The sequence below is a fragment of the Oncorhynchus gorbuscha genome, linkage group LG24 (assembly GCF_021184085.1).
Source record: "Oncorhynchus gorbuscha isolate QuinsamMale2020 ecotype Even-year linkage group LG24, OgorEven_v1.0, whole genome shotgun sequence".
Classification (NCBI taxonomy): domain Eukaryota; kingdom Metazoa; phylum Chordata; class Actinopteri; order Salmoniformes; family Salmonidae; genus Oncorhynchus; species Oncorhynchus gorbuscha.
The window spans coordinates 15,910,568-15,971,515 of record NC_060196.1 but is presented as its reverse complement, the minus strand read 5'-3'; the positions used below and the strand labels follow the sequence as shown (position 1 = coordinate 15,971,515).

The window sequence follows — 60,948 nt, the reverse complement described above, 5'->3', positions numbered from 1 at the left end:
GTAGTACTGCTAGGTTTCACTGTCAAATGTAACAAACTACATTTTTTAAAATAAAATGTTTACATTTGTTACAACAATATTTAAAATATACTTTTTTTTGCAAATGTATTTACAGGTACCTTAATTGCATAAGTATTCAGACCCTTTGCTATGAGACTTGAAATTGAGCTCAGGTGCATCCTGTTTTCATTGATCATCCTTTAGATGTTGCTACAACTTGATTGGAGTCCACCTGTGGTAAATTCATATGATTGGACATGATTTGGAAAGGCACACACACCTGTCTTTATATGATCCCATAGTTGACATTGCATGTCAAAGCAAAAACCAAGCCAGGAAGTCGAAGCAATTGTCCATAGAGCTCCTAGACAGGATTGTCAGGGCACAGATTTGGGGAAGGGTGCAGCATTGAAGGTCCCCAAGAACACAGTGGCCTCCAGCATTCCTAAATGGAAAAAGTTTGGAACCACCAAGACTCTTCCTAGAGCTGGCCACCCCTTAAAACCTAAATGTTGAAAGGAAAACGTGTATCTATGGACCGTTTTGTTTCTAAAGCAGCCTAACAGCCATTGCTTCTAAGGAGTAGGTGGCTTTATCTCAAACGCCTGCTCTTTTTATATGATGTACACAGCTGCTATCCACTGGCAAGCTAAACAATGACCAGCTATAAAACGATACAGGGGAGGCACCTACATTTAAACAACAGAACAGACAGTACTGAAAGGAAGCTTTGGCATAGCAGTAGCATAGCAAACACTTGAATTGTATTCACAATTGTATTGTGAATTGTATTAAAATATATGTTCCATTTAATTTTACTTATACATTGGGATTCGGGACAAAAGGCATTTAAAAAGACGGATTATCCTGATCATGCTAACAACTCGATGCATAGTTATTGAATTGGTCAGTATCAGTGGATGTAACCGAGGCCCCTATTTGACAGAAGGTCTGTGAGAATGACCTACAAATGAAGCCTGAAATTATAGTATCAGCACAACAGTTCCAGGGGATTTTTCTCCCATAACAACGGTGCCTCTAAAAGGTTGTTAGCATGAATATTTTTTTTACTTTCATTTTGTTTCAACGTCCTCTTTTATGCTCTACAGAATGTGAGTTATCATTTCGGCCTCTCATTGACTTCCCGTTTTTCTCCTTCATGCTGTGTCAACATCCCCGCTGGCAGCCATGCGATGTAACAGGAGTATATCATAAACTGATGTCAGGTTAGGGTTGTCTCTACGTGACTCCAATTCTGGTATATCTGTTCTGTGTGACTCCAATTCCGGTATATCTGTTCGCTCCTCCTAGGCAGGGAGGGGGAGGGAAGGGCAGGGAGAGGGAGGTAGGGGAGGGAAGGACAGAGAGGGAGGTAGGGGAGGGAAGGACAGAGAGGGAGGTAGGGGAGGGAAGGACAGAGAGGGAGGTAGGGGAGGGAAGGACAGAGAGGGAGGTAGGGGAGGGAAGGACAGAGAGGGAGGTAGGGGAGGGAAGGACAGAGAGGGAGGTAGGGGAGGGAAGGACAGAGAGGGAGGTAGGGGAGGGAAGGACAGAGAGGGAGGTAGGGGAGGGAAGGACAGAGAGGGAGGTAGGGGAGGGAAGGACAGAGAGAGGAGAGATAAAAGGGGTGGGAAAACAAATAAAAGAGGATTTTATGCTTCTTTATTATAAACTTTGTGCCAGAGGAAGGAAACAGCCATTTGATTAGCTGTTCAGAAGTCTCATGGCTTGGGGGTAGAAGCTGTTAAGAAGTCTTTTGGACCTAGAACTGGCACTCCAGTATGTGCTGTGTGGCTTCTCATTGTGCAACCAAACCATATCATAATGACATCAGGCCGGGTATCAACCTCCGGTGGTCTGTGCAACTCAAGACCACATTAACCCACTGGCACAGAGCTAAAGCCTACAGTTGGTGACATGAGTGCTGATAAAGCTGCTGTATTGTCAATCAGCCTGTAGGTTTTTTACTAACCTGGTTATCTGTTCGTTTTTTAGGAATTATCGTTGCATACTCAATGTCAACTTGCACTCTTTCGGATGAATCTATGAAGACAGATAAAGGAAAGTAAATATAGGACTAAGGTGAGGTGCGACTAACTGGCAGAAGCATGCGACTAACTGACAGACATACAAACGCCCACCCCCCTGGACAGGTTCTGTAAACACTCAGGACTTTTGTTACTATGAGTACTGATCTCTGTGGTTGCAGTCATTTTGGTGTCAGATAAGCCAAGCTATTAAAGTAATCATTGTCAGAGAGTGTGTGTGCCTTCTGCTTTTTCAACATTTAGAGAAGTTGTCTGGGATAATGACACTGTCTGACCAAGCAGAGGAAGTGTGGAAGATTACACTTGATTTTACATGCATTTCACACCTTTTCCAAAAACACTACCCATGATTGTAAATACCTGCCTTGTGAGTGTTCATTTCCCCTCTTCCTTAGATAGATTGCAAGTCCAACCAGCCCAGAGGCAACCACAACGCAGATTACAGCAATAACCATACCCAGAGTCATCCCATCACTGTCTGAAATAAAACACAAGGAAATTATTTTCCCAAGTATGTTTTGAATGAGTTCAAGTACACTTCAGTTTGACTTGGTAAATGCTATTTTCTGGATGGTTTTAATTAAAAATGTATCTTACCTGCATCATTAGGATGACCATCTTCACTGCAACATTTTGGGACAAGAACGGTCTCATTGCTGACAGGGTTGGAAGCCACACAGCTGTAGGTGGAGTTGTAGTTCTTTACCTCTACCTCCAAGTGTAGAGATAGATCAGTGATGAGATCAGGACTGCTGGTCTGGTTTAGTATTTCCTCTCCCCCTGTACAGGGTCAAGGTCACCTCTTTTTCATTGTCCACAGAACACACCACACTACAGGAGCTGCTGTCACACTCTGTCACCTGAGGTTTGGAAACAACATCTGGAAGAAAAAATACAAATACATTGAAATTGGAACCTATATTAAATGTGTTTGTGATATACAGAACACACACAAACACTTACTGTATACAGTGAGCTCAAATTTTGTTGTTTTTTTCTCTTCATCTGTATTCTCAACAGTATAAACCCCAGCATCGTCTATCTGAAGGGCTGACAGAGTGAAGTATTTTGTAACATTGTTCAAGCGGAGGCGGTTTTCAAATCTCTTCTCAAGGGTGATGTTGCCTTCTTTACCAGGGTACACATTTGCAATACTGCCAAGGTCTCCATAAAGTAAATTGCCAGTCTTGATCACCATCTCTTGAAAAGAGAAAGACTGTCCCACGATGCCTTTCACGTGCTGAGTCTCAGACTGGACTGTTTGATGGGAAGCACAGAGAACTGTGGAAAGAGACTCAAAATTAACACAATGACTGCAATACATCTCACAATACCTGGATGAGTGTTTAACATGTCAGTAACTGCATCCATATGATATTGTGATCTGATGTCAGACTGCACTGAAGATAACATGAAATTATTTCATGTTTTCTGCACGTCTGCAATGTAGTCGACTGGAATTACACTAGTGACTTGAGTATCCCAGTCCTTCTTAGTTATTTACAGGCCTAATGTGATGGTTGGGGTCAGGAAATGATTGTTAGGATTCGTAGTTGAATATTTTGTCAGATATTAAGTTCACGTGGAAATGCATTCTGAGTGAGGAAAGTTCTTCTTCCCCAATTGATTGTTTTTCCCCCCAAATAAAAGTCAAGGATATCACCGAAAAATCACATGACTTTACAGAGATATTTCATTACCACCGATATCCGTAAATAAATAGACGTGGAGGAGGCCGTAGGAGGGCAACGACCCAGCAGCAGGACCGCTACCTCCGCCTTTGTGCAAGGAGGAGCAGGAGGAGCACTGCCAGAGCCCTGCAAAATTACCTCCAGCAGGCCACAAATGTGCATGTGTCTGCTCAAATGGTCAGAAACAGACTCCATGAGGGTGGTGTGAGGGCCCGACGTCCACAGGTGGGGGTTGTGCTTACATTCCAACACTGAGCAGGAGGTTTGGCATTTGCCAGAGAACACCAAGATTGGCAAATTCGCCACTGGCGCCCTGTGCTCTTCACAGATGAAAGCAGGTTCACACTGAGCACGTGACAGAGTCTGGAGACGCTGTGGAGAATGTTCTGCTGCCTGCAACATCCTCCAGCATGACCGGTTTGGCGGTGGGTCAGTCATGGTGTGGGGTGGCATTTCTTTGGGGGGCCGCACAGCCCTCCATGTGCTCGCCAGAGGTAGCCTGACTGCCATTAGGTACCGAGATGAGATCCTCAGACCCCTTGTGAGACCATATGCTGGTGCGGTTGGCCCTGGTTTCCTCCTAATGCAAGACAATGCTAGACCTCATCTGGCTGGAGTGTGTCAGCAGTTCCTGCAAGAGGAAGGCATTGATGCTATGGACTGGCCCGCCCGTTCCCCAGAACTGAATCCAATTGAGCACATCTGGGACATCATGTCTCGCTTTAGTCCAGGTCTGGGAGGAGATCCCTCAGGAGACCATCCTCCACCTCATCAGGAGCATGCCCATGCGTTGTAGAGAGGTCATACAGGCACGTGGAGGCCACACACTCACTACTGAGCCTCATTTTGACTTGTTTTAAGGACATTACATCCAAAGTTGGATCAGCCTGTAGTGTGGTTTTCCACTTTAATTTTGAGTGTCACTCCAAATCCAGACCTCCATGGGTCGATACATTTGATTTCCATTGATTATTTTGGTGTGATTTTGTCAGCACATTCAATTATGTAAAGAAAAAAGTATTTAATAAGAATATATCATTCAGATCTAGGATGTGTTATTTTAGTGTTCCCTTTATTGTTTTGAGCAGTGTATTTCAGATCATCAGATCATTTCAAAACATCAGTTCTGAGTTATTGTTCCAAGTTCCAAGAGCAGCTGGTAAAATGATGAGCTCCTAATATCTAGTATTAGATATCATATTTCAAATTATTTTGAGGAAGAGTACATTTGAGAAAAACAAGTGAGTGAAAGATAAAGAAGGACTAAGAATACAACATCAGAAGACATCTTTTATCCAGATAACTCAACTGGATAGCTAACAAGCTAACAGTTGCATACACGTTTCTATGGAGTTGCTAAGAGTTTCTAGCTACTGGCTACCTGCTGTTAGCTTAAAAACCTAGCTAGCTAACACATAAAAAAAGGACAATCAAAAAGGACAGGAGGAAGGACAGGAAAACTAGTACCTAAACTTACACAAGCAAGAGATAACTATTCAGACAGAAAACAAGCGAGGTAGGCATTGCTTACATTCAAAAACATCTAGCTACATCTAGCCAAGTGCAAACCAGCTGTAACATATACTGTAAACAGCTGTAATAAACTAAGACGGAAGAAATCAAGGTTGATCTTCTCAAATTCTTGGCATGCAGCCCTGAGCAAGGCAATCAAACATCTTAAAATGTGTGGAAACATGACCATGAGACAATTGTATGTGGACACAACCCCAAAATGTAATATTAAAGAATATAATAACAGAACAGTAATGATCCGAGGTCTTATAGGCAGAAACTCAAACATGATGTACCAGTGATGAGAACCATTCAACACTGGTCCGACCAAACGGAAGCCACGCTTCAAGATAGTTTTGATCAAGCTGACTGGAATATGTTCCGGTTAGCCTCAGAGAACAACATCGACCTATAAGCTGACTGAATGAGTGCGTTTATACAGAAGTGCATTGGAGATGTCATACCCACCGTGACTATTAAAACCTACCCTAACCAGAAACCGTGGATGGATTCACTCAAAACTAAAAGCGCGATCCACCGCATATAACCAAGGAAAGAGGTCTGGGAATATGACTTAATATAAACAGTGTAGTTATTCTCTCTGCAAGGCAATCAAACAAGAGAAATGCTGGTACAGGGAGAAGGTGGAGTCGCAATTCAACGGCTCAGACACGAGACGCATGTGGCAGGGTCTACAGGAAATCACAGACTGCAAAAAGAAAAACCAGCCACGTCACGGACACCGACTTCACGCTTCCAGACAAAATAAACACCTTCTTTGCAAGCTTTGAGGATAATACAGTGCCACTATCATGGCCCGCTAAACAAGGACTGCTCCCCCATCTCCTTCTCCGTGCCTGACGTAAGTAAAACTTTTAAACGTGTAAACCCTCGCAAGGCTGCTGGCCCAGACGGCATCCCTAGCCGTGTCCTCAGAGCATGCCCAGACCAGCTGGCTGGTGTGTTTATGAACATATTCAATCGCTCCCTATCCCAGTCTGTTGATCCAAAATGCTTCAAGATGGCTATTTACATTTACATTTAAGTCATTTAGCTCTTATCCAGAGCGACTTACAAATTGGTGCATTCACCTTATGACATCCAGTGGGACAGTCACTTTACAATAGTGCATCTAAATCTTAAAAGGGGGGGGGGTGAGAAGGATTACTTATCCTATCCTAGGCTATCATTGTTCCTGTACCCAAGAAGGCAAAGGTAACTGAACTAAATGACTACTGCCCCGTAGCACTCACTTCTGTCATCATGAAGTGCTAAGAGAGACTAGTCAAGGATCATATCACCTCCACCTTACCGGCCACCCAGGACCCACTTCAGTTTGCATACCGCCCCAACAAATCAAATCGTATTAGTCACATGCCCAGAATACAACAGTGAAATGCTTACTTACGAGCCCCTAACCAACAATGCAGTTAAAAAAATAAGGATAAGAATAAGGGATAAATGTAACAAGTAATTAAAGAGCAGCAGTAAAATAACAATAGTGAGACTATATACGGGGGGTACCGATACAGAGTCAATGTGTGGGAAAACCGGTTAGTTGAGGTAGTATGTGCATGTAGGTAGAGTTATTAAAGTGACTATGGATTGATGACAACAACAGAGAGTAGCAGTGGTGTAAAGAGAGGGAAAGGGGGGGGGGCAATGCAAATATTAGATGTTCAGGAGTCTTATGGCTTCGGGGTAGAAGCTGTTTAGAAGCCTCTTGGGCCGAGACCTGATGCTCCGTTACCGCTTGCCATGTGGTAGCAGAGCGAACAGTCTACGACTAGGGTTGCTGGAGTCTTTGACAATTCTTAGGGCATTCCTCTGACACTGCCTGGTATAGAGGTCCTGGATGGCAGGAAGCTTGGCCCCAGTGATGTACTGGGCCGTTCGTACCACCCTCTGTAGTGCCTTGCAATCGGAGGCAGAGCAGTTGCCATACCAGGCAGTGATGCAGCCAATCAGAATGCTCTCAATGGTGCAGCTGTAGAAACTATTGAGGATCTGAGGACCCATGCCAAATATTTTCAGTTTCCTGAATGGGAATAGGTTTTTTCGTGCCCTCTTCACGACTGCCTTGCTGTGCTTTGGCCATGTTAGTTTGTTGTCAACCTACTCCACTGCAGCCCCGCAATGAGAATGGGGGCATGCTCAGTCCTCTTTTTCCTGTAGTCTACAATCCTCTCCTTTGTCATGACAACGTTGAGGGAGAGGTTGTTGTCCTGGCACCACACGGCCAGGTCTCTGACCTCCTCCCTATAGGCTGTCGGTAATCAGGCCTACCACTGTTGTGTCATCTGAAAATGTAATGATGGTGTTGGAGTCGTGCCTGGCCGTGCAGTCATGAGTGAACAGGGAGTACAGGAGGGGCCTGAGCATGCACCCCTGAGGGGCCCCTGTGTTGAGGATCAGCGTGGCGAATGTGCCCATCAGGAAGTCCAGGATCCAGTTGCAGAGGGAGGTGTTTAGTCCCAGGGTCCTTAGCTTATTGATGAGCTTTGAGGGCACTACTGTGTTGAACACTGAGCTGTAGTCAATGAATAACATTCTCACATAGGTGTTCCTTTTTTCCAGGTGGAAAAGGGCAGTGTGGAGTGCAGTAGATATTTCATCATCTGTGGATCTGTTGGGGCAGTATGCACATTTGAGTGGGTCTAGGGTTTCTGAGATGGTGTTGATGTGAGCCATGACCAGCCTTTCAAAGCACTTCATGGCAACAGACGTGAGTGCTACGGGCTGGAAGTGATTTAGGTAGGTTACCTTAGTGTTCTTGGGCAAAGGCATTATAGTGGTCTGCTTAAAACATGTTGGTATTCCCACATGCTTCAAGAGGGCCACCATTGTTCCTGTTCCCAAGAAAGCTATGGTAACTGAGCTAAACGACTACCGCCCCGTAGCACTCACTTCCGTCATCATGAAGTGCTTTGAGAGACTAGTCAAGGACCATATGACACCTGACACCCTAGACCCACTCCAATTTGCTTACCGCCCAAATAGGTCCATAGACGATGCAATCTCAACCACACTGCACACTGCCCTAACCCATCTGGACAAGAGGAATACCCATGTGAGAATGCTGTTCATCGACCACAGCTCTGCATTTAACACCATAGTACCCTCCAAGCTCGTCATCAAGCTCGAGACCCTGGGTCTCGACCCCGCCCCGTGCAACTGGGTACTGGACTTCCTGACGGGCCGCCCCCAGGTGGTGAGGGTAGGCAACAACATCACCACCCCGCTGATCCTCAACACTGGGGCCCAACAAGGGTGCGTTCTGAGCCCTCTCCTGTACTCCCTGTTCACCCACGACTGCGTGGCCACGCACGTCTCCAATTCAATCATCAAGTTTGCGGACGACACAACAGTGGTAGGCTTGATTACCAACAACGATGAGACGGCCTACAGGGAGGAGGTGAGGGCCCTCGGAGTGTGGTGTCAGGAAAATAACCTCACACTCAACGTCAACAAAACTAAGGAGATGATTGTGGACTTCAGGAAACAGCAGAGGGAACACCCCCCTATCCACATCGATGGAACAGTAGTGGAGAGGGTAGCAAGTTTTAAGTTCCTCGGCATACACATCACAGACAAACTGAATTGGTCCAACCACACAGACAGCATCGTGAAGAAGGCGCAGCAGCGCCTCTTCAACCTCAGGAGGCTGAAGAAATTTGGCTTGTCACCAAAAGCACTCACAAACTTCTACAGATGCACAATCGAGAGCATCCTGGTGGGCTGTATCACCGCCTGGTACGGCAACTGTTCCGCCCACAACCGTAAGGCTCTCCAGAGGGTAGTGAGGTCTGCACAATGCATCACCAGGGGCAAAATACCTGCCCTCCAGGACACCTACACCACCCAATGTTACAGGAAGGCCATAAAGATCATCAAGGACAACAACCACCCGAGCCACTGCCTGTTCACCCCGCTATCATCCAGAAGGCGAGGTCAGTACAGGTGCATCAAAGCTGGGACCGAGAGACTGAAAAACAGCTTCTATCTCAAGCCCATCAGACTGTTAAACAGCCACCACTAACATTGAGTGGCTGCTGCCAACACACTGACTCAACTCCAGCCACTTTAATAATGGGAATTGATGGGAAATTATGTAAAATATATCACTAGCCACTTTAAACAATGCTACCTAATATAATGTTTACATACCCTACATTATTCATCTCATATGTATATGTATATACTGTACTCTATCATCTACTGCATCTTTATGTAATACATGTATCACTAGTCACTTTAACTATGCCACTTTGTTTACATACTCATCGCATATGTATATACTGTACTCGATACCATCTACTGTATCTTGCCTATGCCGCTCTGTACCATCACTCATTCATATATCTCTATGTACATATTCTTTATCCCCTTACACTTGTGTGTATAAGACATTAGGTTTGGAATTGTTAGTTAGATTACTTGTTGGTTATTACTGCATTGTCGGAACTAGAAGCACAAGCATTTCGCTACACTCGCATTAACATCTGCTAACCATGTGTATGTGACAAATACAATTTGATTGGATTTGATTTGACTTGGACAGGTTGAAAATGTCAGTGAATACACTTGCCAGTTGGTCAGCGCATGCTCGCAGTACACGTCCTGGTAGTCTGTCTGGCCCTGAGGCCTTGTGTCATGTTTTGTCATATATTGTCATGTCTTGTCCCTGTGCTTTCTCTTCTATTCGTTTCCCCCTGCTGGTCTTATTAGGTTTCTTTCCCTCTCTCTCTATCCCTCTCTCTATCCCTCTCTCTATCGTTTCATTCCTGCTCCCAGCTGTTCCTCATTCTCCTAACTACCTCGTTTACTCTTTCACACCTGTCCCCTATTTTGCCCTCTGATTAAGTCCCTATTTCTCTCTCTGTTTCTGCTTCTGTCCTTGTCGGATCCTTGTTTGATGTTTGCTGTTCGCTGTGTACTTGTTCCGTCCTGTCGTGTTTTTGCCTTCATCAGATGCTGCGTGTGAGCAGGTGTCTCTGTCAGCTACGGCCTGCGCCTACCCGAAGCGACCTGCAGTCTGTGGCCGCTTCTCCTGTTATTCCCCTCTACAGACTAGAGGATTTCTGTTATTCCCCGTTTGGACATTTCCTGTTAAGGATTCAGGATTTGTTATTTTCTGTTTGGACTTGAATAAACTCTGTTTCTGTTAAGTCGCTTTTGGGTCCTCACTCACCTGCATAACACCTTGTGAATGTTAACCTGTTTAAAGGTCTTATTCACATCGGCTGCGGAGATCATGATCACACAGTCTTTTGGAACAGCTGGTTCTCTCATGCATGTTTCAGTGCTATTTCCCTCGAAGCGAGCATAGAAGTAGTTTAGCTCGTCTGGTAGGCTCGTGTCACTGGACAGCTCCCGGCTGTGCTTCCCTTTGTCGTCTGTAATAGTTTGCAAGCCCTGCCACATCCGACGAGCGTCAGAGCCGGTGTAGTACAATTCGATCTTAGTCATGTTTTGATGATTTGCCTGTTTGATGGTTTGTCGAAGGGCATAGCTGGATTTCTTATAAGCTTCTGGGTTAGAGTCCCGCTCCAGGTCCACAGATGACGCAATCGCCATCACACTGCACACTTCCCTATCCCATCTGGACAAAAGGAATACCTATGTAGGAATTCTGTTCATTGACTACAGCTCAGCTCAGAATTCGACACCATAGTACCCTCCAAGCTCATTATCAAGCTGGATGCCCTGGATCTCAGCCCCGCCCTGTGCAATTGGGTCCTTGGCTTTCTGACGGGCCACCACCAGGTGGTGAAGGTAGGAAACAACATAGCCACTTCGCTGACCCTCAACACTGGGGCCCTGCCAGTATAAAATGTTTATACTGCATTTTATACCATCTATTGCGCCTTGCCTACGCAGCTCTGCCATTGCTCATCCATATACTTACAGTATATGTACATATTCTCATTCACCCCTTTAGATTTGTGTGTATTAGTTAGTGGTTGGGGAATTGCAAGATTACTTGTTAGATATTGCTGCACTGTCGGAACTAGAAGCACAAGCATTTCGCTACACTCGCAATTATCATCTGCTAACTATGTGTATGTGTGGCAAATACAATTTGATTTGAATACTAGGTTAAGGATTAAGGGTTAAGGTTAGAGTTAACTAAAAGGGTTGAGGTTAGAGTTAGGGGTAGGTTTAGCTAGCATGCTAGTGTTTGAAAACTAGCTAAAAAGTAGCAAGTAGTTGAAATGTTGCTAATTAGATAAGATGCTAAATTTGTCCGTGATGAGATTGAACTTTTGAACATTGAATTTGAGAATTATAAGAGCTCTGGGGGCCCATGCGCCTGTCATCGATGTGTATTTAATTTTTATATAAATCATTTTGACAGTAACCTTCCAAAAAGTAATTCATAAACAGTTTTAATTTCCATAGTACTGCTTCTGATGTGGCGGACTCACTAAACACAAATTCTCAGTTTGTAAAGATGTTGGAGTGTGCCTCTGGCTATCCATCAATAAAATAAAAAAAATGGTGCCGTCTTGTTAGTTTAAAATCAGGATAATTTTTAAAAATTGTACCTTTATTTCACTAGGCAAGTCAGTTTAAGACTAACCCACCTTAGCTCCCAGCTGTGCCATGGACACCATCTATCTTCAGAGTTCATTCTGTTAGGTGACCTAAACTGCAATGTCCTTAACACCCCGGCAGTCCTACAGTCTAAGCTAGATGCCCTCAATCTCACACAAATCATCAAGGAACCCACCAGGTACAACCGAAAATTCGTAAACACGGGCACGGCACCCTCATAGATATTATCCTGACCAACTGGCCCTCCAAATACACCTCTGCTGTTTTCAACCAGGATCTCAGCGATCACTGCCTCATTGCCTGCATCCGCGATGGGTCCACGGTCAAACGACCACCCCTCATCACTGTCAAACGCTCCCTAAAACACTTCTGCGAGCAGACCTTTCTAATCGACCTGGCCCGGGTATCCTGGAAGGATATTGACCTCATCCCGTCAGTCGAGGATGCCTGGTCCTTCTTTAAAAGTAATTTCCTCACCATCTTAAATAAGCATGTGCCTTTCAAAAAATGTAGAACTAAGAACAGATATAGCCCTTGATTCACTCCAGACCTGACTGCCCTTGAATAGCACAAAAACATCCTGTGGCGGACTGCAATAGCATCGAATAGTCCCCGCGATATGCAACTGTTCAGTGAAGTCAGGAACCAATACACGCACGCAGTCAGTCAGGAAAGCAAAGGCTAGCTTTTTCAAACATTAAAATTTGAATCCTGTAGCTCTAACTCCAAAAAGTTTTGAGACACTGTAAAGTCCATGGAGAACAAGAGCACCTCCTGCCAGCTGCCCACTGCACTGATAATCAAAAAATTCAATAAGCATTTCCCTACGGCTGGCCATGCTTTCCTCCTGGCTACCCCAACCCTGGCCAACAGCCCACCCCTCCCTGCAACTACTTGCCTGAGCCTCCCCGGAACCTTCACCCAAATCCAGATAGCAGATGTTCTGAAAGAGCTGCAAAACCTGGACCCATACAAATCAGCTGGGCTAGACAACCTGGACACTCTTTCTAAAAATTATCCACCGCCGTTGTTGCAACCCCTATTACCAGTCTGTTCAACCTCTTTTTCGTATCGTCCGAGATCCCTAAAGATTGGTAAGCTGCCGCGGTCATCCCCCTCTTCAAAGGGGGTGACTCTCTAGACCCAAACTGTTATAGACCTATATCCATCATGCCCTGCCTCTCTAAAGTCTTCGAAAGCCAAGTTAATAAACAGATCACTGACCATTTTGAATCCCACCGTACCTTCTCCGCTGTGCAATCCGGTTTCTGAGCTGGTCACAGGTGCACCTCAGCCACACTCAAGGTACTAAACGATATCATAACCACCATCGATAAAAGACAGTACTGTGCAGCCGTCTTTATCGACCTGGCCAAGGCTTTCGACTCTGTCAATCACCGTGTTCTTATCGGCAGACAATAGCTTTGGTTTCTCAAATGACTGCTCGCCTGGTTCACCAACTACTTCGCAGAGTTCAGTGTGTCAAATCGGAGGGCCTGTTGTCCGGATCTCTGAAAGTCTCTATGGGGGTACTACAGGTTTCAATTCCCAGGCTGACTCTTTTCTCTGTATATATCAATGATGTCGCTCTTGCTGCGGGTGATTCCCTGATCCACCTCTATGCAGACAACATCATTCTGTATACATCTGACCCTTCTTTAGACACTGTGTTAACTAAGCTCCATACGAGCTTCAATGCCATACAATACTCCTTGTGTGGCCTCCAACTGCTCTTAAACGCTAGTAAAACCAAATGCATGATTTTCAACCGTTCTCTGCCCGCACCCACCCGCCCGACTAGCATCACTACCCTGGACGGTTCTGATCTAGAATATGTGGAAAACTACCTAGGTGTCTGGCTAGACTGTAAACTCTCCTTCCAGACTCATATTAAACATCTCCAATCCAAAATCAAATCTAGAGTCGGCTTTCTATTTCGCAACAGTCTCCTTCACTCACGCCGCCAAACTTACCCTAGGATACTCCAAGTTTTACTATCGATCCTCGACTTCGACAATGTTATCTACAAAATAGCTTCCAACACATTATTCAGCAAACTGGATTCAGTCTATCACAGTGCCATCCATTTTGTTACCTGTCAGCTGGCCCTGGCAACATATTCGTCGCCAGGATCACTGGCTCCTGGTCATCTTAGTCTATGCTAGGTAAAGCTCTGCTTTATCTCAGCTCACTGGTCACGATAACAACACCCACCCGTAGCACGTGCTCCAGCAGGTATATCTCACTGGTCATCCCCGAAGCCAACACCTGCTTTGTCTGCCTTTCCTTCCAGTTCTCTGCTGCTGGTGACTGGAACAAATTGCAAAAATCACTGAAGCTGGAGACTTACATTTCCCTCACTAACTAACACTAACATCAGCTATCTGAGCAGCTAACCAATCACTGCAGCGAAACATAGTCCATCTGTAAATAGCCCACCCAATCTACCTACCTCATCCCCATATTGTTTTTTACTTTTCTGCACACCAGTATCTCTATTTGCACATCATCATATGCTCATCTATCACTTGTGTTAATTTGTTAAATTGTGAATAACTTTGCTACTATGGCCTATTTATTGCCTACCTCACACCATTTGCACACACTGTATATAGACGTTCTTTTTTTCCTATTGTGGTATTGACTGTACGCTTGTTTATTTCATGTGTAACTGTGTTTGTGTCGCACTGCTTTCCTTTATCTTGGCCAGGTCACAGTTGTAAATGAGAACTTGTTCTATTAAGTTATCTTTACTTTACTTATCTTTACTTTTATTCAAGTATGATATTGGGTACTTTTCCCACCACAGTGAGTATGCTCCACTCATTGTACTGTCACCATGTTCACCGATATCCCTTTATACTTTCAATCAGTTTAGTTTTTGCTTTTTCAGTCACATTCCCGAAGCCCAAGAAACAAACACTTAGCTTCCTAGCAGTAGGGAGGACCAGGAATGTTCTCTTGACAAGTATGTGAATTGGAAAATGTTCCTGTCCTGCTAAGCATTCAAGATGTAATGAGCACTTTTGGGTGTCAAGGAAAATGTAGAGTAAGTACATGTTTTTAAATTTAGGAATGTAATGAAGTAAAAGTATAGTAAAGATACCCCAAAAACGACTAACTACCCCTCCCGGATCCGGGAGAATTGTCATCAACTACACTAATTAGCATAACCCAACGGACAAAAAAAAACTAGAAAATATTCATATTCATGAAATCACAAGTGCAATATAGTGAGACACAGTTTAGCCTTTTGTTAATCACCCTGTCAGCTCAGATTTTGAAAGTATGCTTTACAGCCAAAGCAAGACAAGCATTTGTGTAAGTTTATCGATAGCCTAGCATAGTATTATGTCCAGCTAGCAGCAGGAAGCTTGGTCACGAAAATCAGAAAAGCAATCAAATTAAATTGTTTACCTTTGATGTTTTCACTCACAAGACTCCCAGTACCTAAAGTAACAGTATGCATCCAGATTGAGACTACCTAGCCAGTTAACAATTAGGCAAAAAAAAGCATACAGTAACTTAACCACCCTAAAAGCACGAGCTATAAATTTGCCAACTAGCTCCAATCATGTTACATGAACTCAGAGACAGGGAATAGGTCTAGCTTAGTAAAATCTAGCCAGCCAAACCGAATGGGACACCAAATGTTTGAGCTAACTACCTGACATGAAACAAAGCAGTAGTGTTAAAGTTAGGCTTACAGAAGACATGCTTTCTACAGGCACTGACATAACTAGCCAGCCAAAACGACATTACATTTTTTGCTTCCTGGCACACAGCACAGAACAATTGATTGTTAACTTCTTGCATCGAGCCATCCCGGATCCGGTATCGTGACTACAGCCTCAAGCTCATTACCATAACGCAACGTTAACTATTCATGAAAATCGCAAATGAAATGAAATTAATCTATTTGCTTAGCCTTTTGTTAACAACACTGTCATCTCAGATTTTCAAAATATGCTTCTCAACCATTGCAAAACAAGCATTTGTGTAACAGTATTGATTGCTAGCGTAGCATTTAGCGTTAGCATTCAGCAGGCAACATTTTCACAAAAACCAGAAAAGGATTCAAATAAAATCATTTACCTTTGAAGAACTTCAGATGTTTTCAATGAGGAGACTCTCAGTTAGATAGCAAATGTTACGTTTTTACAAAAAATATGATTTGTGTTGACAAATCGGTCCGTTTTCTGCGTCACGTTTAGCTACGAAAAAAAACCTGTATCCAGGATTGTGTAAATCTATCCGCAAGCTCATTAGCATAACACAACGTTAACTATTCATGAAAATCGCAAATGAAATAAAATTAATCTATTTGCTCTCAAGCTTAGCCTTTTGTTAACAACACTGTCATCTCAGATTTTCAAAATATGCTTTTGAACCATAGCTAAACAAGCATTTGTGTAAGAGTATTGATAGCCTAGCATAAGATTTATGCCTGGCTTTCAGCATGCAACATTTTCACAAAAAACAGAAAAGGATTCAAATAAAATCATTTAACTTTGAAGAACTTCAGATGTTTTCAATGAGGAGACTCTGTTAGATAGCAAATGTTCCGTTTTTACAAAAAATATTATTTGTGTTGACAAATCGGTCCGTTTTCTTCATCATTCTTCATCACGTTTGGGTAAGAAAAAAAACAAAAATTAAGTCATTAAAACGCAAACTTTTTTCCAAATTAACTCCATAATATCGACAGAAACATGGCAAACCGATGTTTAGAATCAATCCTCAAAGTGTTTTTCACATATCTATCGACGATAAAATCCTTCGTGGCAGTTGACTTTCTCTTCTGAAGAAATGGAACGCGCATGGACCTACAGATTACGCAATAATTTCGACACAGGACACCGGGCGGGACACCAGGTAAATGTAGTCTCTTATGGTCAATCTTCCAATGATATGCCTACAAACACGTCACAATGCTGCAGACACCTTGGAGAAACGACACAAAGGGCAGGCTCATTCCTGGCGCATTGACAGCCATATAAGGAGACATTGGAACACAGAATCCTTCAGAATCTGGGGCATTTCCTGTATGAAACTTCATCTTGGTTTTGCCTGTAGCATTAGTTCTGGGGCACTCACAGATAATATCTTTGCAGTTTTGGGAACGTCAGAGTTTTGTCTTTCCAAGGCTGTCAATTCCATGCATAGTCGAGCATCTTTTCGTGACAAAATATTGCGCTTAAAACGGGCACGTCTTTTTATCCAATAATGACATAGCCAATAATGACACATCTTTCTCTTTGTTCTTGTTTTCCTTATTAGGATGTCGGTGGGCGGAGCCGGGACGGTCGTCACTGAAATGGGACACACCTGGGCCCGGGTGTGTCCCGGGATAAATACACCTTTTCTCCATTCATTGAGGAGACTCGACGTGCAGAGACACTGCTGGATTTTGTGTTGTCATGTTTTTTGGTGGTGTTTTTTGTTGTGTTGTGTTTTGTTGTGTTGTCCTGTGTCTTTTGGTGTTGTGGCCTTTGCTTTGGCACCTTTCAACAACCCTCATTATTACATCTATGCACGCAACCACTCACTTACACTACTGACTACATACACCATTGTTTATTGTATGTTGGTTACTTCAGTTATTAAATATAATTATGTTATTCCTTATCTCCACATTGTCTCCCTTTTTGTTACGTGCTTCGAGCCGGTTCGTAACAGAAAACAACGCAGCATTTTTTGGAGTGTAGGTAGTTCTTTATGAGTTTTAGTTTAGAAAACGATCTCTCCATAGAAGCAACATTTATAGCTTGATTGTCATAGCAACAACAGGGAAATTGGGCAGAAGGTAGTTGTGCTTCAAATACAGCAATTCTGTGATATCTTTAATTGAGTCCCCCATTCTCCTTAATTGCTGTTCTGGAGACAGGTTGTCTGGATACTGGACAGCCAATGAGTTAGCAGATGCAAACAGATCATCTTTACCAGACAACAACAGTTCTTGAGAGTTTGAACAAAAAAAGCTGTTTATGATTTTGTTCATCCACGTGAAGCGGAATTTGAGTTGTGGTTTCAATATCAACAGCCCTTTATCTATGGTGTATCTTGGCATGCATCATTCAAGACTAATAATGCATCATTTCACATAATGCACAATTTCTCAGGAAAGACTGTCTGGTGTGGCAGTACTCAGTAGTACTCAGTACAGAAAACAGTCAGTCTCGCAACCTGGACATACATGCCGTGGTGTAAACATTTGCACACAAAAATTGAGAACTTCATGACACCAGGGGATTCTCAAATTGGATTGAATTAGATTTAATTTACCTTGAATTTTGCAGCCCATTTGTGTAAGGTATTATCCAGACAATAACCGCTGAGTTCAACAATAAATAGTGGGTGAATTTATCCTCAAGCCGACTACTTTTTTCCCCTCATTTTCCTATTTGATGTTCAAAGTTGATACAAAGTTAGTGGCTAAACACGATATATAGCAATAGATAGTACACTGCATAATGAAACAATCCCTAGTAAGCTAGTGTTTTGAGGGTGGACTGACTGTATTATATAGCATTAATAGACTGGTTTTATGCTCAACTTTCTATCCAAGCTGGGAGAGATCATGAGGACGGCTCATGTCATACAGGTTCAGGTAGCCTATACAGGACAGCAGTAGGGGTGCGTGGGTAAAATCATGAGGAAGCCAAGCCAGGAAAAAAAGCCATATTACAACTTATGTGTTGGGATAATTGCATTGTTTGCTCTATAACCTGTTAGTTCATATACCTTGACACCGTGATATGCGACCCGTTTCAAGAAGCTAGGCGTATTTCGCACGTCACTACTTCTTCGATGAGGTTCAACGGTGGTTGGCATCCAATAGATGTTGCATTACCACAACCAACTAGACTGGACAATAACTACCTAATACCATACCATCTAACCCTGCTCCCATTAATACCCCACCACACTACTCCACTATTTAAACCCAGCTAATCCTACATTCCGAAAGGACGGGACACCACGACTCAACACACCCTGTAACTCTTCTGACTTCAAATCTCGTACACCCAAATATTTCTCTGCAGCTGCCACCACAACCTCTATTGTCTGTGACTTTTCCATCCCTGCGGGACAGATGATAACCATTGCTATGAATGCTAAAAGCCAATCTTACTGTAGCATATATCATTCTTTGGCCTATCCCTCTGTGTTGATACAGATCTGCTACTCACAAGACTCCTCTCAGTATCCCACCCCCTTGACCCATCTTTCTCAACTTTCTTTACTGCCTCAGCATACAATACCCTCTGCTCTACACTAACCCTGGTAACTTCAACTGCCTCTCTCACACCGGACACTTCTGATCCCCAGACTCATGGAAACCCCTACAATTAAAACATTCCACATTTTCCCCCAATGCTACACATTCCTTTATCTCATGCCCTTCTGCACACTTTTCACACCTAGGAACCTCCCTCCTACACACTGCTGCTACATGCCTATAGATTTGACACCTGTAACAGCATAATGTATTTGGCACATAAGCTTGTGCGGGATAACTGAAATATCCTAACATCACTTTGTCGGGCAGAGGCTCATCATCAAAATTCAAAAGAACAGACAATGACTCTTCTGTTTCACCACTCATGCCACCCTGTCTGCATCGCACCAAATGACGAGTATCACAAAACACCAGGAATCTTTCCCTTTCAGCTGGTCCACTTTCACATTCAGTGCTACCCCATAATCACTTCTTTCAATGGCACCATTTTCTTGAGAGCAAAGCAAGTCACATCTCTTGTCCCAATTAAAAGCGCCTCTGCCCTCTGACCAGCAGAAACACAAACAATTATAAAAAGACCACTTCAGGTTACCTTCATCAATTCCACAGCACCCAACTCCGTTTGTACTCACCGTGAAACCACAAATGGATCTGTTATGCAGGTGAATGAGGACCCAAAAGCGACTTGGCGAAAACAGAGTTTTTAATCCAGTAAAGTAACTTTACAATCAAAAGGCATAATACTACTCGTAATGACGAGAACAGACTGGAGACTTGATCAAGAACTGCAGGTTGCCTCGGGAAGGCACTTGAACGTAGCAGACTCAGACACCTGCTCACCACGCAGCATCTGAGGGAAACACGACACGACAGGGCGATACATAGACACAGCACGGTGAACAATAGACAAGGATCCGACAGGGCAGGAACGGAAAACAAGGAGAGAAATAGGGACTCTAATCAGGGAAAAGGATCGGGAACAGGTGTGGGAAGACTAAATGATTGATTAGGGGAATAGGAACAGCTGGGAGCAGGAACGGAACGATAGAGAGAAGAGAGAGAGGAAGGGAGAGAGAAAAAGGGGAACGAACCTAAAAAGACCAGCAGGGGGAAAATGAACAGAGGGAAAAGCAAAATGACAAGACAATCTAAGACAAAACATGACAGTACCCCCACTCACCGAGCGCCTCCTGGCGCACTCGAGGAGGAATCCTGGCGGCAACGGAGGAAATCATCAATAAGTGAACGGTCCAGCACGTCCCGAGACGGAACCCAACTCCTCTCCTCAGGACCGTAACCCTCCCAATCCACTAAGTATTGGTGACCCCGTCCCCGAGAACGCATGTCCATGATCCTACGTACCTTGTAAATAGGTGCGCTCTCGACAAGGACGGGAGGGGGGAGGGAAGACGAACGGGGGTGCGAAGAAAGGGCTTGACACAGGAGACATGGAAGACAGGATGGACGCGACGAAGATGTCGCGGAAGAAGCAGTCGCACAGCGACAGGATTGACGACCTGGGAGACACGGAACGGACCAATGAACCGCGGAGTCAACTTACGAGAAGCTGTCGTAAGAGGAAGGTTGCGAGTGGAAAGCCACACTCTCTGGCCGCAACAATACCTTGGACTCTTAATCCTGCGTTTATTGGCGGCTCTCACAGTCTGTGCCCTGTAACGGCAAAGTGCAGACCTCACCCTCCTCCAGGTGCGCTCACAACGTTGGACAAACGCTTGAGCGGAGGGAACGCTGGACTCGGCAAGCTGGGATGAGAACAGAGGAGGCTGGTAACCCAGACTACTCTGAAACGGAGATAACCCGGTAGCAGACGAAGGAAGCGAGTTGTGAGCGTATTCTGCCCAGGGGAGCTGTTCTGCCCAAGACGCAGGGTTTCTGAAAGAAAGGCTGCGTAGTATGCGACCAATCGTCTGATTGGCCCTCTCTGCTTGACCGTTAGACTGGGGATGAAACCCGGAAGAGAGACTGACGGACGCACCAATCAAACGACAGAACTCCCTCCAAAACTGTGACGTGAATTGCGGGCCTCTGTCTGAAACGGCGTCTAACGGGAGGCCATGAATTCTGAACACATTCTCGATGATGATTTGTGCCGTCTCCTTAGCGGAAGGAAGTTTAGCGAGGGGAATGAAATGTGCCGCCTTAGAGAACCTATCGACAACCGTAAGAATCACAGTCTTCCCCGCAGACAAAGGCAGACCGGTAATGAAGTCTAGGGCGATGTGAGACCATGGTCGAGAAGGAATGGGGAGCGGTCTGAGACGACCGGCAGGAGGAGAGTTACCCGACTTAGTCTGCGCGCAGTCCGAACAAGCAGCCACGAAACGGCGCGTGTCACGCTCCTGAGTCGGCCACCAAAAGCGCTGGCGAATAGACGCAAGAGTGCCTCGAACACCGGGATGACCAGCTAACTTGGCAGAGTGAGCCCACTGAAGAACAGCCAGACGAGTGGAAACAGGAACGAAAAGGAGGTTACTAGGACAAGCGCGCGGCGACGCAGTGTGCGTGAGTGCTTGCTTAACCTGTCTTTCAATTCCCCAGACTGTCAACCCGACAACACGCCCATAAGGAAGAATCCCCTCGGGATCAGTAGAAGCCACAGAAGAACTAAACAGACGGGATAAGGCATCAGGCTTGGTGTTTTTGCTACCCGGACGGTAAGAAATCACAAACTCGAAACGAGCGAAAAACAACGCCCAACGAGCTTGACGGGCATTAAGTCGTTTGGCAGAACGGATGTACTCAAGGTTCTTATGGTCTGTCCAAACGACAAAAGGAACGGTCGCCCCCTCCAACCACTGTCGCCATTCGCCTAGGGCTAAGCGGATGGCGAGCAGTTCACGGTTACCCACATCATAGTTGCGCTCAGATGGCGACAGGCGATGAGAAAAATAAGCGCAAGGATGAACCTTATCGTCAGACTGGAAGCGCTGGGATAGAATGGCTCCCACGCCTACCTCTGAAGCGTCAACCTCGACAATGAATTGTCTAGTGACGTCAGGAGTAACGAGGATAGGAGCGGACGTAAAACGTTCTTTTAGAAGATCAAAAGCTCCCTGGGCGGAACCGGACCACTTAAAACACGTCTTGACAGAAGTAAGAGCTGTGAGAGGGGCAGCAACTTGACCGAAATTACGAATGAAACGCCGATAGAAATTAGCGAAACCTAAAAAGCGCTGCAACTCGACACGTGACCTTGGAACGGGCCAATCACTGACAGCTTGGACCTTAGCGGAATCCATCTGAATGCCTTCAGCGGAAATAACGGAACCGAGAAAAGTAACGGAGGAGACATGAAAAGAGCACTTCTCAGCCTTTACGTAGAGACAATTCTCTAAAAGGCGCTGTAGAACACGTCGAACGTGCTGAACATGAATCTCGAGTGACGGTGAAAAAATCAGGATATCGTCAAGATAGACAAAAACAAAGATGTTCAGCATGTCTCTCAGAACATCATTAACTAATGCCTGAAAAACAGCTGGCGCATTGGCGAGACCAAACGGCAGAACCCGGTACTCAAAATGCCCTAACGGAGTGTTAAACGCCGTTTTCCACTTGTCCCCCTCTCTGATGCGCACGAGATGGTAAGAGTTACGAAGGTCCAACTTAGTAAAGCACCTGGCTCCCTGCAGAATCTCGAAGGCTGATGACATAAGGGGAAGCGGATAACGATTCTTAACCGTTATGTCATTCAGCCCTCGATAATCCACGCAGGGGCGCAGAGTACCGTCCTTCTTCTTAACAAAAAAGAACCCCGCCCCGGCCGGAGAGGAAGAAGGCACTATGGTACCGGCGTCAAGAGACACAGATAAATAATCCTCGAGAGCCTTACGTTCGGGAGCCGACAGAGAGTATAGTCTACCCCGAGGAGGAGTGGTCCCCGGAAGGAGATCAATACTACAATCATACGACCGGTGAGGAGGAAGGGAGTTGGCTCGGGACCGACTGAAGACCGTGCGCAGATCATGATATTCCTCCGGCACTCCTGTCAAATCGCCAGGTTCCTCCTGAGAAGTGGGGACAGAAGAAATGGGAGGGATGGCAGACATTAAACACTTCACATGACAAGAAACGTTCCAGGATAGGATAGAATTACTAGACCAATTAATAGAAGGATTATGACATACTAGCCAGGGATGACCCAAAACAACAGGTGTAAAAGGTGAACGAAAAATCAAAAAAGAAATAGTCTCACTGTGGTTACCAGATACTGTGAGAGTTAAAGGTAGTGTCTCAAATCTGATACTGGGAAGATGACTACCATCTAAGGCAAACATGGGCTATAGGCTTGTCTAACTGTCTGAAAGGAATGTCATGTTTCCGAGCCCATGCTTCGTCCATGAAACAACCCTCAGCCCCAGAGTCAATCAAGGCACTGCATGTAGCACCCGAACCGGTCCAGCGTAGATGGACCGACATAGTAGTACAGGATCTAGATGAAGAGACCTGAGTAGTAGCGCTCACCAGTAGCCCTCCGCTTACTGATGAGCTCTGGCCTTTTACTGGACATGAATTGACAAAATGTCCATCAAATCCGCAATAGAGGCACAGGCGGTTGGTGATCCTCCGTTCCCTCTCCTTGGTCGAGATGCGAATACCTCCCAGCTGCATGGGCTCAGTCTCTGAGCCAGAGGAGGGAGATGGTTGCGATGCGGAGCAGGGAAACACCGTTGACGCGAGCTCTCTTCCACGAGCTTGGTGACGAAGATCTACCCGTCGTTCTATGCGGATGGCGAGAGCAATCAAAGAGTCCACACTGGAAGGAACCTCCCGAGAGAGAATCTCATCTTTGACCACTGCGTGGAGTCCCTCCAGAAAACGAGCGAGCAGCGCCGGCTCGTTCCAGTCACTAGAGGCAGCAAGAGTGCGAAACTCTATAGAGTAATCCATTATGGATCGATCACCTTGGCATAGGGAAGCCAGGGCCCTAGAAGCCTCCCTACCAAAAACTGAACGGTCAAAAACCCGAATCATCTCCTCTTTAAAGTTCTGGTAATTGTTAGAACAATCAGCCCTTGCCTCCCAGATAGCTGTGCCCCACTCTCGAGCCCGGCCAGTAAGGAGTGAAATGACGTAAGCAACCCGAGCTCTCTCGCTAGAGTATGTGTTGGGTTGGAGAGAGAACACAATATCACACTGGGTGAGAAAGGAGCGGCACTCCGTGGGCTGCCCGGAGTAGCAAGGTGGGTTATTAACCCTAGGTTCCGGAGGCTCGGCAGGCCAGGAAGTAACAGGTGGCACGAGACGAAGACTCTGGAACTGTCCAGAGAGGTCGGAAACCTGAGCGGCCAGGTTCTCCACGGCATGGCGAGCAGCAGACAATTCCTGCTCGTGTCTGCCGAGCATGGCTCCTTGGATCTCGACGGCAGTGTTACGAGCATCTGTAGTCGCTGGGTCCATTCCTTGGTCGGATCCTTCTGTTATGCAGGTGAATGAGGACCCAAAAGCGACTTGGCGAAAACAGAGTTTTTAATCCAGTAAAGTAACTTTACAATCAAAAGGCATAATACTACTCGTAATGACGAGAACAGACTGGAGACTTGATCAAGAACTGCAGGTTGCCTCGGGAAGGCACTTGAACGTAGCAGACTCAGACACCTGCTCACCACGCAGCATCTGAGGGAAACACGACACGACAGGGCGATACATAGACACAGCACGGTGAACAATAGACAAGGATCCGACAGGGCAGGAACGGAAAACAAGGAGAGAAATAGGGACTCTAATCAGGGAAAAGGATCGGGAACAGGTGTGGGAAGACTAAATGATTGATTAGGGGAATAGGAACAGCTGGGAGCAGGAACGGAACGATAGAGAGAAGAGAGAGAGGAAGGGAGAGAGAAAAAGGGGAACGAACCTAAAAAGACCAGCAGGGGGAAAATGAACAGAGGGAAAAGCAAAATGACAAGACAATCTAAGACAAAACATGACAGGATCAGCCAAAAGGTAGGGTTCCACCTTCTCCAAGAATGTCACTCCTACTGTCACAGACTCGTCCTTATCCTGACTGGCAGTGCAAGTTTCGGGCTTCAAATATTGCACGTCACTACTTCACTGGAGAGGCATTTGAATGTTTCTTTTATTTTTATTTTATCAAAATGCATTCTCGAACAGGTGAACTTTCATGTATGTGCCTTTAAAAAAAAGTATTTCATTTTATTAGAATCCCCATTAGCTGTTGCGAAAGCAGTGCTCTTCCTGGGGCCACATAAAACATGAAACATGACATAATACAGAACACTAATAGACAAGAACAGCTCAAGGACAAAACTACATTAAAAAAAATGGCACGTGGCCTACATATCAATATATTACACACAAACTATCTAGGTCAAATAGGGGAGAGGCATGGGGCCGTGAGGTGTTTCTTTATCTGTTTTGTGAAACCAGGTTTGTTGTTCATTTGAGCATTATGAGATGGAAGTTCCATACACTAATGGCTCTAGATAATACAAAACGCTTTCATGAATTTGTTCTGGATTTGGGTACTGTGAAAAGACGCCTAGTGGCATGTCTGTCTCTCCTCAACTCTTAGCCAGGATAGACTTGCATGCATAGTATTTATATCAGCCCTCTGATTACAATGAAGAGCAAGACGTGCCGTTCTGTTCTGGGTCAGCTGCAACTTAACTACGTATTTCCTTGCAGCACTCAACCACACGACTCAACCACACGACTTAAGTAATACTTAAGTTGTTTTTGGGTATCTGTACTTTACTCAACTATTTATATTTTTTGACAACTTTTACTACTTCACCACATTCCTAAAAAACATTGTACTTTTCACTCCGTACATTTTCCCTGACAACCAAAAACACTTTACACTTTGAATGCTTAGCAGGACAGGAAATTGTCAAATTCATACACTTATTAAGATTAAACTTGGTCATCAAATCAAATTATATTGGTCACATACATACTGTATGTTTAGCAGATGTTATTGCGGGTGAGAAACAATGCTTGTGCTTATAATTCTGATGTGCAGAAATGTAACAAGTAATATCTAACAATTTCAAAACAAATACCTAATATACACAAATCTAAGTAAAGGAATGGAAATATATGGATAAGCAATGTCAGAGCGGCATAGGCTACGATACAGTAGTATATAATATTGTATATACATACGAGATGAGTAATGCAATATATGTAAACATTAAAGTGACATTATTAAAGTGACTAGTGTTCCATTTATTAAAGTGGCCAATGATTTCAAGTCTGTCTATGTATGCAGCAGCTTATCTGTGCTAGTGATGGCTATTTAACAGTCTGATGGCCTTGAAATTGAAGCTGTTTTTCTGTCTTTTGGTCCCAGTTTTGATGGAGCTGTACTGACCTCGCCTTCTGGATGATAGTGGGGTGAAGTAACATGGTCAGTGGGGTCAGTGGCTCGGGTGGTTGTTGTCCTACTGCCTCTGGGCTGGAGGACTCACTAATGTTGGAGTGTGTCCCTGGCTACTCGTCCATTTTTAAAACAAGAAAAAAGCTGCCTGCTTTGCTTAATATAAGGAATTTTAAATGATTGCTACTTTTGCATTTACTTTTGATACTTCAGTATATTTTAGCAATTACATTTACTTTTGATACTTAAGTATATTTAAAACCAAATACTTTAAAACATTTACTCAAGTAGTTTTTTACTGGCTGACAATCACTTTTACTTGAATAACTTTCATTAAGGTATCTATACTTTTACTGAAGTATGAGAATTGGGTACTTTATCCACCACTGACCTCTCCCCATCTTTACAACCATTGAATCTATATGTTTTGTCCATGACAGTTTACAATCTAAGGTAACACCAAGTAATTTAGTCTCCTCAACTTCAACAGCCACACCATTCATTACCAGATTCAGTTGAGGTCTAGAATTTATGGAATGAGTTGTACCAAATACAATGCTGTTAGTTTTAGAGAAGTTCGGGACTAGTTTATTACAGGCCACCCATTCCAAAACAGACCACAACTCTTTGTTAAGACTAAACAAAGCATGGACACACATGCTTTGTTTAATTCCAATGGCAGGTAAACATAAAAATAGTAGAGTCTAGAGTGCTACCCTGCGGTACACCACACTTTAAATGTTCTATTAGAAAGATAGCTCTGAATCCATGATACGGCATATGTTGCTACTCCTCTCAAAGATCAGTGTGAAAAAGTTGTGATGGGACTAACGTTACTTTCTGCACACGGTTGACACAACAATGAGCCAAACAAGGTGTAGCTACGATGCCGTGAAGAGTTCACCCATATATATGGTTAAGAGTCTAGACACATTTTCAGATGTTATACGTTTCTAATTTTCTCAGAAAGTAATTTTCATTGCAAGTTAAGGTGTACTGTAGGCTAGCAAGCAAACATTAGCTTGCGGGCTCACAAGCTAACATTACGTAGAGGATCTGTGTAGTAATACTATTAGCATCTCAGAAAGCCATTTTAATTACTAGTTATGTTATCTAGCTGGCTAACATTGAACCTAGTTGGTTAGCTTTAGCTACCTGCAGATTCAAACTTCATGGTTGGTATTATGGTTCAATTGTTTGGCTAACTTGCTATTTTATTAACATGTCAAGACAATAGTGACCATCCCATCTGGGGGATGGTTATAGCATTGATTTTCCCATCAATTTAGACATGTGTCTGGGTAAGCATCAACTAATCATTACAAAATATTTTTATCTGGACTTCTTAGGGATAGGGCGCAGTAATTTCAAGTTTGGATGAAAAGCTAGCCCAAAGTAAACTGCCTGTTACTCAGGCCCAGAAGCTAGGATATGCATATAATTGGTAGATTTGGAAAGAAAACACTCTGAAGTTTCTAAAACTGTTAAAATAATGTATTTTAGTATAACAGAAGTGATTTGGCAGGCGAAACCCAGAGGACAAAAAATGAAATTGAGGTCAATGTGTTTTCCTTTAGGTTTTTATGGGAAGCTCTATTTAGTAGGAACCTGGTTGCAGTTCTTATGGCTTCCACTAGATGTCAACAGTCTTTAGAAATTGGTTGATGTTTTTCTTTTGAAAAATGAAGAAGTACGACTGTTCTTTGTGAGTGTCAAGCCAAGTGGACTCTTCTGTTTGGTGCGCGTGAACTGGAATGCGCTTCACATTGTTTTTTATCCGGTATTGAACACAGTATATTCCGTCTTACCTGAGGTTGGATTAAAAACCTCTTAGTCCGCCCCATCCCGGATCCGTGATCGTGACTACAGCCTCAAGCTCATTACCATAACGCAAAATTAGCGATTTCTGAAAATTGCAAATTAAATGAAATAAATATGCCTGTCCTCAAGCTTATCCTTTTCTTAACAATCCTGTCGTCTCAGATTTTCAAAATATGCTTTAGAACCAGAGAAAATCAATAATTTGTGTAAGAGTGGTGATAGCTAGCTTAGCATTTAGCGTTAGCATTTAGCACGCAACATTCACAAAAACCAGCAAAGGGATCAAATAAAATAATTTACCTTTGAAGAACTTCAGATGTTTCAATGAGGAGACTCTCAGTTACATAGCAGATGTCCAGTTTTTCCTGAAAGATGCTTGTGTAGGACACAACGTTCCGTTTTGTTACTATGCATTTGGCTACCGAAACTAACCGAAAATTCAGTCACCTAAACGTCAAACTTTTTTTCCGAATTAACTCCATAATATCGACTGAAACATGGAAAACGTTGTTTGAATCAATCCTCAAGGTGTTTTGTCATATATCTCTTCATTGAAATCCCTTCCCTGGAAGCGTGCATTCTTCTCTGATTCGGATGGAAAAATACTGGTACCTGACTTTTGCGCACCAATTTCCACGCAGACACCGTGCGGGACACTTGGTAATTGTAGGCTCTTATGGTCAATCTTCCAATGATATGCCTACAAATACGTCACAATGCTGCAGACACCTGGGGGAAACGATAGGAAGTGTCCGTTCATTCCTGTCGCATTCACAGCCATATAAGGAGATCATGGAAAACGTGCCTCCAGAAATCCTGTTGATTTCCTGGTCACTCAAACATCTTGGTTTTGCCTGTAGATTTTGTTCTATGGCACTCACAGTGAAAATCTTTGCAGTTCTGGAAACGTCAGAGTGTCTTCTTTCCAAAACTATCAATTCCAAGCATAGTCGAGCATCTTTTCGTGACAAAATATTGCGCTTAAAACGGGCACGTCTTTTTATCCAAAAATGAAATACTGCCCCTAGAGTCTTAACAGGTTAAGAAAGTTGTTTGAAATGTTTGGACCAAGTTTACAGGTAACTTATTAGATACGTTGTAGTATCTACATTTTGGAGTGCCAACAGTAGAAGATCTTCAAAGGTAAGGCATTAATTATATCACTATTTCTGACTCTTGTCACACACCTGCCTGGTTGAAATCTGATTTTCATGTGATTGTATGCGGGGCGCTGTCCTCAGATAATCGCATGGTCTGCTTTCGCCATAAAGCCTTTTTGAAATCTGACACAGCGGCTGGATTAACAAGAAGGTAAGCTTTATTTCGATGTATAACACTTGAATATTTTATTCATTTTTATTATGAGTATTTCTGTTTTTTAATTTGGCGCACTTCAATTTCACTGGATGTTGTCAAATCAATCCCATTAACGGGATTCGAGCGGGAAGGAATCACTAAGAAGTAAAGAAATAGATCAAGGTGTATATGAAGTATATTTTTAGGAGTTTTTCCTTATTTAGGCTACTACTTTCACCAGTTTTAGTCTTGAAATCATTGGTTGGGTGGGGCTAAGGCTTAAGAGTGTGTGAACGATGCTGAATAGGTGTAGACAAAGAAGAACTCTCCAGTAGGTGTACCAAAACATTCAATGGCCATTTTCTCAAAAGTGGGATTACAAGTTAATCAACTTTCAAAGCAGAATTACCTTCACATTATTCCTCAACTGCAGTGTGTGATACTTTTATGTAAAAAAATGTAAAAAACACCATTTCAAATGTTGTTATCTCAGACCGAATCCAGGCCTATAGGCCTAAGGCTGAGACATTAAGAAGACACAATGAAAGAATAAATTCAACCACAACTTTATTTCATTCAAAAAACTTAGAGCTACATCTATCAGGTGAAGTTCGCAAAACATATTGCATATAATAAACAGTTACATGGCCTACAGCATGGTCAAGCAAGTTAATGTTTCCGACATTTTCGGACTACTAAACAACTATTGATTTAGAACCACAGAGTTACCACAAGTCGCAAAGAACAGGCGCTGCCTCCACTATTTCATCAGCATTTCAACTTCAGCATTCCAAAATCATCTAATCACCTATGCTTAGTCTAAAACAGTGACAACTAAAATATACAAAAAAAAACGATTTAGTCCAATCAACATAAGCTAAATATAATGTGGTTGTCCATGGTAATGATTTCTGTGTGTGTGCGTGCTTGCAAGCAAGTAGAAAATACATGTTGACTCACCCTACTTGTAGAGAAACGGCAATGACATCCTCCTCTTTCATATTAGAAACTGTCATACAGTAGGTCATACAGTAGGCTACACACTTTTAGTTTATGTTGTCCTAGGCTGCCTGGCTAAAATGCTTGCTATAGATAGCCTAACTTCCTTTCATTGGCAATGATGTGCCAGGCCAGCTAGTCAATGTTAGCCTATAGTAGGCCTATAGCGTGTAACAATTGTCTGTCCTCGGTTGCAACACTCACTTCTGAGTTCCAAACTGCCTCTGGAAGCAACGTCAGCACAAGAACTGTGGGTTTCCATGGCCGAGCAACCACACACACAAGCCTAAAATCACCATGCGCAATGCGAAGCATCAGCTGGATTAAAGTAAAGCTCACCGCCATTGGACTCTTGAGCATTGGAAATCACGCTTCAACATCTGGCAGTCTGATGGATGAATCTGGGTTTGGCGGATGCCAAGAGAACACTGCTCGAATTCATAAGGCCAACCCCAAAAAACTACTTAAGTAGTACTTTAAAGTATTTTTAATTAATTACTTTAAACCACTGCTGACCACATACTTTTGGTCATGTAGAGTAGCTCTTATTTCTCTTGAACGTCTTCATTCTTAGTTTTAAGACATTCAAGCGAGACACATACACCCTAAAAAAACACCCTTTTTTTGTCTCACGCTATGAACAGAGGAACATCACATTTGTGGTGGGCTGACTAGTGGACCAGACCATGAACTTTGTCAAAAAGTACATCGCCTGTTCCAAAGACCTGCCTCTCACTCTTCCATCTATCTATGTGACAGACAGCCTCTGACCACATAATCACAGGAAACCACAAACATTTCCTGTTTAATGTCCTCCTCGAAAGTAGCTGAAATGCCACTGAGTTTTAATGTTCATTTTACCTAATGACTTTTAGATATTGATATCCATTAAAGAATTTCATAATTTTCATCATTTTTCATCATGTCCATAAAGGTGCATGTTTTATTGTCACATCCATAGTCATTAGTCTTTTCAAGCATCAATGGGCAGGCACTGTGAGCCTAAACACATGACTTCTGTCATTTGTCAAAAATTGTAATAGAACACAAATTAGTTTCAAATGACAAGCTACAGTCTCAGTCTCAGAGAAGTATAAAAAGTTATCAGCCTGTTGTTTCCAAAATATTATTAATCTCTCATCTAAATTAGTCTATGAATCAATAAGGTATTGGCATACTCTGTAGTTGGTGTATAGATCACAAACGTTTATATCCTACAACTCTTTCTTCCCATGAAAGAGCTCTGTTTTTAGAAACTAGTCCCTGTGTGTATCTATCCCTTACTTTAAATATGTGTCTAATGCTCGGACAGGATACAGGAGCACGTCTCTCCAGAAAGGGAGGAATGTTATTTTGGAATGAGTCTTAGCGATAGGCTACACACAGTGTAAATGTTTCACTGTTTAAATGATTTAGCATTTTTGAATTTGACAAATGTTGCTAATTAAAACATTTACAAATAAAAACATTTGACTACTTATCTATCATCTCCCACATACAATTTTAGTTAGTGCAGCAAATCAGTAAAAACAAAAGAAACATACCATTAATGACAAAATATAGCAGCATGAACATCAGTCTGGCAAGCCTTCTCCATCTGAACAAATGGTTCATTCCTCTAAAGCTCCAGCTGTTCAGTGGTGCGCACTGTGAAGAACCGGAAAGATGTGATCTTGTCCTGGTACAGAGGAGAGAATAGACTCAACCAGACCAGCAGCCCTCTGTGATGTATTCATTAAGACAATTCTGTTGCTAAATGTTTCTTAAACAGAAGGAAACAGTAAGGGGAGGGACCTACCTGAATTTATCCAATAGAAACTGCTGTTTTAGTTGCAAATGTTTACACCCCTCGTCTCATCACCAGTCTTTCTCTTCCTCTCGAGGCAGAGAGATAAGATTACAACTCCATCTACAGTGGTGTATTTGATGACCCTGTCAGTAATCACAACATCACAACACCCTGAGGAGATTCGAGGCTTAGTAGAAGAAGCATGTGTGAGAATTTGGATAATCCATGACTGCCATCATGTCTGAGCTCATTACATTATAATACCCATCCCTCTAAAGATAAAGAGAGCGGTTAGTAGACTTGTTATGTAGTGATGAACCAGAGTGTAGGTTGTTAAACTCTTAAGGATCCGCCCCTTTTTTTTCAATTTTCACCTAAAATGACATACCCAAATCCAACTGCCTGTATGTCAGGCCCTGAAGCAAGGATATGCATATTCTTGGTAACGTTTGAAAGGAAACAGTGTGACATTTTTGGAAATGTGAAACGAATGTAGGATAAAATAACACAATAGATCTGGTAAAAGATAATACAAAGAAGAAAAAAAACATTTCTTTTGTATTTTTTTTGTACCATCATCTTTGAAATGCAAGAGAAAGGCCATAATGTATTATTATAGCTCAGGTGCAATTTCGGTTTTGGCCACTAGGCAGCAGTGAATGTGCAAAGTTATCGACTGATGAATGATCCATTGCATTTCTGTATCAAGACTGCCCAAATGTGCCTCATTTGTTTATTAATAAACTTTAATGTTCAAAATTGTGCACTCTCCTCAAACAATAGCATGGTATTATTCCACTGTAATAGCTACTGTAAATTGGTCAGCGCAGTTAGATTAACAAGAATTTAAGCTTTCTGCCAATATCAGATATGTCTATGTCCTGGGAAATGTTCATGTTAATTAAAAAACTCATGCTAATCGCATTAGCCTATGTTAGCCTAACCTTCCCGTGGAAGGGACATCGATTAAAGAGCACCTTCTAGTGGAGAAAAGAGAATTTCACTCTGAACTGTTTGCAGTTTGCATTATTGTGTATGGTAGCCTTCTGTATGCCATTGTGTGAGGTATATACACTGAGTGTACAAAATATCAGGAATTCCTGTTCTTTCCATGACATAGACAGACCAGGTGAATCCAGGTGAAAGCTATGATCCCTTGATGTCACGGTTACCTGTTAAATCCACTTCAATTAGTGTAGATGAAGGGGAGGAGACAACCTGTCTGGGAACGGGGTTCTGCTAGCGGACATAGAACATAAAAATGAGAATGCCCACCCCAACTCACTCCCTGACCAAACCAAAATAGAGACATAAAAAGGATCTCTAAGGTGACAGATAAAATGAATCACTAACCTTTGATCTTAATCAGATGACACTCATAGGACTTCAGGTTACACAATACATGTATGTTTTGTTCGAAAAGTGCATGTTTATATCCAAAAATCTAATTTTACATTGGCGTGTTATGTTCAGTAGTTCCAAAACATGCGGTGATTTTGCAGAGAGCCACATCAATTCATAGAAATACTCATAAGAAACATTGATAATAGATACAACTATTTCATGGAACTTTAGATAAACTTCTCCTTAATCCAGATTTCAAAAAAACTTTACAGAAAAAGCTTACCATGCAATAATCTGAGTATGGCGCTCAGAACCCAAACCAGCCAAAGAAATATCCGCCATGTTGTGTAGTCAACATTAGTCAGAAATAGCATTATAAATATTCACTTACCTTTGATGATCTTCATCCGAATGCACTCCCAGGAATCCCATTTCCACAATAAATGTTTGATTTGTTCGATAAAGTTCATCATTTATGTCCATATACCTCCTTTTGTTAGGGCGTTTGGTAAATCCAAACGCGCGTGCAAATCCAGCGGAAAGGTCGGACGAAAAGTCCAAAAAGTCATATTTACTGGTCATACAAACATATCAAACGAAGTATAGAATCAATCTTTAGGATGTTTTTAACATAAATCTTCAATAATGTCCCAACCGGAGAATAAGCAATGGAATGCAAGCTAACTCTCTCATGACCGCACGTCACGAGCCGTGGCTCTCTGCCAGACACCTGACTCATTCCCCTCTCAATTAACCCCCCTCACAGTAGAAGCCTGAAACAAGTTTCTAAAGACTGTTGACATCTAGTGGAAGCCTTAGGAAGTGGAACATGACCAATATCCCACTGTATCTTCAATAGGGGCTGAGTTGAACAACTACAAACCTCAGATATCCCCCTTCCTGGTTGGATTGTTTCTCAGGTTTTTGCCTGCCATATGAGTTCTGTTATACTCACAGACATCATTCAAACATTTTTAGAAATGTTTTCTGTCCAATACTACTAATAATATGCATATATTAGCATCTGGGACTGAGTTGGAGGCAAATTACTGTGGTCACGCTTTTCATCCAAAAGTGAAAATGCTGCCCCCTATCCCAATGAAGTTTTAAATAAGGATTTTTAAGCCTTGAGACAATTGAAACATGGATTTTGTATTTGTTCCATTCAGAGAGTGAATGGGTAAGACAAAATATTTAATTGCCTTTGAACAGAATATAGCAGTAGGTGCCAGGCGCAATGGTAAGAGTGTGTCAAGAACTGCAATGCTGTTCGGTTTTTCACACTCATCAGTTTCCCGGTGTGTATCAAGAAGGGTCCACTACCCAAAGGACATCCAGCCAACTTCACACAAGTGTGGGAAGCATGGTTGTTGACATGGGCCAGCGTCCCTGTGGAACACTTTCAACACCTTGTAGAGTCCATGACCCGGCAAACTGAGGCTGTTCTGAGAGCAAAAGCGTGTGCAACTCAGTATTATGAATGTGTTCCTAATGTTTTGTACACTCAGTGCCTTCAGAAAGCATTCATACCCATTGACTTATTCCACATTTTGTTGTGTTACAGACTAAATTCAAAATGGATTAAACAGATTTTTCTTCTCACATATCTACACACAATATCTCATAATGACAAAGTAAAAATATGTTTTTAGAAATGTTTACACATTTTTTCAAAATGAAATACAGAAATATCTAATTTACATAAGTATTCACACCCCTGACTCAATGATTTGTAGAAGCATCTTGGGCAGCTATTACCACTGTGTCTTTCTGGGTAAGTCTCTAAGAGGTTCTCACAGTATTTGCACATTATTCTTATTCTTCAAGCTCTGTCAAGTTAGTTGTTGATCATTGCTAGACAGACTTTTTCAAGCCAATTTAAGTGAAAACTGTTATTAGGCCACTCAGGAACAGTCAATGTAGTCTTGGTAAGCAACTCCAGTGTAGATTTGGCCTTTTGTTTTAGGTTATTGTCCTGCTGAAAGGTGAATTTGTCTCCCAGTTTGTTGGAAATCAGACCGAACCATGTTTTCCTCTAGGGTTTGCCTGTGGTTAGCTCTAATCCATAAAAAAAAAACCTAAACAAACTCCCAAGTCCTTCCCGATGACATGCATACCCATAACATGATGTAGCCACCACTGTGCTTGAAATTATGGGTACTCAGTGATGTGTTGTGTTGGATTTTCCCCAAACATAACACTTTGTACTCAGGACATAAAATACATTTCTTTGGCTTATTGCAAACATTATGCATGTTTTGGATTATTTTTATTCTGTACTGGCTTTGTATTAGTATTGTGGATTAATTACAATGTTGCCGGTCCATCTTCAGTTTTCTCCGATCAAATCCATTAATGGCTCTGTAATGGTTTTAAAGTCACCACTGACTGGCCTCATGGTGAAATCCCTGAGCGGTTCCTTCCTCTCCGTCAACTGAATTAGGAAGTATCTTTGTAGTGACTGGGTGTATTGATACACCATCCAAAGTGTAATTAATAACTTCACCATCCTCACAGGGATATATTCAATGTTTGTTTTTTAATATTTTTACCTAATCTACTAAAATGCGGCCTTCTTTGCAAGCCATTTGAAAGCCTAAATTCTCTTTGTGTTTGAAATTCACTGCTCGACTGAGGGGACCTTACAGATAAGATGATGGACCAGCAACATTGTAATTAATCCACAATACTAATACAAAGCCAGTATGTTGTGGGGTACAGAGATTAGGTAGTCATTCAAAAAGCATGTTAAACAATATTATTGGACACAAGTCCATGCAACTTGTTCTGTGACTTGTTAAGCTAATTATTTTCTCCTGAACATATTTCGGCTTGCCATAACAAAGGGGTTGAATACTTATTGACTCAAGACATTTCAGATTTACATTTTTAATTATCTTGTAAAAATGTCTAAAAACATAATTCTTAATTATGGGGTATTGTGTGTAGGCCAGTGACACAAAATCTACATTTAATTAATTTTAAATTCAGGCTGTAACACAACAAAATGTGGAAAAAGTCAAGGGGTGTGAATACTTTCTGAAGACACGGTGTATACAGTATATATAGGACTAAGGTTTCATTGAAGTTTTGGTTCTGAAAACACTGTGTGTCAGGTATTGTATTTGTTTTTTCCCACACAACTCCACACAGCAAAGACGAGAGGCATGGAGGAAGATACTATCCTGTTATCCCAACAGCAGCCCTGGTGGTGTTCCCAGACATCTTTGCAGTATTATTCACCATAGGGACATGCCAACACAGTTCACTTATCCTGTACGTGTCCCTCTCAAATAGCTGATTCTGTCTAACCCATTCTGTGTGCATTCATTTTCTCACTCCATATTCTCCAGAGAATCTTTGAATGTTGATGGATGACCAATCAATCCTTAGAAAAGCAGAGAGCAAAGATGGTGAGAGAAAGTAGTTTGGTTGAAATGGAAAACCAATGGACTTGTAGCACAAAGCTGCTTGGAAGAGTCTTTGGAATCTCCCTGATTTGAGGCTGGGCTTCAGGTGACTGAATAAAGAAAACATCTTCCTCAGGAATATGTTTGGGAGGAGCAGACAGATTGTGGGAGGGCTGAGGGCCTGTGTGGGGTAACCAGAGATCTGTGTAGGTGTGTTGCATTGGCTAACTCAGCCAGGTGAAAGCTAGAAGATTTTACTTGGTAGCGGTGGGTGGGATAAACAAGCTGTGGGGGGTTGACATTTGTCTTGGCAAAGAGCTCATCAACTACTTTAACGTTTAAATGAATAATTTACCCTGGCCACAATCAGACATACAGTGCTGAATGTATCATCAATATCATATTTGCATATAACTTTACCGGTACCTGACTCTCCCATTCCATTCATGGTGTGTGTTGGAATACAATAAGAGTAGCATTGTGTATTATTGTTTAGCTGTAATATGACTTGACATACAGTATAATTAACTGTTGTAAAGAAAAGTAAATCCAACAATTTCTAATAACATGTAGAGATTTTTGCTTTCATAAAGACACTGGAAAAAATATTTATTTTCAAAATGTTATTTTAGAAGGTTGTTGTGGTTGATCTGATGTGTTTACATTGAATATGATATCGAGGTGTTTTGACACTTGAACAAATTATTCTGGTGTATCTCTAGATCAGGGTTTTCCAAGCCCAGTCCTGGGGCCCCCCCTGAGGGCAGGTTTGTTTTTCCCGAGCACTACACAGCTGATTCAAATAGTCAAACCTTGGTGATGAGTTGGCAAAAAAACAAAACTTGTACCCAGGGGGAGGGGGCCCAGGACCGAGTTTGGGAAACACTGCTCTTTATGGCACATTGATAAAGCCATCACCTGCTGCTTATCTATTGCATCATATTTTCAATCAGCCTATGAAATATGATGCGTTAGGCAGAAAGAAAATTGCCTGAAGACCAGGTGTTAGGCCAGGGTATCAGGCCAGGGTATCAGGCCAGGATATTATGTAGATTACAATGAAGGTTACTGATGGAGTATTAGGTACATTTACAATGAAGGTTACTGAAGGAGTATTAGGTACATTTACAATGAAGGTTACTGAAGGAGTATTAGGTACATTTACAATGAAGGTTACTGAAGGAGTATTAGGTACATTTACAATGAAGGTTACTGAAGGAGTATTAGGTACATTTACAATGAAGGTTACTGAATGTTAATGTCCATTAGAGATAATGTTAAATGGTAGTTCATGTGTCAAGACAAATAAATGCAGTTCAAAAGAAAACGCTATAAAAAGTGCAGCTGCTACATCTTTCAATAATGTATTTGAAGGTTGTTACACATGTTGCCTCTATCAGATCAGAGTAGCATGTCTCTTTCTGTAAGCATGGTGTGGTCCTGATACAAATGTGTTGTATAGAACATACTGTACAGACACCTCTTCTGTACATCACTCTGCAAGGTTCTTTGAATAAGGCCCTGATGTTAGTCTCAAAACAGCACCCACAAAGAGAGAGAGAGTGGGAGCCTTGTGGCTGCTATAACTCAAGTAAAACTACACAAATACATGTATCAAAATGAACGTGTCAACATACATGGATTCCATCAACCCCCACAACACCCCCACGTTGTCTGTGTACGTGTGGTACATCTGTATGTACTCTTCTCTATCGCCATCTATGTCAGCGTGTGGTTATCGCTTATTTGTTCGCTCTGTTGTCTGTAGCCTATATGGGTCAGTCGCTTTCATTCTCATTATAGGAGAGATGTGGAACCGCCCTCTATCTCTGCACAGCTTCTCTCACGCAAGAGAGCTGACACCACAAACCTCTCAGTCCCCTGCACCCACATTTAGCAGACACTCTCATAAAGAGTGACCTACAAGTCAGATCTGTGCTAGTAAGCTAGTCAAATTCAGTTGCGAACAAAGTACCCAATTTGCATACTTGTGTATATGTAAATATACTTTAATAGGAAATGACTCAAGTAAAAGTGAAAGTCACCAAGTAAAAATGAATTGAGTAAAAGTAAAAGTATTTGGGCTTAAATATACTTAAGTATCAAACGTAAAAGTATAAATCACTTAAAATCCTTTTATTAAGCAAGCCAGATGGCACCATTTTCTTGTTTTCTTTATTCATGGTTAGCCAGGGGCACTCAGACATCATTCAGAAACAAAACATTTGTGTTTAGTGGGTCCGCCAGATCAGAGGCAGTAAGGATGACCAGGGATGTTCTCTTGATAAGTGCGTGAATTGGACTATTTCTGTTCTGCTAAGCATTGAAAATGTAACAAGTACTTCTGGGAGTCGGGGAAAATGTACGGAGTAAAAAGTAAATACATTTAATTAGGAATGTAGTGAAGTAAAAGTCAAAGTTGTCAAAAATATAAATGTCAAGTACAGATACCCCCAAAAACTACTTAAATAGCACTTTAAAGTATTTTTTTACTTAAATACTTTACACCACTGGTCAAATGAAGGACTTCTGTGCCTAACCTTTAACCTCAACTTAGTTTTAACTGAACAGAAGGGGAAATGAACAGAACAGATAATGACGCATGTTGTTCTGTGGTCAGAGGCAGTAGGACGGCTTCAAACTGTGTCCTGTTATCAAAGTGGCCCTCTGTTTGTTCTCAGGGGAGCATAGTCTTCCATAGCTCATTGGTAGAGCACGGCACTTGCAACCCCAGGAGAGTGGGATTGATTCCCGAGACCAGCCGTTCATAATACATGTATGCAAGTCACCTTGTATAAAAGTGTCTGCTAAATTACATAAATATTTTTCACAATGTATACTGAATAGACTTTCTAGCTGCATGCTGACATTTTAACATTTTATGGCCTCTCCTCTCACTTTCAGAGGAGAGAGATGGAGAAAAGAGAGACAGACACAATGAGAGAGAGAGAGAGATAATAGAGTCAGATAGAGAGCTCCATCAGTAAGACAATTCAGAGTGCAGTAGAACACGTTGCTATGCGGTGACAATCATGATAATAAAGAATGTATTAACAATTGGAAAACATTTTAAAAAGTGCTTGAATCGTGTGGTAATAATGATTTGCCAGGCTTAGCAGGATCTGGAAAGTGTGGTTGCCATGCATAGACAGGAGGGTAAGAGATGTATTTGAGATGTGTTCAGGTTTTAAACTATCTTCTTTTTGCTGTGAAGTACACCACCACAAGCTCACCAATAGTATCTTAATTGGATTGAATGCTCATAAAATCATTTTAAGATACAAGGGGTATGATGAATTATGTTTTTTTTTCTCTTTATGGAGTAGCGTAGTTAGGGTCTCTGTCTCTAAGCTAGACAGGATGTGGTGGGGCTGCAGAGAAACACAGATTATAGAATACAGGGGCAGTGAGAAGTACACCAACCATCTCTCACTGATATCATAAACCACACGGGAAAGGTGACGAGCACCAAAAACCTGTTCAAACTAGATTCATTGAATGTGTTAAAATTTCAGGATTCAGAGTAGGGCTAATGCCAAATCAAGTAATATTAATTGTATAGAATTTCACATTTTGAGGATATGGTACGTGCTTTATTTGTCTCTTCCCCATGGTGGTGTCTTAGCAAAGATTAGAGACGGCTGCTGTGTGAAACTACACTGTAAAAGTAGAAAGCCTCAAAATAGCATGGTTGTGTAATGAAACCATGAAAAGTAGTGCTCCTAATCAAACATCTAATCAAATCAAATATTATTGGTAGCATGCACATATTTTGCGGATGTTTTGCAGGCGCAGTGAAATGCTTATGATTCTAGCTCCAACAGAGCAATACTGTCGGTAGCATGGAGGTTTGGAGCGTTGGGCCAGTAACCAAAAGGTAAAAATCTGTCCTTCTGCCCGTGAGCAAAGGAATTAACCCTAATTGTTCCAGAGTTGCTGTCAATATTGGCTGATCCCTGGCCCTGACCCCCACTCTCTGAGGGTGTCTCAGGGGAAGTGGGATATGCATAAATATCACCTTTCCATTTCATACCTCACACTTGTACATACAGTGCAACATGACTATATAATATAATACCCCCCAATTATAACAATACACACAAATCCCCAAAATCAAAAGAAAGGAATTAAGAAATATTAGAACGAGCAATGTCAGAGACTGGAATATAAATACTGTGTATTTAGTATAGTTTTATCTATGAAGGATAACTTTTGAAATGTTTCACTATTTTTATTTGTATGAAATTCACTGAAGAGGATAGTCCTCCTCCTCCGAGGAGCCTCCACTGGGAGGTTAACCTGCAAGAATTTGGGATTTTGCACTTGCAAGTGACTAATAATTCTTCTTGTTAGCCCTACCTCGTCATACTCCAGACCAATAGTCTGAGAAGATATACCACTACTACCCAACACCCCCTGCAGCTGTTCTGCAGTAAATCCTTGCAATCCAAAGTAATTCTCTGCCGCTGCCTCCACAACCTCTATGTTCTGTGACTTTCGATCCATTTCTGCAGCCTAATTTGACAACCGTGGCTATAAATACTAAAAGGCCCACCTTACCGAAGCTCATGCTCTTCCCATCACGGTCTCTTGGTCTCTGCCTACTCACAGGAATCCTCTCAGGATTCCTCACCCTGTACATATCTTCCTCTACCACTGTCTTCACTGCTTCGGTGTAATATGTTTTCTGTACTACGCCAACCCTGGCAACCTCAGTCTCCCTTTCTCTCACTGGACACCTCCGATCTCCAGCCCTCACAACTAACACACACACAACTTTCTCCACCGATACCACACAAGCCTTCACATTGACAATCCTGGATGTGGGAATGGGTGCCGTCCTCATTGAACATTCATTTGCCTGATGGTTTTTGATGTCCGTTCATCATGATCCATGACATTGCACAGCAAGCTTAATACTAATATCTAAATGTACTTTTCTTTCATCAAACAATGCATGCAACGTTGAAAAGAAAGGAGGACCAAGGCACTCTTCATATAACTAATTATAATGCCCTTATTTGTATGGCATGTTCAATGGAAACAAAGATTACAAACTCTGACGTGGTTTGACTGCATGGCTTTCGTCAGGGAGAACAAAGATACGATAAAGCATCAGAAACCCCCCCCCCAAAATAAAAGTTTGAACATGAAATATGACTGGGCAAAGTGGTAAGAATAGGAGAGCCACCTATTTTATAGTTTGCTATAGTTTGCTTTGTAGACCAGAGCAAACAAGGAGTCTGAACATGTTGAGGGCAATACTTAAATATGTCCACTAGATATGTCCACTAGATGTCAGCAAAGGGGCGCCTCACGACTACAGTAAAGGTGAGAAATTTTCATTTAAATCAGGGAACTTACTCATCTTCATTTAAATCATGGAACTTACTAGCTAGTTTAGCTACCTAATCATTCAGGTCATTCAGGTCCGCAATCATTCAGGTCATTCAGGTCCGCAATCATTCAGGTCCGCACATCTGAGAAAGCACAGGACTTATTTATTTACTCGAGAAGCTAGAAACAGCTAGAACATGGATGAGCACAAATGAACAGCTTTTGCATGAATTAATGTACTCTCAGTACAGTACTGCATTGTTACACCTCAAAAGAGCTAGAACCAGGTGTTGGAATCAAAATGATGGTTTTGTTTTGAACAGAAGAATTACCAGGCGGACATAGGAATTAGTTTCTAAGTGACAGTGATGACAAAGCAGGGTTCCTCCAACTCACTGGCCGAATTTGCCCCATGGGTGGTTTGGTTTGGACCCCCAAGTTTTTTGAGCCAGAAAACACCAGGAAATCAGCTCCAAGTGATTTTTAATTAAGAAATCTGTTCAAGTATTCCCAAGCGTAATAGAGGTACCTGATCGTCTACAAATGTAAGCAAGCTTTGAATTATTATATTTTAGTCAAATATTATATCTGTTCGGGCTTCTTGCGGTCAATTTGCAGTCTAAAAATGATTTGTAATTATATTTCGGCCTCCCGTCAGCTCAATAAAAAAATCGGCAATCGGCTGAATCTAGTTGATGATGTCACGTTCTGACCTTTATTTTTTATTTTTTTTGTCTTTATTTAGTATGGTCAGAGTTGGGGTGGGCAGTCTATGTTTGTGTTTCTATGTTTTTTCTATTTCTGTGTTTGGCCTGATATGGTTCTCAATCAGAGGCAGCTGTTTATCGTTGTCCCTGATTGAGAACCATATTTAGGTAGCCTGGGTTTCACTGTTGGTTTGTGGGTGTTTGTTTCCATGTGTGTGTTTGTCGCCACACGGTACTGTTTGGTTATGTCATGTATTCGTTTATGGTTTTTGTATTCCATAGTGTTCAGTGCTTTTCTTATTAAAATCGTCATGAACATTTACCACGCCGCATCTTGGTCCGATCCTTACTCCTCTTCAGACGAAGAGGAGGAAATCTGCCATTACAGATGATCCCTCAAATCAAATCACATTTTATTTGTCACATGCGCCGAATACAACAGGTGTAGCCCTTACAGTGAATTGAGGTAACATGTACATGTAGGTAGCACTAAAGTGACTATGCATAGATAATAAACAGAGAGTTGCAGAAGCATAAAAGAAGGGTCTGGGTAGCCCTTTGATTAGCTGTTCAGGACTATTATGGCTGTTAAGAAGCCTTTTTGACCTAGACTTGGCGCTCCGGTACTGCTTACCGTGCGGTAGCAGAGAGAACAGTCTATGACTAGGGTGGCTGGACTCTTTGACAATTTTTCGGGCCTTCCTCTAACACTGCCTAGTATAGAGGTCCTGGATGGCAGTAAGCTTGGTCCCAATTCGCACCACCCTCTGTAGTGCCTTGCGGTTGGAGGCTGAGCAGTTGACATACCAGGCAGTGATGCAACCATGCTCTCGATGGTGCAGCTGTAGAACCTTTTGAGGATCTACGGACCCATGCCAAATCTTTTCAGTCTCCTGAGGGGGAATAGGCTTTGTCTTGCCCTCTTCACGTCTGTCTTAATGTGTTTGGACCATGATAGTTTGTTGGTGATGTGGACACCAATGAACTTGAAGCTCTCAACCTGCTCCACTACAGCCCAGTTGATGAGAATGGGGGCATGCTCCTTTTCCTGTAGTCCACAATCATCTCCTTTGTCTTGATCACGTTGAGAGAAAGGTTGTTGTCCTGGCACCACACGGCCAGGTCTTTGACCTCCTCCCCATAGGCTGTCTCATCGTTGTCTGTGATCAGGCCTACCACTGTTGTGTCATCTGCAATCTTGATGATGTTGTTGGAGTGGTGCCTGGCCATGCAGTCATGAGTGAACAGGGAGTACAGGAGGAGACTGAGTACGCACCCCTGAGGGGCCCCCTTGGTGAGGATCAGCATGGCGGATGTGTTGTTACCTACCCTGACCAGGTGTTTAGTCCCAGGGTCCTTAGCTTAGTGATGAGCTTTGAGGGCACTATGGTGTTGAATTCTGAGCTGTAGGCTCCCACCACACCGCAATTGTATCAGTATTATGTGTAGGCAGTTAAGTTTCTCTCTCTCTTCTCTCTTCTCTCACTCTCTCTGGTGTGTCTATCTATGTGTGCATGTAAGACTTCCCATCACCAGCTGAGGGCAGTCTAGTGACACTTACTTGCCACAGTCTTTGTATATCTACCTGTGCTTCCTCCTACTGGGATGGATGCTGACTCTGGGACTGCGGAGACAGAGCAGGGAAAGGAGTGGTGCTTGAACTAAGAAATCCACCGTAACTAACATTTTTACCGTTTTACCATTACTGTCCTGTCAAATAAAGTGCTACATAATTACAGATCTGTATCCATAGAAGTAATCATTTATTTCCTCACCTCTCATTCAAATGCATCTTCCTGAGTCTAAAAACAAGACGACAGGCGTTACGAGTCTCATCAGGTTAATTCACAATCATTAGCGCACACCATTTCAAAACGTTTGGCAACGGAAAATGAAAGCAAGCTTTTCTTTTTCGATATGGTCGAATCGGCCTGTTGCTTCCATCTCGTTCCCAGTGAATACAACCCAGTTTTAAAGAGAATGTGCCTGGGTGAAAGTGCTGTTCATATTTTGAATGACTTCGATTGCGTTACATGTCAGACGATGTTATGCTTAATTATCTGCAATCACACGTCCGATGCTCCAGAAACGTCAGCTCCACGTGCTGCCATGTCTTCTCAGTCTGATTTTTCCTCATCGACTGACGCACAGACAAACACACAGAGGAAAGCACAAACACACGCGTTGAGTTGAGGTGAAGAAGACAGCTCTTTCTGTCCGTGCACTCAAAGGTGTAGACCGGCACTGGATGTTTTACAGGAACATACACTACCGGTCAAAAGTTTTAGAACACCTACTCGTTCAAGGGTTTTTCTTCATTTTTGACTGCTTAGTGAAACTACACTGTACAAGTAGAACGTCTCAAAACAGCACGGTGGTCATTATGGTCAAACAGTTCTATTTTTATTTAATCAGACCAGAGGACAGTTCTCCCAAAATAATGATCTTTGTCCCCATGTGCAGTTGCAAAAGGCAGTCTGGCTTTTTTTATGGCAGTTTTGGAGCAGTGGCTTCTTCCCTGATGAGCGGCCTTTCAGGTTATGTCGATATACGACTCGTTTTACTGTGGATACGGATACTTTTGTACCTGTTTCCTCCAGCATCTTCACAAGGTCCTTTGCTGTTGTTCTGGGATTGATTTGCACTTTTCGATCCACAATACGTTCTCTAGGAGACAGAACGTGTCTCCTCCCTGAGCATTGTTGTTTGTACAGATGAATGAGGTACCTTCAGGCGTTTGGAAATTGCTCAAAAGGATGAACCAGACTTGTGGAGGTCTACAATTGTCTTGGCTGATTTCTTTTTATTTTCCCATGATGTCAAGCAAAGAGGCACTGAGTTTGAAGGTAGGCATTGAAATACATCCACAGGTACAGGTACTGATGACCAGGTGGCGAATCGCATCTCTGCATGTCTGGCAGACATATCAGTGTGGATGACGGATCACCACCTCAAGCTGAACCTCGGCAAGACGGAGCTGCTCTTCCTCCCGGGGAAGGACTGCCCGTTCCATGATCTCGCCATCACGGTTGACAACTCCATTGTGTCCTCCTCCCAGAGCGCTAAGAACCTTGGCGTGATCCTGGACAACACCCTGTCGTTCTCAACTAACATCAAGGCGGTGGCCCGTTCCTGTAGGTTCATGCTCTACAACATCCGCAGAGTACGACTCTGCCTCACACAGGAAGCGGCGCAGGTCCTAATCCAGGCACTTGTCATCTCCCGTCTGGATTACTGCAACTCGCTGTTGGCTGGGCTCCCTGCCTGTGCCATTAAACCCCTACAACTCATCCAGAACGCCGCAGCCCGTCTGGTGTTCAACCTTCCCAAGTTCTCTCACGTCACCCCGCTCCTCCGCTCTCTCCACTGGCTTCCAGTTGAAGCTCGCATCCGCTACAAGACCATGGTGCTTGCCTACGGAGCTGTGAGGGGAACGGCACCTCAGTACCTCCAGGCTCTGATCAGGCCCTACACCCAAACAAGGGCACTGCGTTCATCCACCTCTGGCCTGCTCGCCTCCCTACCACTGAGGAAGTACAGTTCCCGCTCAGCCCAGTCAAAACTGTTCGCTGCTCTGGCCCCCCAATGGTGGAACAAACTCCCTCACGACGCCAGGACAGCGGAGTCAATCACCACCCTCCGGAGACACCTGAAACCCCACCTCTTTAAGGAATACCTAGGATAGGATAAAGTAATCCTTCTACCCCCCCCCCTTAAAAGATCTAGATGCACTATTGTAAAGTGGCTGTTCCACTGGATGTCATAAGGTGAATGCACCAATTTGTAAGTTGCTCTGGATAAAAGTGTTTAAAGTGGCTAGTGATATATTTACATCATTTCCCATCAATTCCCATTATTAAAGTGGCTGGAGTTGGGTCAGTGTCAATGACAGTGTGTTGGCAGCAGCCACTCAATGATAGTGGTGGCTGTTTAACAGTCTGATGGCCTTGAGATAGAAGCTGTTTTTCAGTCTCTCGGTCCCAGCTTTGATGCACCTGTACTGACCTCGACTTCTGGATGATAGCGGGGTGAACAGGCAGTGGTACGGGTGGTTGATGTCCTTGATGATCTTTATGGCCTTCATGTAACATCGGGTGGTGTAGGTGTCCTGGAGGGCAGGTAGTTTGCCCCCGGTGATGCGTTGTGCAGCCCTCACTACCCTCTGGAGAGCCTTACAGTTGAGGGCGGAGCAGTTGCCGTACCAGGCGGTGATACAGCCCGCCAGGATGCTCTCGATTGTGCATCTGTAGAAGTTTGTGAGTGCTTTTGGTGACAAGCCAAATTTCTTCAGCCTCCTGAGGTTGAAGAGGCGTTGCTGCGCCTTCTTCACGACGCTGTCAGTGTGAGTGGACCAATTCAGTTTGTCTGTGATGTGTATGCTGAGGAACTTAAAACTAGCTACCCTCTCCACTACTGTTCCATCGATGTGGATAGGGGGGGTGTTCCCTCTGCTGTTTCCTGAAGTCCACAATCATCTCCTTAGTTTTGTTGACGTTGAGTGCGAGGTTATTTTCCTGACACCACACTCCGAGGGCCCTCACCTCCTCCCTGTAGGCCGTCTCGTCGTTGTTGGTAATCAAGCCTACCACTGTTGTGTCATCCGCAAACTTGATGATTGAGTTGGAGGCGTGCGTGGCCACGCAGTCGTGGGTGAACAGGGAGTACAGGAGAGGGCTCAGAACGCACCCTTGTGGGGCCCCCGTGTTGAGGATCAGCGGGGAGGAGATGTTGTTGCCTACCCTCACCACCTGGGGGCGGCCCGTCAGGAAGTCTAGTACCCAGTTGCACAGGGCGGGGTCGAGACCCAGGGTCTCGAGCTTGATGACGAGCTTGGAGGGTACTATGGTGTTGAATGCCGAGCTGTAGTCGATGAACAGCATTCTCACATAGGTATTCCTCTTGTCCAGGTGTGTTAGGGCAGTGTGAGATCTGAGATCTGGTGTTTGTATGTAAACTCAACGTAAGTGTTTTAATACACAGAAATTAAGTGTTAAACCTACATATTGGAATTGTTAAGAGAGTGTTGTAAAACATTTTTTTTTTGCGGGGGGGGTTTAGTGCATGTAAAAGGCAGCATCAAAACACAATAACACAATCAATGGTTTAGAAATGCAAATGGTTAAAGCATAATATTTATTGATTTTAAGGGCCCATTGAGAATATTTTTTGTAGAATTCCACCTTTATTTTTTCTATGCTTTATTAAGACAGATTGGAAACAGGAGGGGCAGTAAGATGGTACATGTCTTTGGAATTGTACCCTCTCAACCACATAGCTACACTGTAAGAATTTATTCTGGGGTGAATTGAAATTTACAACAATATACACAAAACAATCATAATATATATAGTGCATTCGGAAAGTAGTGAGACCCATTCCCTTCTTCCACATTTTGATACGTTACAGCCTACACGCAATACCCCATAATGACAACCTGAAAACAGAAATACGTGACTTACATAAGTAGTCAGACCCTTTGCTATGAGACTCGAAATTGAGCTCATGTGCATCCTGTTTCCATTGATCATCCTTGAGATGTTTGGACAACTTTGATAGGAGTTGTTGGAATTGTCCGTAGAGCTCAGAGTCAGGATTGTGTTGAGCCACAGATCTGGGGGAAGGTACCAAAAAAAATGTCTGCAGCATTGAAGGTTCCCAAAAACACAGCGGCCTCCATCATTCTTAAATGGAAGAAGTTTAGAACCACCAAGACTCTTCCTAGAGCTGGCCTCTCTGCCAAACTGAGCAATCGGGGGAGAAGGGCCTTGATCACTCTGACAGAGCTCCAGAGTTCCTCTGTGGAGATGGAAGAACCTTCCAGAAGGACAACCACCTCTGCAGCACTCCACCAATCAGGCCTTTATGTTAGAGTGGCGAGATGGAAGCCACTCCTCAGTAAAAGGCACATGACAGCCTGCTTGGAGTTTGCCAAAAAGCACCTAAAGGACTCTCAGACCACAAGAAACAAGATTATCTGGTGTGATGAAACCAAGATTGAACTCTTTGGCCTGAATGATGGAAATTGGATGTTCAGTAAATTGTCATGGGTAGTGCAAGTGTATTGCCTAATGTGAAAGCTGTGTAATGTACTGGATTTTACAGTACTGTAACATACTACATTCAAAGGGCAATTTTTAAACATGTATCATATTTCTTTTTGCTATTGGATTCATTGGTTGTTAAAATAACTAAACACAATATCTGCCAATTCATTTCCAGCAATATTGCCACTGTCTGTCTGTGTGATGCTCGCGTTTGTCTGTCACTCCGTGTGAAGCCAGTTGACGTGACAACCATCTATTGGGTTGACAGAAATACTTTCTTTCCGCAAAACCTTCTCATGTTATATTTGCTCTATGCAGAAATCACTCTTTCCATTTCCTGGTTGTTTATGTGACAAAACAAGCAACTATAGAGAGGGGAATCATTGTACCATCTAAACCTCGGTGGAATATCTTTTCCGTATCTAAACATATTGTATTTTCAGCTGTTGGAAGCTGTTGTACAAAACCAAAAGTAAAATACACAAAAACAAAACTCAAAAGTAAAATACACAACAAAACAAAACTCAGTTGGTAGAGCATGGCGCTTGCAAGTGGGTTCATCCCGAAATAGAATGTATGCACACATGACTGAACATAAAAGCGTCTGCTAAATGTCTTCTTAGACTTGTTCTCAATAAGAATGACAGATCAACATATTTCAGCAAAATCAATTATCCATCATAATAAATGAAACAAGCTAATTAAGAGAGACAAGTTAGGCCAGAACAACATTTTGCGAATAGCGGTAAAAAGAGTTAAAAAAAAACACTCAAGATCAAATGGCAAATCAAGATCTACATAAAAAAACGAAATCTATGGACCTTTTGTTCTAAAATCTATGGACCTAAAGTAGTCTAACAGTCATAGCTGCCAAGGAGTAGGTGGCTTTATCTCAAACGCCTGCTCTTTTATGTACTATACAAAGCTGCAAGCTAAACAACTATCAGCTATAAAATATACAGGGGAGGGACCTACATTTAAACAACAAAACAGTCATTACTGAAAATAAGCTTTGGTTCAGCAGTAGCATAGCAAACACCAAGGGTGCCACATTCCCCCCCACATTCTGAAATAGCCCCCCCCCCCCCAGTTTTATCATTGGAATGTGATACAAAACGAGGCACTGGTGTGCTTTAGGGCCATGCGGACGCCTCCGAGTGGGCGGGTAGGCTGTTTGGAGTTATGTTCCCCCCCCCCGATTCCAAAACCAAAGTTGCGCCCAATATTAAAATATATGTTGCATTTGTTTTAACCTATACATTGGGATTTGGGACAAAAGTAATCTGAAAATAAGGATTATCCTGATCCTGCTACGAACTCAATAGTTATTGAATTGGTCCGTATCAGTGGATGCAATCGAGGTCTCTATTTGACAGGTCTGTGTGAATGACCTACAAAGAAACCCTGAACTTATATCAGCGCAACAGTTGCAGGGGAATTTTCTCCCATAACAACTGTGCCTCGAAAAGTTTTTCTGGGTGAATATTTGTTTTACTTTCATTTTGTTTAAATGTCCTCTTCACGAGTTATCATGTTGGCTTCTCAGTGACTTCCAGTTTTGTTCCGTCATGCTGTGTCAACATCCCCGCTGGCAGCCATGCGATGTAACTGGAGTGAATCATAAACGGATGCCATTTCAGAGTTGTCTCTACGTGACTCCAGTTCTGGTATACCTCTTCGCTCCTCCTAGACAGGGAGAGGGAGGGAGGGAGAGGGAGGAATGAGAGGTACAGGGAAAAAGGGGCAGGGAAAGTGGGTAGGAAAGCACCAACAACATAAAAGAATCATATGTTTCATTATTAGATACTTTGTGCTAGAGGAAAGAAACAAGACACATCTGACGCTCTCTTGTCTACGCTCATTGTTCTGCAGTAGGGAACTCAACTGTCATCACAACACATCTAGGATCTTTCCTAAAACTAGTGGGAGGAACCACAAAGCCTAACTTTAAAAGTCCACAGCCTTTGCACATGCTCTAAAAGACTATATGAAGATCGAAGGCATTACTATATACCATATGTGCTGTGTGACATGTCATTGTGCAACCCAACCATATCATATGGGCAAAACTGCTTGCAATGACATCAGGCCTGGTATCAAACTCAGGTGGTCTGTGCAACTCAAGACTTAAAAAATCACCTTGGACAATATGACAGGATCATTCAGTCTTTCAGGCCTACAGATAGAAGATGCTTGCATTGTGTTCAAGCTTACAGTTGTAGCCATGAGGGCTGGTAAAAGCTGGTTTATTGTCTATCAGCCTGTAGCATTGTTACTAACCTGGTTCTCTGTTTGTTTTATGTAAGTAATCGTTGCATACTCATTGTCAACCTGCACTCCTTCGGATGAATCTATGAAGACAAATAAAGTCAATTAGATATAAGGCGGGGGGGGGGGGTGACTAACTGACAGAGACGTACAGACGCTCATCTCCTGAACAGGTTCTGTAAACCCTCACGACTACTGTTACGATGTGGGTACCTCTCTCTCTGCTGGCGGTCCTTTTTGGCACCATAGAAGCCAATCTTTAAAGTAATGATTGTCAGAGTGTGTTTGTGTGTGTGCCTTCTGCTTTTTCATCATTTAGAGAGGTCTATCAGGAAGGTCGGAGATGATAATAATACTGTCTGACCGGGCAGAGGAAGTGTGCCACTTTATTTGACCTGCATCCCGTGTTCAAGTAAACAGTTCCTACTTTTTCCAAAATACTATTCTTGATAATAAAAAAAAGGCAGATGATGACATGTTTTGACTGACCTCAGACCTCTAAAAGATGAATACCTGCCTTGTGAGTGTTCATTTCCCCTCTTCTTTTGATTGATTGCGAGTCCAACCAGTCCTGAGGCAACCACAACGCAGAATACAGCAATAATAAGCACACCCAGAGTCCTCTCATTCATGTCTGAATTAAATAAAAACAAGGAAACGATTTGTGTAAAGTATGTTTTAAATGGGCTGAACTAATAGTTCCACTTAATTATTTTGGTAGTTGCTATTTTCTGGATGGCTTTAATTCAGAATTGATACTCTTACCTGTCTCCTTGGGATGACCTTCACTGCAACATTTTGGGACAAGAACTGTCTCATTGCTGACAGGGTTGGAAGCCACACAGCTGTAGGTGGAGTTGTAGTTCTTTCCCTCTACCTCCAAACGGAGAGAAGATCGGTGGTGAGATCAGGACTGCTGGTTTGGTTGAGTATTTCCTCTCCCCTGTACAAGGTCAAGGTCACCTCTTTTTCATTGTCCACAGAACACACCACACTACAGGAGCTGCTGTCACACTCTCTCACCTGAGGTTTGGAAACAAAATCTGGAAGACAAATAGCAAATACATTGGAGGAATGGAACTCATATTGAATGTTTTTGTAATATAACGCACACACACACACACACACACACACACACACACACACACACACACACACACACACACACACACACACACACACACACACACACACACACACACACACACACACACACACACACACACACACACACACACACACACACACACACACACACACACTTACAGTAAAGAGTGAGGTTAAATTTAGGTATCCTCTTCTCTCCGTCTTTATTCTCCACAGAATAAACCCCAGCATCTTCAATCTGTAGGTCTGACAGACTGAATAATCCTGTCACATTGTCCCAGTGAAGGCGATTTTTAAATCTCTCATCTGAATCTATATGGCTTTGTCCATTGATCACACTTGCAGTAGTGTCTTCTCCATACCTTAAATATCCAGTTTTAAACACTCTCTCTGGAAAAGATAAAGACTTTCCCATGATGCCTTTCACCTGCTGAGTCTCAGAGTTGACTGTTTGCTGGGAAGCACAGAGAACTGTGGACAGAGAGAGACTCGATATCAACACAATAGCACTATTCCAGGAGGTCTGCTTAACAGTCACACACTAAATCTCACAATACCTGGATAAGTGTTTAGCATGTCATTAACCTCATCCATATGATATAGTGATCTGATGTCAGAAGATAACAATGACATTCAATCATTAGTAGATTTGTGCAGCACGTCTACAATGTAGTAGCCTGGAACAAGACTATTGACTTGAGTATCACAGGTCTTCTTAGCCAATAACAGGTCTGATGTGATGGTGAAGGTCAGGAAACAAAGTTTAAGAACTGGTAGTTTAATTTGTCTGTAGTTGAGTTCACATACATTCTCTGAGCAAGGGAAAATCTTTCACCAATTGACTGTTTTCTTTTCCTTCCGAAAAAAAAATCAAGGATCATTGAAAAGCAAGTGATAGAGGGATATTCAACAAATTTCCACTAGCTAAACAGGTGAGGCTCAAAACTGTGCCTCACCTGCCCTGAATGACGGGCAGCCACTGTTCATGCCACAAGAGGTACTGGATCCTGGAAAATAGGTTTCGGAATGAAACAGTCCGAAACTGAGAGATGCTGGATCCTGTTCTCAAATGAAGCACTGGTTTCATTGTCACATCCTCTGAAGAGACATAGGCTTACCGCATGTGGTTAGGTTAGGTTACCCAGGTTATTAGCTCAATGTACATAATGTATTTGTCCTTCTATAGTGAACTGTATAAATTGTATGTACAGTGTGGTCGGGAATTATTGGATGACATGATAAAGATGAGCAAAAAAACAACTATATGCTGAACTATATTGTATACTCCAAAAATGGAAAAATATATTATTTTATACAGATTCAATTGTTCAGATTAAGAGATTTTGTTGAACAAGTAATACAAAAAAATCTTTAAAAAAAGATGGGGGTCACGATAATTGTATTTCCTGTTTGCAATACTCCAGCAAGGATAACAACACTGAGCCTTTTTATAAAATGTTTTATGAGATTGGAGAACACATTGGAAGGGATCTTAGACCATTCAAAAACAAATCAAGAGGTGGCTCTCCGGGGACTTTAATGGAGGAAAACTTAAATAATTTTTACTAAACTTCTATCAGCATGTTAAATGTGCAACCAGAGGGGAAAAAACTCTGGACCACCTCTACTCCACACACAGAGACGCATACAAAGCTCTCCCTCGCCCTCCATTAGGTAAATCTGACCATAATTCTATCCTCCCAATTCCTGCTTACAAGCAAAATGTAAAGCAGGAAGCACCAGTGTCTAGATCAATAAAAAAGTGGTCAGATGAAGCAGATGCCAAGCTACAGGACTGTTATGCTAGCACAGACTGGATTATGTTCTGGGATTCCTCCAATAGCATTGAGGAGTGCACCACATCAGTCACTGGCTTCATCAATAAGTGCATCGATGACGTTGTCCCCACATTGACCCTACGTACCTCAACCAGAAGCCATGGATTAAAGGCAACATCCATACTGAGCTAAAGGCTAGAGCTGCAGCTTTCAAGGAGCATAAAGTCATTTATACATTTATAATAAATCTCGCTATGCCCTCCGACAAAACCATCAAACGGTGAAAGCATCAATACAGGACTAAGATCGAATCATACTACACCGGCTCTGACGCTCGTCGGATGTGGCAGGGCTTGCAAACTTTCAAAGACTACAAAGGGAAGCACAGCCGAGAGCTGCCCGAGCTACCAGACGAGCTAAACTACTTCTATGCCCGTTTCGAGGCAAATAACACTGAAACAATCATGAGAGCACCAGCTGTTCTGGAAGACTGTGTGATCATGCTCTCTGCAGCCGATGTGAGTAAGACCTTTAAACAGGTCAACATTCACCGGCCCGCAGGGCCAGACGGATTACCAGGACATGTACTGCGCTGACCAACTCGCAAACAGCTCCCTCTGAAGCTGGATCCTGGACTTCCTGATGGGCCGGCCCTAGGTGATAAGGGTAGGTAACAACACATCCGCACGCTGATCCTCAACACAGGGGCCCCTCAAGGGTGTGTGCTCAGTCCCCTTCTGTACTCCCTGTTCACTCATGACATCACGGCCAGGCACTACTCCAACACCATCATTAAGTTTGCAGATGACACAAAAGTGGTAGGTCTGATCACCGACAACGACCAGACAGTCTATTGGGAGGAGGTCAGAGACCTGGCCGTGTGGTGCCAGGACAACAACCTCTCCCTCAACGTGATCAAGACAAAGGAGGTGATTGTGGACTTCAGGAAAAAGAGGACTGAGCATGCCCCCATTTTTTCATCAATGGGGCTGCAATGGTTGAGAGCTACAAGTTCCTGTCCACATCACCAACAAACTAACATGGTCCAAGCACACCAAGACAGTCATGAGGGCATGACAAAACCTATTCCTCCTCAGGTGACTGAAAAGATTTAGCATGAGTCCTCAGATCTTCAAAAGGTTTTACAGCTGCACTATCGAGAGCATCCTGACTGGTTGCATCACTGCCTGGTATGTCAATTGCTCGGCCTCCAACTGCAAGGCACTACAGAGGGTGGATGCTAACGGCCCAGTACATCACTGGGGCCAAGCTTCCTGCCATTCAGGACTTGTAAACCAGGCGGTGTCAGAGGAAGGCCCTAAAAATGATCAAAGACTCCAGCTATCCTACTACTACACCTTCTACCCCCAAGCCATAAGACTGCTGAACATCTAATCAAACGGCTACCCAGACCATAACCCCCCCCCCCCGCTACACTCTGTTGTTATCATCTATGCATAGTCACTTTAATAACCTTACCTACATGTATATATAACCGGTGCCCCAGCACATAGACTCTTTACCGGTACCACTCTGTATATAGTCTTGCTATTGTTTTTTACTACTGTTTTTAATTACTTGCTACTTTTATTTCTTATTCTTATCCGTATTTTTTTAAAACTACATTGTTTTTTATGGGCTCATAAGTAAGCAATTCACTGTAAGGTTGTATTCGGCGCATGTGACTAATGCAATTTGATTTGATTTGATTTTGATGTACATTTTTTTTTTAACAGTTTGTAGGATCCATGTTGGCCTATAGGTGTCTTTGGAAGTGAACATTTCACACAGATAAGAGGAGGACTGTTCTGCATGGGTGTGTAGGCCTGAGAGTGTAACTGTACAGTTCTTTGGTGAAACATTGTTTTCACATTTTCTAAGCGAATGAGATATGCAAATTGGTAAAGATTAACATGATCTTCATCATCACCGATTTGCATACTAAGGGAGCCTCCAGTGTACATACTCCAGGCACATGATAATAAAGTATGCATACGGTATAAGCCTAATATCTTTCTATGTTTGTGTCTCACCCATACAAACTCACATACCAAACATAATTTCATCTAAAATGGTTGAGGATCCTATTCACTAGAATTTTCCACTAGAATGTAATTGATTTTAAATTATTAACACTTACCTAGGGCTTCCACTCCATATGACTTGCAAGAGAGAAAACAACCATTTCTCCAATTCTAAAATTTTTATTTGAACATCCTTAATGTGGATAATGTTTTTGAGGCCCAAAGACTATTTTACATGGAAAACAAGATTACTTTATTCATTTGCAAAAATAAAAAAAATAAAAAAAGTTTTTGCTTTGTCATTATAGGGCATTGTGTGTAGATTAATGACGGGGGAAATCATACATTTTAGAATAGGGCTTATGGTTGAAATTACGATATTGGGTTTTAATAATGTTCATGTATCGAATGGTTGTAATTGATTTCGGAATGTCCAAAATTATCATTTGGGGTCAGGTTGATCGTGGAGGTTTACACTGCTAAATGTATAGTAATTGTATAGACTAAGAATGCGTTGAGATACTGATCTGTAATTATGATCATGATTAGGAAGTTAATATTAGAATTATGGATAATTATACTGTATGTTAAATGTACATTCTGCCAGAGTCGGTGTGCATTAAGTTGAGGGTTTTGTCTTTAAGTGATAGTTTAACTGATGTGAAACACTAAGCATTGTCATTCAAAATTTGGTTGAATAATGAATTGGGGTTTAATTACGATTTGTAACTAAATTATATTATTTTAACTGACTGATTGATTTGAGTAAGATACGAGTATGTTAACAACCTTATGAGCGGAGCAATTCATGTATTATGATTGTTTTGATTGTTGTTATGTGAATGCGCTCCTGACTATGGGATAGTGTTCACACCAGTTCAACGATACGAAATAACGGGGAAATGCGCCAGAGTTCGGATAAACCAATTTGTTGTGAAAGCCCCATAAGATGTGAAAAGCTATGCCTCCCCTGGACAGGCACTGTGACCCTAAACACAGTGAGCCTGTGAGCTCTGTGATTTAATTTCAAATGACAAGCTACAGTCTCAGTCTCAGAGAATTATAAAAGGTTGTCTGCCTGTTGTTTCCAAAAGATTGTTAATCTCTCATCTCAATGAGTTTATGAATCAATAAAGTATTGGCATACTCTGTAGTTGGTGTATAGATCACAAATGTTTATAGCCTACACCTCTTTCATCCCATTGACAGAGCTCTTTTTTTTAGAAACTAGTCTCTGTCTGTATCTATCCCTTAATGTATATATTCCCATTCGCTCTGTGCTACACACACTACAGCCCTAGTCTTGGCTCCCTTGTCAAGAAACACAACAAGCGTACAAACGTATGATAGATCAAGCGTTACCAATTAAAACATTGAACACTTTATGTTTGTGACGCAAATCAGTAACAACAAAAGAAACATACCATCAATTACGAAACATAGCAGCATGAGCCTTGTCCATCCAAACAAATGGTTCATTGCTCTAAAGCTCGAGCTGTTCAGATGTGTGCAAGATGTGATCTTGTCCTTGTACAGAGGAGAGAATAGACTCAACCAGACCAGCAGCTCTCTGGGGTGTATTCATTACACCGATTCTGTTACTTAAAATGTAAGCAAACGGAACAGGTAGGGACCTACCTGACATTGTCCAGTAGAAACTCTAGTTCTAGTTGCAACAGTTTGGATGAATGATTACACACCTAATATCATTACCAACCTGTCTCTCCCTCTGGAGGTAGAGAGAGGAGATTACAACTCCATCTACAGTGGTGTAGCTGTCAACCCTGTCAGTAATCACATCATCACCATCAACATCACAACACCCTGTGGAGACGGAGGCCTTGGAGAAGACGCATGTGTGAGAAATCAAATAATCCATTATTGCCATCATCTCTGAGCTCATTACACATATAATGCCCATCCCTCTTGACCGGTTAGTAGACTTGTTGTGTAGTGACGAACCAAAGTGTATGTTGTTAAAGTACACCTTCTAGTGGAGAAAATAGAGAATTCCACTGTGAATGGTTTGCACTTTGAATGATCTTGTATGGTAGACTGTGTTCTATTATGTGAGGCATGAACACTGAGTGCACAAAACGTGAGGAACAACTGCTCTTTCCATGGCATAGACTGACCAGGTGTATCCAGGTGAAAGCTATAATACCTCATTGAGGTCACTGTTAATCCAATTCAATCAGTGTAGATGAAGGGGAGGATATATTTGAGTGTGTCAAGAACCAGCATGCTGCTAGGTTTTCACACTCAACAGTTTCACGGTGTGTATCAAGAATGGTCCACCCCCCAAAGGACATCCAGCCAACTTGACACAACTGTGGGAAGCACTGGAGTCCACATGGGCCAGCATCCCTGTGGACCGCTTTGACACCTTGTAGAGTCCATAACTCGGCGAATTGAGGCTCTTCTGATAGAAAACGTGGGTGCAATCTCAATATTAGGAAGGTGTTCCTCATGTTTTGTTAACTCAATGCATTCAGAAAGTATTCATACCAATTGATTTATTCCACATTTTACAGCCTAAATTCAAAATAGATTAAATACAGTGGGGCAAAAAAGTATTTAGTCAGTCACCAATTGTGCAAGTTCTCCCACTTAAAAAGATGAGAGAGGCCTGTAATTTTCATCATAGGTACACTTCAACTATGACAGACAAAATGAGAAAAAAAATCCAGAAAATCACATTGTAGGATTTTTAAGGAATTTATTTGCAAATTATGGTGGAAAATAAGTATTTGGTCACCTACAAACAAGCAAGATTTCTGGCTCTCACAGACCTGTAACTTCTTCTTTAAGAGGCTCCTCTGTCCTCCACTCGTTACCTGTATTAATGGCACCTGTTTGAACTTGTTATCAGTATAAAAGAAACCTGTCCACAACCTCAAACAGTCACACTCCAAACTCGACTATGGCCAAGACCAAAGAGCTGTCAAAGGACACCAGAAACAAAATTGTAGACCTGCACCAGGCTGGGAAGACTGAATCTGCAATATTTAAGCAGCTTGGTTTGAAGAAATCAACAGTGAGAGCAATTATTTGGAAATGGAAGACATACAAGACCACTGATAATTTCCCTCGATCTGGGGCTCCACGCAAGATCTCACCCCGTGGGGTCAAAATGATCACAAGAACGGTTAGCAAAAATCCCAGAACTACACAGGGGGACCTAGTGAATGACCTGCAGAGAGCTGGGACCAAAGTAACAAAGCTTACCATCAGTAACACACTACGCCGCCAGGGACTCAAATCCTGCAGTGCCAGACGTGTCCCCTGCTTAAGCCAGTACATGTCCAGGCCTGTCTGATGTTTGCTAGAGAACATTTGCATGATCCAGAAGAAGATTGGGAGAATGTCATATGGTCAGATGAAACCAAAATATAACTTTTTGGTAAAAACTCAACTCGTTGTGTTTGGAGGACAAAGAATGCTGAGTTGCATCCAAAGAACACCATACCTACTGTGATGCATGGGGGTGGAAACATCATGCTTTGGGGCTGTTTTTCTGCAAAGGGACCAGGACGACTGATCCGTGTAAAGGAAGGAATGAATGGGGCCATGTATCGTGAGATTTTGAGTGAAAACCTCCTTCCATCAGCAAGGGTATTGAAGATGAAACGTGGCTGGGTCTTTCAGCATGACAATGATCCCAAACACACCGCCCGGACAACGAATGAGTGGCTTCGTAAGAAGCATTTCAAGGTCCTGGAGTGGCCTAGCCAGTCTCCAGATCTCAAACCCATAGAAAATCTTTGGAGGGAGTTGAAAGTCCGTGTTGCCCAGCAACAGCCCCAAAACATCACTGCTCTAGAGGAGATCTAGGATTATCCAGGATGATCCGCTTCGATAACCGAGACACCAGACCAGCCTGGTGACAGAAAGACAAGCTAGCTGCAAGCAGGTCAGTGTGGGACAAGTAGATGGACCGCCTTCCCCTGTTTTACAACCCTGGGCCCAGCGTTACTGTTGATGAGCAGTTTATGCCATTTAGGGGCCCCTTCAGGCAGTACATACCGTCTAATCCCGCAAAATATGGAATCAAGATCTGGGTTGCCTGTGATTCTGTTTCATCATATGCCTGGAAGCCAGATGGAGGAACCCCTGATAAACACCAAGGGATGCGTGTTGACCTGGACATGACACAGGTACTCCGTGGCCACAGCATCACATAGGATAACTTTTTTAATTCACACAAGCTGGGACAGTAGCTCCTCAAGAGGATCCTGACGATGGTAGGAACAGTACAAAAAACATGCCAGAGCTCCGACCTCAGCTGTTGAATACATAGAACAGGCCTATCAATCCCTCTAAGTTTCTGTTCACGGCCGACACGTCCCTACTGTCCCACATACCAAAGAAAGGCAAAAATGTTTTACTCACGAGTACGCTGCATAGGGATGGGAGATTCTGTTTTTAACATGAAAAAACAGAAATTATAATGGATTACAATGCCACAAAAGGAGGGGTGGACAATTTAGACAAGCTAGTGACTGGCTACAGTTGAAAAAGAAGAACCCTACTCTGGCCACTTGTGATATTCTTCAACATCTTGGCCATCTCTGCGGACAACTCGTTTGTCATCTGGATGGTGTTGAACCCA

General features: G+C 42.7%; 2 long non-coding RNA genes across 3 annotated transcripts; both read right to left on the bottom strand.

The window, feature by feature from the left end:
• Positions 1 to 373: 373 nt before the first annotated feature.
• Positions 374 to 32,256, bottom strand: LOC124013239. The gene is made up of 6 exons (XR_006834844.1): positions 32,073 to 32,256; positions 3,012 to 3,329; positions 2,646 to 2,928; positions 2,409 to 2,526; positions 1,973 to 2,043; positions 374 to 1,307 (listed from the first exon to the last, which is right to left on the bottom strand). It is a non-coding gene; the product is annotated as an uncharacterized LOC124013239 (long non-coding RNA).
• A 19,683-nt stretch (positions 32,257 to 51,939) lies between these two features.
• On the bottom strand, positions 51,940 to 57,896 carry LOC124013228. Of its 2 annotated transcripts, none has more exons than XR_006834837.1 (4): positions 57,761 to 57,896; positions 52,694 to 53,005; positions 52,193 to 52,470; positions 51,940 to 52,061 (listed from the first exon to the last, which is right to left on the bottom strand). It is a non-coding gene; the product is annotated as an uncharacterized LOC124013228 (long non-coding RNA). The 2 variants fall into 2 exon arrangements; XR_006834838.1 differs by having other exon boundaries at positions 51,945 to 51,998.
• Positions 57,897 to 60,948: the final 3,052 nt, after the last annotated feature.